Genomic DNA, 70,926 nt, shown 5'->3' with positions numbered 1-70,926 from the left:
TTCAACTTCAATGTAGGCATTAATCTTCAGCAAAAGGGGTTCCATAATCAGTCCAAAAAAATTAAAAAGTGATTTTTGAATGTCTGCAGAAATAGTATTTGAGTTAGAATGTTTTCCAGGCACTGGTTGCCTTGAATCACCTATTTTCTCTGTTGTCTTGAGCCCTTCATCCAGTTTGAATTTTCTTGCTGAAGTAGCATATAAATGAAATAACAAGCCTAAGCTACCCATTGCCATAGCATTCTTCCTAGCTATAATTCTATTGAGTACATCAAATAAATGTCTAGTATAACTCTTAATAGTTGTTTTTGAGTCATTTGATTTTTCATCACATGCAGTAACATCATTTTCTGAACCATGTAGGCTTAAAAACTCAGAAATATGCACTTGATGAAAAAGGCCATGAGAAAGAACTTCTTCCACTGCCTCTTTTAATCTTGACGTCCAAATGGGATTACTTCTATTAACCCGAAGATGCAACTCACTAGATAAATGCAACAACGGCTCAAGAAGTTTATCCACAAAATTATGAAATCCTTTCTTAGCTCGCTGGACACTCAACTTAGAGAATGGCAGAAGCACTGACCAGAGAAAGCGTTGTGCAAGAGCACCGACATTGCTGTCATCAAGGCTATTGTTATAAGTTTTCAGCACAAGATCAAGCAACACCTTGGTTGTGTCAACCCACAATTCCAAGTTTTTATTTGACAACCCACCATGCGACAAGAATACCAACGAAACACAATCAATAGCGGTACCATACAGTTTAAACCTTTCTTCGGATATAATAACTTCTCCTGAACTAATACAGGTGTCTTCTAGCAGTGACAGAAAATCTCTGGCAACAAACTGAACAGTTTGTAGGAGGTTCCGGGGCATACTCCAAGAGCCGTGAAACTTCAAAGACTCCTGCAAGCATAACTTGAATATCTCCCAACAACGAATATCCATATATGCCTCAATCCCCTCGAGCTGTGGTGTCTTCCCATCGCCCCAGTTTTTCTTCCCATTTGGAGGAAACAGCAATGTCACGATCCAATCATTAAGGTAAGATATTAGTCTTGGAAATTTTATAGTATTACAGTCCTGACAAGCGCCAACACCATTTTCCACACTTGACCGCACAAAATTAAATGCCTGATTAACCTTACTGCACTAAGACATACTCATTGTGAAGAATAGAAAAAAAAAATATCTCATTGCCCATTCGAATAGCCAATAGAAAATGGAAAAAACAGATTAAATATTGTTGAAGATGACTCGCTATTAAAACAGTTCAAAATTTGTAACACCCTCCTCACGCACACACGCATTGTCCAAAGCATTGATATGAAACTTTTGTGATACGAAATGAAAATATGATTACAAAATAGAAAGTAACCTGGAAAGATCATTGTCTTTGTCTTGGATGCAAAGTATGAGTTGAAGATTGTTCCAGGGACCGTGACGCTTCGGAGCAATATCAGAACGGTGTCGTTTGGAAGAAGTTTGAGGTTCGGCATCGAATCTTTGTTTTCGCTTCTGATTTTGCCTCTTTAGATTTGCTTTCAAACCGGCCATGGTCGAGCTTTCTTCGAATTGAAAGGCTTCAGACTTGGTATGGTAATAAACCCTAAAATCTATTCTGCGCAGGGTTTAAGCTAGAACTGTCAAGTCAGCGCCATTAACAAGATTTGGCCCTAGCCCATGTGGGTTGGGGCCAAAAAAGCCCACAGGGCCAAAAAAAAATCTTTTATTGAAAAAGCCTCCAAGGTTAAAAGCCCCCAAAGTCCTATGGGTCAGGGCCAGTCCATGGGCCTTTTTTTTACAAAATTTATGTACAAAAATATAAAATCATCATATCAAATTATACCAAACAGATCACTCACACAAGGCATTATGCAGGCACCAAAGAATAAAAAATCTAGTCAAATCAATCCTGCATCCTTTTTTGGTACATGGATATCAGGGAGCAGCCAGTTAGTACCAAGAGAAAAACATCACCATGTTTCATCCATCAATTACTACTAAGATAAAAATAAACAATGTTTCATTTGTCAGATTCAGTACAAGACAACACCAGAGTCATTGCTCATTGACATCCAGAGATGTTTCTTCTCCACAAGCTTTATCAACACAACATAAGTATATTAAATAGATCCAAATCATGTTATTAAATATGAACCAACTAAGTTTAAAGGTCACAAAATCACTATTAAAATCATTATAGCTAACAACATAAAGCATAATATGAAAAGACAACAACATATTAAAATCATGATATTAAAATTATTTATCCATATATGAAAAGATAACAACATAAAGCATAATACCTAATATGAAAATTCAAACAAAAAAAGAATGTTATCTTAATAAGAAAAAAAGAATATCCCACCCATTCAATACTCAGAATGCAGGCTGCAGGAGTTCAATAAAACAAAAGGCAGATAAAACAAAATGGATCATTAGTAACATTTACCCGTTATGTTTTTATCCCGTGGAGTAGCAATCAAAAGTGCAATACCTGTTAACAGAACAAGCAGTATATTGGTTGTCCGCGTTTAAAACTTATAGGTAATCAACAAACACAATATTTAAAAAACGAAACCAACCAAAGGAGAACAACAGCAAATTAACAATATAATAACATGAAGGAAAAAATTACTAAATTTATTGAATCTGAAATTGAGAAATGATAAAAATTACATTGAATAAAAAGAATACTTCTTCTTGAAGCTTAAATTTGTTTTCTTGTGAAAGTTATCTTCTTAAAAAGGAAAATACTATATCCATATGATGCATATCATGGAATAAAGAGACCGGTCAATCTTATAAATTATAAGTTATAATGCAGTGTTCACTCAAATGGTTATAATGTAGTGTCATATAACTCTTTCCTAATGAAAATGACACATCAACTTTTCATTTTAACCTATATTCTCTAGCCAATTTCAAGGTTAACCACTACTCACCCCCTCATAAAGTTATGTAAATATCATTACACAATCTGGTTTTCTGCCATCTGAAAATGATATTCGGATATCATCTAAGATATTACCGTCCTAAGATATCAAAAGTGCTCATCACTTCACACTCATAACATATCAAACACATTTTACTGACAAGGATTAATAAGAACATTTAAGAGATTATATTTGTACATTTTATGATCCGCCACATTGAATTCCTGCCAGTCAAAGAAGGGAGCTGAGAAGAAATTTTTTTTTCACCAAAATCCTAAAGGGGCAACTGAGATAATGGTGGGTCCATTTTGTATGACACTTGGTTTCCTAATATCCATGCACCAAAGTTGCAAAGGAAGAATGTTACGCATACAGACAAATTTTTACATACTTTCCTTCAACAAAAAAACAATTAAACCCTTGACCTTTGTCTACGAATACATTGGATAGCATTTTCTGCAATCAAACAAAATCAATATCCAAGAAAACTTTATGGGAACCAGTTAACAATTTTTATTTAAAAGCCACAATTTCTGACACCATTTGTTTGAAAATTCTCAAAACATAATCAACAATTAGCACTTTGATGGGAGAGACTATATATCTATATATCTATACATACAATTTTGTTACTTGCTTTAGGTAAAAAAAGGGAAAATGAAATTCTCAGAAAAGGAATCTGCAGGGGTCTCCATAAGTGATTTGGTAGCTTATGAATCATTGATGAAATGGGACACAACAATCTTTAGAAAAAACACGAAAGTATTTGAAAGAAGCTAACCTTGATTCTTCTTCGCCGCCTGTACCACCGCTGCCGTCAAGAGCTGTTGTTGACTCTACTTTGTGTTGTCGTCCACCATGCGCCGCCGTCTTCCGTCGACTCTGTACTGTCGTCTGCCACCTACCTATGCTGCGGTTGCTAGCTCTTAAGCAAGTGTTTGAAAGAGAATAATTCAGGGTCGAAAGAAAAAATACGTCGTTGGGGGATACGGGGCTAACCCGGCCCTAATTTAATCAGAGCCTCATTTTATGGGGCTTTTGGGGTAAAAGCTCCCTAATACATGGGTAAAAAAATGGGCTAAATTATAGGAAAGGCCAGGGCTGGCTTGGTGCTAAAAAATATATTGATAAATATAACAGGTATCCATAACTTAAATTTATAATTATAATAATAACTTAAATTTATAATTTCTAATTTATAATAATAGTTAAATGTTTATAAATATGTTAATTATATTATAACTAAAAATTTTAATAAAAATTTTTCAATATAAAAATTGTAATTTAAATTAATGATGCATAATTTATATTTTTATATAATTTTATTTTTAAAAAACAAGAAAAATAAAAGCATATCATTATGAAAGAGATTAAAAGTTTATAAAATCTCTAAAATGCTTTTACGATAAATTTATGCAAATATATATTTATAAAATATTTAGGTTACCAAAAATTTTAATCTATTTACTGTATTTAAGATTAAATATGTTTTCGGTTCTAATATAAAATTAAAATTTGTATCTTCCAAACTTTAATTGATATTAATCATCAAATTTTCAAAATGAACAAATATGGTTTTTTAAACTAACATTAACGTGTCAAATGTTCACCTAAAATATCATTTAAAAAATAGTAATGTAATTGAAATAAGAAAAATTGCTTTTAAAATTTTAAAAACAAAATATATCAAAGTTTCATATAAAAACTAATTTAAATTCTTTATTTAAATTTAGGATTACAAACATATTTAATCATTATTTTTATATGATTATGTTTTTCATTTTGAATCATTATTTTTTAAATTCAAAATTTAAATTTAAAAGTAAGAAAGGAAAATAATCTATATTATTATATAAAAATTTATTTTTTTATAAACATTTATACTTAATTACTTTTATCTTATAAAAAACATGAAATAATATGTCAAAAAGTTATTTTTAAAAAAATATTTTTATAGCATTTATGTAACGATAAATTTGATCTTAATATTGGGTCGTATTTTTTCATTTTGAAAAAAATTGAAGTCAAACATATAAATACGGACTAAATTAAATACAAGACAATAATACTTAATAAAGATATTGACACATGACATTGTTTATCATATGACAGTAATAATATCACGGATCATAGAGACCTAACATGTGAAGAAAAAATATTCAAAATTTAAAAATGAAAACATGAATTAATATATGATATGTCATTAACTTGTTAGTAATTTTTTATAAAAAATCCTTTTAAAAATTAAAACATAATTGAAACAAAAAGTTAAGTTGGACTAACTTAAAACTTTCCAACCAAACTTAAAAACAACCGAGTAACTAAACTTAAATAATACTTATAGCAAAATCTTACTACGGAACCCTTTATAATTATCAAAGAAGAAGTCAACATATTCTAAGCTGAGGTAATTACTATAAACTAAAGTAAAAAAGAGATGGGATACTATGAATTAAAGTGTTCATTGTTATTTTTTATTACTATATCATACCTTAGTCACTTTTATCAAGAGGTGATAAAATGGATTGTTGTCTATAGACTAGTATGCCAAAATGCGGGTGGGTCAGGTTGAGATTTTCAACCCACCTGCCTATTTTAGCTTGGCTCATCCTAGGGCACATTTCACTTAAAAATCTTAAACTATATAGTTTATTTGTATTTAAAAAACTTAAATTATTTTTACTAAAAACCAATTATACTTTTTAATAATTCAGTTTGAAAATATTAAACTTATTATAAAGTTAACTATGAACTGTGTGGTTTAGGTCATTTTCTATCACAATTTTCTCTCGGCCTCTTACGTCCCATTACATTCCTTTCAGAAGCTTGTCGGCGGTTCGTAGTCATAGAAGGTTCGTCGTTGTCGAAGGCTCGCCGCCGTCGAAGGTTCGTCGCCGCCGTCGAAGGTTCGTCGCCGTCGAAGGTTCGCCGCCGTCGAAGGCTCGTTGCCGTTCGCCGAAGGCTAGTCGCCGTTGAAGGCTCACTCGAAAGTTTTTCCGCTCTAGGCCGTCGCCGAACGTCGAAGAAGGCTCTACCACCATCGTCGAAGGTTCTGAGAACACTTCTCTTTTAGTGAGAAAGAGAAGCAAAGGAATATCACCCTAAGGTAAGAATATTTTTCCATTTTTCTTTCAAAAAAAATCTGTGTCTTACTCCATTTTAAGGAACAAAACAAGAGAACACTAGCCTGACACATAAAATCGAATCCATAATTGATTTGAGATATTGATAAGGTGAATACCCATTTCTCGTCAATGCTTAAAATAAAGGGTATAGGGACCTAAAAGATTATCTTTTCTTCCTATCTTATGAACTTTAAGGTGTATAGTGTCATTTCTTATCTTCTATTTTAATTTGAGTAGGTGGATAAAGAGTCCATTTAACTTAAGTTGATCTAGGCCAGAAGCAGACCTACTTTGGATTTTGTGGGATTTAGAAAAATTTGATTTTATTTGCTTTTTTTGGATAAGGGTAGATTCTGTGAATGAATGGTGTATTTGGTTGAGATGCATGACATACCTTTGCAGAGTTAACTAGAGAATGTTACTAAAAGATGTAGTTCCTCATATATTTCGCGAATCTGGATTTGTGAATGATGAGTTGGGTTTCAGACATATTAGTATTCCACATTTTATCTAAACTTTGGAGATATTTTGTGTGATTAATAAATCTCGGTCTGTTTCATTAATTGGTAAAGTGAAACTTGCACTTTCCTTACTTAACAAAAATACACAGGAGAGGAGGAGCCATGGAACTTACAGACTAAGTGGTAGAACTTTGATCAGGTTTTGTTGTAGTTGGATCACAAAGGGGACCATATATATCATAAATGTCAATTACTCCAATCTCATTATCCCCTCTTATTTGGTATTCGTTGTATTCATTTGTCATGTTCCCACTCTCAAAGTCACAATGCCTTTCAGTTCCTTCATGGGTTTCATCTGAGTTCAAAGCATGTGTCCAGAAATAGTCATACATTCCCTTTGCACATATATTATCATCTATACAACCATTCCCAATCTGCGTCAACAATCCCAAAACAAGCATTTGATATGATTTCATAGTTTGTAGCATGTTATCAATCAAGTTCATCAATGAGTTATGGAATGATCTTCTAGATCAAAACGCAAAAATATATACAGCAAAAGTTGACTCACTCACCGCAATCCCTTTGAGGTTAACGACTGTAAGATTTGTAAGCTTATTATTAGTGAGAATAGTGTGAGCTAGTCAAGGGACATAATGTCCAGCATAGCTTTCTCCGGTGATGAACAAGTCTTGAGATTTGTAGTGTGGAAATCTGTGAAGCCACTTTGCAAGAAAAGTGTAAGAGTCCATTACTATACTCTTGTCTCTAGTGTTTGAGTAGTCTGAAGAAGTGTTTGAATTTTAAAATCCTGCTGGTAAAGTGATGCCTCTAGTGTCAGACAACCATGCTCTCATTCAAACTTATTTCCTTACACCACAATTACCATACATAGTGGCCACCCTCCTTTGTTTGTTGTTGTCAGGAATCTCAGCTGCTTATAATCATTTAGTATAAAATCTGATTGTACATTCCTTTATTTTCTTAAAAGCTTGGAACAATTTTCTTGGAATTAACCATCACGTAATGGATCCATATATTTTGTCTTGGGTTGGACACGTTAATTATGGAGCCATTATGTTTTGTTCAATTAAAAGCTAACTAGCAACAGGTGGAATCTTGGGTAGTTATTGATACTATTTGTCTTAAACTAGAAACAATTTCAAATCCTTCAACTAATTTCAAAAGACCTATGGAACAAATAGGGTTAAAGCACGTGCATAACCGCTTACCATCACTTCTGAAGGCTTTAATCACGACAGAATGAGGTGTCAAGAAGAATATCCCTAAAGAATTACGAACTCTGTTCAGTGTCCAGCTTAGATTAAAGCGTCGGAGATCAAACAAATCTCTGATAAGTTATAGTTTAATCATATTGTTTCATTTAGATTCTACAATCACATAGCTAGGATCAGCTACAATTTATTATACCCTGTGACTGATACATTTGTCCACAGTGGCACTTTGTTAGGAGTTGGAAAGTCTATGAATGGAGGAGGAAGAAGAGTAACGAACGGTAAGGGAATGGGGGGTCCGAACAGTATCTATACTATTACCGAACGGAGGCGGTAAGGGAGGATAGAGTGAAGGACCGAACGGTACCTATACTAATACCGAATGGAGGCGGTAAGGGAGGATAGAGTAAAGGACCGAATGATATAGTGTTGGTAATACCGAACGGTAGAGGATGAATAGAAAAGGGCGGGAAAGTTTGTTAGGTTGTTAGGAGGAGAGAGCGTATAAATAAACCTCTGTATTTCTATTGAGGAGGTAGCCATTTTCTTTGTAGAAACAGGTCTTGGACCTTGGAGTGGGATTAGGCTTCTGGATTATCTTTGTATTTCGTTATTTGTAGGAAATACATACAATACATACAAATCATTTGTTATATATATATATATATATATATATGTGTGTGTGTGTGTGTGTGTGTGTGTGTGTGTGTGTGTGTGTGTGTATGTATATATATGGTTTAAACCCTCGGATGATCCTCTTATTTATATGGAAATCTCAAGTGGGTCCTCATATTTGCAACTGTCTCAATTGGGTCATAATATTTGTAAAATTAAGCTAATTGGTCCAAATATTTGTAAAATTTAGCCAATTAAGTCTTGTCCATTAAATCTTAACAGACGGCGTTAATAGCGGATGACGTGTTGCACGCTGATGTCAAAGTATTTGATTACGTAGAATTTTTATTTAATTTAAGACATTATGACATGGCAAAAGGGTTTTACTTATCTTCAAATTATAGGGTCCATCATGACCGCCACCCGCCGGCGGTCACATTTTCACCATCTCTTCAACCACATTTTGCAATCAATCCTTGCATCATCCAAACACAACAACAGACCATCCAATATCATATCCCTAACCTGCAGAGAAGCTTACATGAACAATCCCAAAAATCCCCAATCGAAACTGAGAGCCTTGATATGCCGAAGGACGAAAACCCTCGTCACCGTAGAGACATTACCGCTGAGACGCAAACCATTTCACCTTCTAACACAATCAATTTTTCTTCACAGACCCAGAGAAAAAAACTACCTGAAGAAGTTTGATGAATTAATTAATCTTAAATACCACTTCTTTCTCTCTCCAACCTCAATCCCTTCCCCTGCGCCACTTTTTCTTCAAAGCCTTTATCTCTGCCTCAACCCCCTTTCTTTTCTATTGTTTCCTTTATTCCGCTATTTTGTGGTAAGTCTTTTTTTTTTTTGGTTTTGCTCTTATGGGTTTTCGGATTTCAGTTGCCTTTATGTTCAATCTAATCAATTTGATCCACTTCTTTCATCTTCTACCTTGCTCTGTTTTATTTTTTTTTCCTTTTTCATTATTTTTCTTGTTCGGGGTTCCTGAATTAGATTAAATGTACTTTTTTTTGTGTCATTCAATATGTGGATCGATTATTCACCCTCTTTGTGTTTTTCAGTTTGTGTAACAGATAGAGTAAACATGAAACATGAGATGGTTACTGGTGTAGCTTTGAAGGAGCTTTGAGTATGAAATCGGAGTGCTAAAATGGATTTTTTGTAATACTTAAGCCTGTTTGTTGAAGGCAAGTTATATGTGGAAACGTTTTGTTTTGAGGGGTTTGTTTTATCTGTAAGTTAAATGGTGTTACTGTGGACGACCCAGTTTATGCCGGGTTCATCGTTGGATTTTCGTTATTCCTAACGATTATAGTTTGCTGATGCCACTTTTGAAGAGCACAATATCACATATTTTTAAGTAACTGGTAGTCCTAACGACGTTGCTAGCGAGAGGGGAAAAGTTTTGAATATTTGGTGTTTTGTTCTGGGCACGTTTGTCATGGCCCCGACGGCGGCGTTTTTTAGTTTGAGAGGGAGAAAGGGTGTGTGTCTGGGGAGTGAGGGTTTGAGGGTGGGAGTGGGAAAGAAGCAGCTTGGACGAAGGAGCGGAAGAGGTGAAAGGTGATAAGTGGTTTGAGGGAAGAAGAAGCATCGTCGTCACGTGGATTTGATTAATTTAATGCACAATGCCATGTCATTAAAACAAAAAATACAGCTCAGCTCAATTTAACGCCGTTTGGAACAACTTAGCGGTTAGGATAAAATTAGCTCAATTTTACAAATATTTGGACCCAATTGAGATATTTTGCAAATATATAGACCCAGTTGAGACAGTTGCAAATATGAGGACCCACTTGAGATTCCCATATAAATAAGAGGACCATCTGAGGGTTTAAACCTATATATATATATATATATATATATATATATATATATATGTTGGTGTATGTATTCTACTTGTTAGTTTAAGAAGTTGTACGATGATAGGGAAGCTGTTGGATATATCGAAGCCTGGTTATAAAGATTACCACTTTATAAGGAGGAAATATTCTTTAATGCAAACAGAAGAAATTTAAACAATTAATGACAATTTTTTACTATTGGGCAAAGTTTGACAGATACTGCTTGACCAAAAAGGCCTAAAGTTGTTAGATATAAACTGAATTTATGAATAATAAATTATAAAGCATCCAACACGGTGAGAAATATTAGATATAGAAGATAATGTTTAGATTAAGAAAATAAAATCAATATAACTCTAGCATAATGTTCTCATATTTAACATTTCTACGGTAGTCTTCTATTCATTAATATTTTTCATTTATGCTTTTGGGTCTAAACAAAAACATTTAAAGTTATCTTTTTTGTTAACTCACAATTTAAATCAAACTTATCCAAAGTGAAATTTATGAACTTTGTTTCATTGATGGATTTAAGTAATGTACCAAACCTTGTTTCACTCTGTCTCACTTTCCAATTAGACTAAGCACTCTTATATACACTTGTGTCAGGCCAATCATGTTTAAGTTGCACGTTTAGAGTTTGATTGAATGTCCCTTCACGGTTTATGAACATAAAGGGTTATTGATGTTTCAGAAATTGTCTAAGCTCTTATGAAGGTTGCAACACCTAAATTCAACTTCCCGTTGCATTAAGATATGTTGTTGGTTTACATTTCAGTGAAACTGTTTCTAGTTTTGCTTGGCTGGACCGTGAGCAATGTAAGCAGCAGAATCCTTCTTAAGTCGTACTGAAAATTTTACATTTTCATTTATGAAGTAATATTTAGAAGTATTATAATTAACCGAAAATAGTAGAAGCACTGAGATTTGAATGTGCATTTGGTTTGGGTTTTGTTGCAAGTTGAATTGAATAATGAAGGTAGGAGAGTTTGTTGAGAGTTATCTCATATATAATAGAATGCAGAGCATATTATTACTAGTGCAGCTCTCTGTAGAATTAATGAAGTCAGAGGGGAGTAATGAGATGAAACAATGATAATATGAAAATGGTGTGGGCTACATAGGAGATTGATAGATGTAGTGTAACATATTGGAAGGTATATATAATGTTAATGTGTATGAATGGTAAGTCTCCATGGTGGTGGTTTAAACAAATTCTTCGTCTCTTGAAAAGTATTAGTTTATATATATATATATGTGTGTGTGTGTGTGTGTGTGTGTGTGTGTGTGTGTGTGTGTGTGTGTGTGTGTGTGTGTGTTAGTGTGTTTATGAATGGTAAGTCTGCATGGTGGTGGACTGAACAATTTATAGTAATTGAGCAACATCAGAATTGTATTCAAAGATGAATTTTTGTTTTTTCTTATTTTTGATATATCTGTTGTATTTAGTTGCATAATAAATGTATAAGAGTGACTTCCTTTAGGACCAATCCCTTGTAGTTGGTATAGGTGGTGATGCATTGGAATCTCTGGTACTGCATTCTTTTGGTATTGGATGAAGTTGATGAATTCTTGTCTTTCATATCCCGAGAAGACATGCCCCGGAAATTGGAGCATGTAGGGAGGAGATCATGTGCAGACCCAAGCTCAAATTCATTATGCACATTCTTACTTTAGATTTAGCTCTGACACTCTTTATAGTGTTTTTAATTGCCAGTGATAACTGTTAATTCTGATTGTAGTTAGTAGTGCATGGTTTGTATGGTAGAAGTGTCCAATACTTTAACAGCAGTGCCAAAACATTCCATTAGTTTGAGTTAAAATAGTTTACAGTTTACTGAACTAAACTACAGTTAACTAAAAAACAGTTAATTCAGTTCAGCTACTCGGAACTATTATTTAGTTCAGTTTTTATAAACTGATTTATAGTTAATTATAAATTTTTATAGTGCAGTGCACTATAGGGCAGTTTGCCCACCTCCCAACCTACTCTCATTTTTTTAAATTAAAAGTTAAAAATAAAAATAATTTAAAAGATTAAGTTTTTTATATTATGTTCTTTTAAAGATGTAAATATGTAATAATATTGTGATTTAAATCATTAACATATATAATTATTAAGTTTTAATTATTAATTATAATAAAATAATTTAACATGTAAATATAATAATTATTTTAATTTATCCAATTAAAATATTACCTAATTAATTAAAAAATTAAAAAATATTTATATAATTAAATATGTTTTTAAAATAATATATATATATATATATATATATATATATATATATATATATATATATATATATATATATATATATATATATATATATATATGAGGTTCTCATTTTTGTTGGAAGTCTCTCTCAATCTTTTTTTTGTCTTAAATGGATTCCTAATTTTAAAAAACACAATAACATGGCTTAGTAAAAATGACATAAAATCAATAAGATAAATGAACTAAAAACTAGAAACCTTAGCTACATCATTGTTTTCAACCTCAAATCATTGTTTTCAACCTCAAACTAAAACCCTAACCACATCATACCATGGTGATGCTATTATCGAACCATCTCGTATTGGTTGAGAAATATAAAAAATATGGAAGAGCAATGTCTAGAGAAGGAGATAAATTATTGGAGAAGGTTGACGAATCTTGTAATGAGAACCCCAATTCACCTTGTCTATTGAAAAAAAATCCAAGTTACTAATCTTTTTATTTTGCCTAGTCATTTTTAAAATTGTCGTTTTTATATTTAATCACTGTTATTGTTTCAAATTTTCAAAATATAATTGATAAAAAAAAAACTGATGAATCCATTTAAAATTTAAAAAAAAAGACCTCCGAATTATTAAATCTAATTTATAAGTATAATCACTACTACAAAATTAATAGATAGCACTTTTTTAAATAAGCGCTATTTATGAGTATGTGGAACAATAGATAACGCTTATTTAAAAAAGCGCCATCTATTGTCATAGGTATAGATAACGCTTTTTTAAATAAGCGCTGTCTATAAGTAATTAATTTTATTTTTTTTAATTTATAATTTGAAATAAATTAATAAATAACGCTTTTTTAAAAAAAGACTATCTATTTAGACACCACTATCTATATTTTATTTATATTATTATTTTTAATTAAAATTTTAAAATAAACCAAAAAGAACTCTTATTTAAAAAAGGTGTATCTATTTATTATAAAAAAAATTTAAAAACTTGTCGTCCTATTTCGTTTCTTCTCTTCTCTTCTTTCCTTGTTTTTCATTCGTAAACTCTGAAAACGTGGTTGTTTCCTTCGAGCACCTTTGCATCCCGCGTTTTTGTTCGTCACTGGTTTTAGAAGGTTAGTTCAATTCTCCTCTTTTTCTCCCTTCATTCTTTGTTTACTTTTTCTTTTTGCCCAAAACCGAAAAAAACCTAGGGTTGGCCAAATGGGGGAAATAGCGGCGTGAGCACGAGAGGAAGGAGGAGAGAGCCTTCAATGCCAAATCCATAACAGGCGTGACTCGTTGGGATGAACAACGGTGATTGGGGGCCAAAATGGGAAGGAGCGAGAGACGAAGGCGAGACTGTGAGAAGTAGTAGATAATAGTCGTTTTTGGAGAGGTTTGGGCGTCAGACCTCCGAGGGAGGATCGAAAGAGAGAACCAAACCAAGTATGGGGAGCAAATCTTTGTTGTTTAACTCGGTTGATGCCATCTATTAATAGATAGCGCTTAAAAAGCGCTATCTATGATAAAAAACACTTTTTTGTAGTAGTGAATAACATATTTTTATGAATTGAAGAAAATAAAAATTTAAATGAAGGGTTAAATTGCCCTTCACTAAAACACGAGCGGCCGCCTCCCGGCACAGAACTATTATCTGATGTTTAAATCATGGGAACTGAAACATGCTTCCTTACTCATTTTCAGTTTTTACTACCTACCCCTCCGTCGACCCCTGCGTTACGTTACAACGAAAGGGTTTAGGGGTTTTGTGAAGCAATGGACGAAGAAAACCAACGAAGTGTGCCGGTTCTGCCATGGATGCGCCACCCCGTCGACGTCACTCGCTGTGAACAACTCTCCCTTTGCAGAGTTCCTTTTCTGGACCGCAGGTACTTCCTCTTACAATCCATTGATTTTGATTCCACTCTGCATTACTCACGCTATCTATCAATCTTTCGAATTAATTCCACTCACAATTTTCAATTTCACCAGATTAAAGTCGGCGCTAAAAAACATGGAAATCTCGAAGTTGTTCCCGGTTCAAGTTGCGCTATGGCAAGAAACTATTGGACCAGGTAACTTTGAGCGAGACCTTTGTATAAACTCGCCCACAGGAAGTGGCAAAACCTTGGCTTATGCTCTTCCCATCGTGCAAAAGTTGTTGCCTACTTCCACTGTCAAGTGCCTTCGTGCTTTGGTTGTGGTTCCCACCCGCGACCTTGCCTTGCAGGTTAAACAGGTTTTCGATGCTATTGCATTGCCATTAGGCCTAAGTGTGGGGTTGGCTGTTGGTCAATCTTCGGTTGCTGATGAGATATCTAGTCTCGTTTACCTACCGGGGGAAGAGGAGGGTGTAGATCCTGGGTTTTTGTCTCCGTTCTGGTTTCAAAGTAAGGTGGACATATTGGTGGCAACCCCCGGAAGGCTTGTGGACCATGTCAACTTGTCTAAGGGTTTCACATTGAAGCATCTTCATTATCTTGTGAGTAGTGAAATTAGTTACATGACACTCTTTAATGGAATGATCATTGTATCGGATGTTTGGTATAAGAAAGAATGTGGTAACATTATTGACTTTCACGAGTACTGCTTGGCGTGATTTTTAATTTAGAGGAAAAATGAATATCTTCTTGTGTGGAAATTCAACTCAATGGAAACCAATTTCGGCCCTTAACCTTTGTGCTTTTCTTCTTTTGTGTGTATGTTGACAAGTTAAATGGTGTCAGGTGGTTGATGAAGCTGATCGGTTGCTCCGGGAGGACTACCAGTCCTGGTTGCCCACCGTACTTAAATCGACCCAATCTAGCAACAATGATTATGGTAATGATGATGTTTTCCAATTGGGGTTCCCTTATTCTCCCTGGAGTAGAAGAACATGGTGGGTTTAAAATTCATTTGAATCTCCCTTGAAATGTTCGTATTAATGAAAAATGGAAAACATTGTGTGTTGCCCAGTGGATATAGTTGGTTAAGTGGGCAACTGCTGCTCTTTCATTGTCTATGTTCTGATAGTTCTAGTAACTATGTTAATTTTGAATAAACTTAAAGAATATATTAAATAAGCATGGTTTTATTCTTCTACTAAATGTAGCTATGCTTTTTTGGTTTCTTATCCATATTAATATAGTAGCATTGAAGTGTTTGTTGTTTTACTTAAATGATGGAATTAAAAATAGCATTTAACTGTTGGCTAACTTTTTCAAATGATTAAAATTTGATACATGAATATAAATAAGACAATGATGATAGTTACTAAGTCAACTATTGTTTGTTCATAGATGTTTTGTGTATAAATGTGGTTGGCTGTTGAATTCTAGATAGCTGAATGTAGACAGATGGAAATGATAGTCAACAGTGCATAGAGTCTCTGACCTCTCTCTATCTCTCCTCTTCTTTCTATCCTTTAGATTCTGTTATTCCCTATTTCCCTTTCCTCACCCAGTCTTTCTGTATCTTTCACCTTTCCCGCCTAAATTCCATATCAAAATATTCAGAAAATAACTCAATAATAATATATATGTGTAGTTTTTTAGCTATAAAGTTTTATACTTTGTATTGTTGCATTAATAGTCTTAATAGTCACCAACACTTTCAATTTTTAAAACAAATATTGGGAAGACTAATAGTGTAATTTTCATATTTGATTTTTAAATTCAACACTTTTACTGTGTTAATAGTCAAACTATAGTATTAAAACTTAAATTGATCTTTAGTTGTTGTTTTTATAGTTCCTATTGTCTTTATTTTTTCATTTAATAAACAAATGAATGCTCATCGGACTTTTGCTTGACTAATTTTTTCTGGAGTAGTGGAGTTGAGAGGGGGTCTAACCCTCACTCTAGGCTGGCAAAGGTGGTTTTGTCTGCGACATTAACTCGAGATCCAGGACGGCTTGTTAAGCTTAATTTGCATCACCCTTTGTTCCTCAGTGCTGGCAAAATGCGGTATAGGCTCCCAGAAAATTTGGAATCATTCAAACTGGTATGACATTTTATAGGAGTTTTTGTTTTTTTCAAATTTCTAAAGGGTGTGATTGGGATCATTTTGAGCCTTTGTCACCATAAATTTGGCATGTATTACAGCTAGCTAGTTACTAGATTTAATTTTTCATGAATTTAAAATTTTGTTGGTTATAATGAAAAAATTCCCTTTGTACTTTTATATTTTGATGTATTGTAGATCTGTGAAAGAAAGGTCAAACCCCTGTACTTGGTTGCCCTTTTGAAATCCCTAGGAGAAGAAAAATGCATAGTTTTTACAAGATCTGTGGACTCAACACATCGTCTATGCAATTTGCTGAATTGTTTTAGAGATCTGCAAATTGACATCAAAGAGTATTCTGGTCGTCAACATCAACGTGTAAGAAGGTAAGTTTTGATTTATTCGCTCTAAACATTTAGTTGATGTTTTAAACTGAGTTAAATGCTCTCCTTGTAGACTGGACATTACGCAAAACTTGTTCTGAAAGACCTTTTCATCTTTGGACAAGTAGTGTGTTTATTGTTTTGACTTTAGATTAGTTCATTTTGTTTGAAACAACATATATTAAAAGGCTTACAAAAGAGTACTTTTGAAATTGAAATAATAGTGATATATCCCAAACTTATTGAAAACTATACAGGCCCAGTGTTTTGACAAAAAATGCTTCTTCTCTACAGCAAGACACTGAATGAATTTAGAAAAGGGCATTTTCAAGTGCTTGTATCTTCTGATGCAATGACTCGTGGAATGGATGTAGAAGAGGTAAGAAATGTTATTAATTATGACATGCCCAAATACATAAAGACTTATGTTCATCGAGCTGGCAGGACTGCAAGGGCTGGCCAGACTGGGCGTTGCTTTACATTGATGTCAAATGATGAGGTATGAAGTTCTCTTGTCTCATTCATGGTCGTTTGTTGTGCTAGATCGAGTTTTATGACATTTGAGCCATGAAAGAGGCTAAATTACGACTTCATAATGACTCCTAACTAGATTCAACAATTACTTTCTTTTCCCAGTAGGTTTTTTTACTCACTAAGTAACTAAGTTGATCTCTAATATAGATGAGGCGATTAGTTCAGTAGCTTATGCTCGGTACTATGTTCATGATATATACATATATATTTTAATAGTTTTTCCTTTTACTAATAAATTCAACAATTTCTTTTTTTTTAGTAACATTTTGTACTCACTAATCAACTAAGCTGATCACTAATTTAGATTAGGTGGGTGACTTGTCCTTGGTGCTATGCACATGGATATATATATATATATATATATATATATATATATATATATATATATATATATATTAATGCTGTTTTTCTCAAAGATGCAGAATTACATTCCTGAGAGTTGAATTTTTAACACAGTTCAATGGCATGGTGCGTTTCAAGTAGCCAAAGTCACTTAGTGGATTACGACTGTTGTTATCATTGGGTGCTCTTCATTGATATTTTCCTTCTGCTGTGTTGTTTGTTTCTTGTAAATGAATTAAAAAGATCTCTTATCTGGTTGGCTCTTTGTATTCTTCTTTATCTTTTTGGATTTCTTTTAACAAAAAGATTGAACTTAATTTGTTTTGGCTTGAATTATGAAAAGGATACCAGCACTTGCTGCTTTGGCTTGAATAAATACTTATCATTCTTTATTTAAGTTTATGTTGGCACTCTTTCATCCCTATGACTCACTGATATAATTTGTCACTACTAGAGTCTGAATATTGTTTTCCTAAATCATTCTTGTCAACACTTGTCTCATTCCAGGTTGGACGGTTTAAGAGGTTGATGAAAAAGGCTGAGGCTAGTGCTTGTCTTGAGCATACTGTTCCCTCCCATTTGATTGAAGAACTTCATAGTACCTACCAATCAGGTAAATATTTGAAATTCGACTTTTGGTGTGTAATGCACAAGCACCTTTCTCAACCATTGCCATGGGTGGATAGACTGCATTGACATTGTTATAGCTTAATATGCTATGACGAATATGCATACATGGGATAAAGGGACAAAAAGGCAGACACAATATTTGTGAAAGCTTCTATTTTTAATTGAGTCACCATAGCAATAAAAAAGAAAGGTATACAGCCTAGAATTATTGCAGCTTATCAAAAGGATAAGATGGGAATCCAAGAGACAAAAATGACAGTCTAATGCAGCTCACTAAAAGCATAACAAAAGAAAGTCCTAGACTATTTTGGAAGCTTGGATTTGATCTTGGGCTTATTCATCGTCTATGGGCTGATTTTGTAACTTGGGCTTTTTTTCTGATGTCCCTTACAAGCTAGAGATAAAAAATTATCAGCCAGCTCTAGCTTGGATAAATTTGATGCAAAAGGTTTAGCTTTAGAAAGAGGGTTTTGAATAGAGCTCATCTAACAGTTTTTCAAACAAGTATACAAAGACTTTCGCAAACATCTTAAAGATGACAAAAAGTTGAAAACCCGTGCAATAGAAAGAGTCAACGAAACGTTTTGGTTCCCCCCTAACTTGGACTACATTTTGTTTTTCTTTACCAACTTCAAGGTGTTCCCCTCTTGACTTACAATTAGTACACTGAGATAAACATTAATACACTTTAGATTTAGAGCAGAGTTTTCATTATCTTACAATGAGAAACTCCTAACTTACAATGAGTGCACCAAGCCACTATTGACTTACAATGAGTACACCATGCCGCACTTGACTTTCATCTAACTATCATCTAATCTACGCTTAAGATTCAACACCGAGTACACAATACCCCTTCAGGAAGAGTACACAACCTCTCTAGATTATATAACAAAAATTGTTTTGAATACAAGTTTCACTCTCAACAAAGGATTTACAAAGAGTCTAAAATTCACAACTATGAAGGATTTACAAACAACACTCTCACTCTAGAAGATGAACCTTTACAAAAGCACTTAGAAGCTATAAGTATGAATCACGTAAGGCATTTATAGATTGTTTCACATTTGTTTTTCATAATATTTAACAACTTCAACAACACTCAGTTCTCTCTCAAAGTTCTCAGCAACTTTGATTTGCATTGGGTTTCTTCGATTTATTATCATCACAAAAAGTCTACTCTAAATGTACTTGACTTTACGTTGATAACTTTTATTGTTGAAGGACAACCTTTCTCTTTGTAGCTAGTTCTGTGTTAAGCTTCGAGAGAGAGAGAGAGAGAAAGTAGAGACATGTTGAACGAGAACAGATTTTATTGAAACTCAACTAATGAGAAAGATCTGTACATGAAAGTATTTATACAGCTGTCTAATATGGTCAACTATTAACTATAGTTGACCATTGACCATAGTATAGTTAACCCCTAACTATTAGATACAAATCAACTATTACTGTGTACACTAACAGTCCCCCTCAAACCCAAGGTGAAGAGTTATCAACAGAGAAACTTTTCGCATTGAGTTTGGCTCATAGTAAAGCTAACCAAGTGGAAGAAAGGGGTTTAGTTAAAACATCTGCCCATTGATCAAGAGCAGGAATATGAAAAATCTGTAACTGTTTGGCCGTGACTTTTTCTCTAACAAAAAAAACATCAATCTCCATATGCTTGGTACGGTTATGGAAAACTGGATTGTGAGCAACGGGGAGTGCACTATGATTATCACACAAAAGAGCAGGTGTAGAAAATATTGATAAGTCGTAATATTGATATGGGATAATAGAAAATATCGATAACCCCAAAATGTTGTGAAAGAATCGAAAGCCGTGATGGGTTATGGGAAAGTATCGTGGACAAAAGAAAATACAATATATATATATACACACACACATAGATAGATAAGGGGAAATACCATCAAATCGAGGGAAAATACCACCAGATTCATGTTTTAAAATACCGACAAAATATAAGAAACGTTTTAAAATTTCTAAGTGATCCAATGGGCTGTTTTTCTGATGTGTCCGTGTCGTCTTCATGATAAAAAAAAAATACCATAGGTTATTGTATTTTAACTAATTAATTGAGATGATTTTTGATACCCAGAAAAGGAATGAATATATAATATTACACTTGTCCCTTCATAAGATTTCTAAAATATGATAATTTTATAGCGCATGGACCTGGGATAGCTTAATGCATGATTTCTTTTATCTTTTTGCTATTTAATAGTTACTTGGATGTTTCTTATTCAGTGTCACGATTCCATTATGCATAGTCAGCTCCGCAGCTATTTCCTACACTAAAATATATTTCTTCCTGTACCTCAAAAATTCTCAATTTGTGCTTTTGTTTTTTTCAGACAGTAGTCCGAAAATAAATAAAAAATGACTTTTGGATTATATAGTCTGGAAGTAAAAAGTAACTTATTTTATATGGGTGTGCAAAAAAAAAGACCATGGAGCTGCAGAAAGAAACTGTTTTATGCGTAGCAACATAGGCCTTGGGTGAACCCAAACATTTCTTAATAACCTTTTTCTTTATGCTGTTTTTTACTTACAATACTTTTTTCACTTAAATGTGTTGGATGTAGATTACAAATTCTGGTTTAACTTAATTCGATGCCAAACCAGACATGTACTAAGTCTCTGACATGTTCCATTGTTGGCAGCACTATCAAAATTAAAGGAGATAATATTGGAGAGTCGCAGGAAGCCCAAGGATAAGTCCTGTCAATAGATCAGAAAGAGAGAAAAGAGAAAAAGTATTTCACGGGAATGGCTGCCAATGATTTATATAGATAGTGAAGTTAATTTATTTTATTACTTTACTAGAGTTAACATATTTTAAGATTCTTGTAGAATGATATTTATTACTGTTTTATTTAATATATCATTGTTTATTGTAACCTTACTATTTTCATTTAAAATAATAATAATAATAATATAATAGTAATAATAATAATAATAATAATAATAATAATAATAATAATAATAATAATAATAATAATAATAATGTACTCTACTGTTGAATGACAATTCCAAATACTATAGACATTAAAGTGACGTGATTCTGAAGATAGTTTTTTTAGGACAGTAATGAATCCAGTGACGGTATTGGATTAGCGAGTTTGTTCGAACTCGTAATCACTCGTTAAACAGCATCATCTTTTATATATTAAATAAATAAATTTTATGTAAAACATAATATATATTTAAACACTTATTAATTATGATGTTGGCACGTAGAAATAGTGCTGAATCCCAACCCTTTTAAAATGGTTTTCCTTCAAAATGTGCAGGCAAGCCTTGTAGGACTAAGTAGCCTATAAAGCTTGAGCAGTGTTAATTACGAATTTTTAAATTGGATTGAAACAATAATTAATAAACTTACAGAAAATAGTTAAAGGATCCATTTGAATAATGAAAAGCAGAAATTAATGTTTATCGCCTTTTTACGTTTTTAATTATATATTCCTTATAATACCATTTGAGGGAAGCATTAAATCAATTTTGAAAGAAATAAAAGATAATTGATTAATTTGAGCATTTCAATTAAGATGACCAATAAATCTTTTCGTGGATATTATTTGAATTTTGATGAAATTTTTTTACATTGAGAATGTAAAAGTTGGAAACATGGAATTCCGAAAAATCATATGGATAACTTAGTGAATTATAAGTAAATGTGTTTGGATAGTTTAATTTAAAATTTTTTATTCAATAAAAAGTTTTTTAATTATATATGATTTCTTGTTATAAGGTTTTAAATCCTCATGATTGAGAAGATATTTTTAATACTATTTTTGGATGACCTTAACACTCTAGATGTGTTTGTATCGTTGTATACAGTGTGAGAATTTGAGGTTACTTTGTAGCCTCATCATAATGCCAATCTCATTCATTGTTTAATGTTTCTATAGAGCAAGTCTTGAAGAAGATGAAAGTTGGCTTGGTAGAGTAGTTACAACAAAAGATGACAGAAGAACGAGAGTAGATTAGACATGAGTGGCAAGTGATGATGAAAACATTTGACAAGCATTTAAAGAGCTTAGTACTCTTACAAAAGCTCCCTATTATGGTACAACTCGATCTTTTTCTCGATCTCCAAGCCAATACTAAAGGGAGTTGTTCAACTACAATTAAAATGAGGTTTGACATTGGCTTTGGTTGCCAGTGTGAGTTGTACACATTGGTTAATTATGTATCTCCCTCCTAATTGGTGGCTCATGGGAAATGCTTTGAAGGTTCAACCATGTTGCATGGTAAATGTCTCCTATCTCATTTGGTAAAGGTTATGGTAGAGATTGTATTGACAATTGATGTTGTAGTTCTTATATCGACATTAGGGGTTGTTGGTATTGTATCACAAACATTACAAACTTTCATTGCTTGACTGAAACATCTCATGAGGATGACACCGCAAATTGAATTGGTTACACCACATATTAAATCGATTTGTATCTCCATTAATATTGTTACATATGTAATATATAATCCTAACTAATGTCATATATTTGTTGTGTAGCAACATGAACAAAGTTGTATGCATAAAAAAATTTGGAAGATCCAATAGCCATGTTGACGGAGGTTACTATAACCATGGTGATTCATTGGGATGCCACTATTTTTGACAAAGATAGAGATCTTCCATGGTTTATATATATATGATTTGATGGAGACTTTAGTAGGAAATGAGGAGTTAAACATATCTATTCTACAGTTATGGATGATGTAAGCTAACTTTTAAAGTCATTTGTATTCCTTACTTCATTAGATATTTGATGTGTTTAATATCAAATTTAAGTACTTATATGGTTTGTGTTTAGAAGAGGGAAATGATGACACATATGGGTTTATAGACCTTCAATTCATGACCTTAATGGGTGACAAGAAAATAGAAACAAAAATTTACATCACTAATTCTATAATGCAAGGGTAGAAACAAGTTTACCTTGCTTTATATATAGATAAGTAAGTCCATGCTTATTTAATAACTTATAGTTTTGGTATGATATATGTTTTAACTAATTTTCAACGTAGTCCTCATTAGCAATTACTAGTTTTATTAGTGCCAGATCGTACCGTACCTTATGTTTTTGCTCCCTACATTAGAAGCATCTCCCTCACTTGAGAAGTATAGTAGACATGTAAGTCTATTTTAAAAAACCCCTACTATCTACTACTACATTGACCTTTAATATACAGTTGAATGTTTCCTAACATTGAATTTTTTTTATCTTAGTGTCTTTAATTTACATAGTATATTGAGTGTAGATCAACTACACAACTCAAAAGGTCACATGGATTTGTTAAGGTATTTATGGTTCATCATTAACTTTTAGTCTTATCATTTGATTTATCTAAATAATTTTACTGAGTGTAGTGAAATAAACAAACTAGGAGCTACGAGTGTGACTATTACATCATGTAGTGGATGACAACTATTGTGCAAGTCGGCTATCGAAGTAATTGGGATGATGTAAGATGTTATAACCTACTATTATTAACTGTAGTTTCAAAATCAATTAATATGTCCTAGTTTTAACTTCATTTCACTTTTGTAGAATTTTAATGATGACCAATTGTTCCATCAAAGAGTATTAGAATATGTTCAACAAGCATGGACAAAGTAATTTATTATCATATATAAAAGTTTAAGGTGTTAGAGTTAGACTTAGAATTATTTGTTAGAATAATTTTATTGTTACTTGTCAGAGTATTGATATATTATACATGTTGAACTGTGTTTCCACTGAAATGGGACGAGGAAACCGCCTACGCTCCTTTCGTACCAAACGTTCTCCTAGCTCTGAGCTCCGACAAATTGATCGGCCTTGTAGTCTTGTAATCCTGCGTGCCGAGTGTCCTTATTCCTTCCTTCAGAATATTAAACACCGAATGGGGGTTGACCTGCAGAAGACACTCTGACGTTCAAGTCAGAATTTTTCTCTATAGGTCTTTTATAATTAATAATAAGTCAAAAGTCATTTTACCTCTAAAGTAAACCCCTATTTATAGAGTTTAAAGGAATTTGACCAATTAATTTACCTCTTAATGGTCATTAATGAAAACTTTAGCTGCTTAACAATATTCGTTGTGACATTAATTGTGCCTTAAATGTGTTCAACGATTGTCGGGATCAAGTAGCTCTGAGACGTTTTCTTAAACGTCCACCCGCTTGGTTTTGCTCCTGCAATTTATCACCCTTATCGATCGGTTAAGTTCGAAACCATAGTAACAAACTGTATGTTTTGTATAAAATTTTTTTAATAGGTTTTAGGTAGATGAAATTATAAAATTGCAGGTTCTTATAAAATTATGAAATTATAAAATCACATTTAAAAAAAACCATCACTTTTAGCAACGGTTCTTATAATCAATTTATTATTATATTTTTTTACTTTTTATTGGATTTATAACAAAGGTCAAGAATAAAACCGTCATTTTATAAATCTTTTTCATTAATTTTTTTGTTCTAATTAAAATTTGATGAAGTATCGTCATTATTTTAAAATTTCAATAACAATTAAATTTAATTGTCGTTAAATTTTCAGCATGGAATAATAGTTAAATATGATTATTGTTGTCTGTAAAATACTTTTAACGATGATTCAATAATATTTTTACAGTCACAGTGAAAAATTGTTTTTAACTGTCTAGATAAGCCCAGTGATTAAAACTTGAGGAACAATGTATGGCAAATAATTAACCAAACACTACCTTCGAATTCAATACAGAACTAAACCAATCATTGTTTGATAATTTTTGTATCCTGTCTAACCTATATACATAAAGACAAAAAAAAAACAAAAAAATTATATATGACTCAATGGTTTGATAAGGCAAATTAAACTATTATCTGAATAACCTTTACAATATATTAAAATTGACAAACTATCAAGAAAGTTGTTAATATTTACTTAAACACTTAAAATCAATTGCTATAGATTCTTATAGGACCGCAGAAATTTCCTAAAGCCCAAAACAATCTAAAATAATATCTTCAATAATTCACCATTTTAAGCACATTGTCCTTGCCTCCCATTAACGTTGTCGGAACCTCACCGCCAATTATAACTACGATGCTACACTTGGCATCCATGTTCTTCGTTCAATCAAAATTCTCCAACATCAATGCAATTCAAGATCCAATAATCAGTGCCCTGAAACTTGGAAGACTAACCCAACCAACATAAAATAAACAAATGTATGAACAAAATTTCTCGAATATACACCCATGTCATGCTCATACCCATCAGAAGCAACGTGGCATCCTAAAATAGCCCTTCACTAAACCCCAAAAAGTGTATATTTGTAAGAACTGTACCCAACAAAAACCATATCTCCATGGATATGAAATTTCCACCCACCTTTTGACACATACCATTCAGGTCCCACCGGAAAGTTATCCACAAGGAAAAGTTAGGAAAACAATCTTGCGTCGCAATTAATACCAAAAGCTAGAGACGGCACTAACAGATAAATTTTGATTTAACCTTTATGATTGAGACCATTGACTCAATCTTAGCCTAGTTAAGTAACTCTAGCTACTTCTTATAAATCCAACCCTTCATCCCTTCATTCCCATCATCAACAATCAAACCAATTTCAGCACAATTTCTCTCCTTTCCAAAAAAATGGCGAATTCCCGCATTGCTAGGTTCTTCATGGAGGTAGCACCACCACAGTATGTTACTGTGATGAGGCACAGAACTTCAAAGATGTTGGACACTATTAGTGAAGATGAGAGGGAGATTAGCGCTAATGATTCTGTCATTTCACCACCTAAAAGCTCAGCAGTTTCGTCTGCTGCTTCTGTCACCAATGCAAAGAGCAGGTACTTCCTCAAGGAAGTTCATAGATCCCTCTCTATTCTGAATCAGTGAAGCCAGATCCTGTCGTTGTTTTTTTTTTCTCTTTATGTATGAGTCGTGTAAAAACGCCAGTTATTTTAGTTGATGTATTGCCTTCTTGTTAGGTAATTATTGTATCCTATTCAAGGGGTTTCATGAACAAGAATAGTTTGGACTCTAAAGACACTTTTCTGCAATACATACACATACATATACATATGTATTTATTTATGTATGTGTGTGTATGTGTGTATGTATAACAGCACAGTTTGGGAATTCTTGCACTTGTATTCTGCTTACAGACTCGTGATTTTCTACCAATAAACTCATCTGCCTCAAGTTTTGATATCTTGCTAAAGCTCTGGCTATAATTTCTGAAAATGTTAATAAAAAAAGGCTTTTCTCATAAGTTAAAAATAATTACTCATGCAAACATTAAAAACTGCGGCTTGTAACAAAGGTTTTTCGATACACTGCAATAGGATCCTGTTATGACTGCAAATTGTAAAACAATAATTGAGGGTTGCTTGTGTTTGTTGTAGTGCCTTCGGGGAGAACTAGATGTTAAGTTTCAAGACTTGTCTACTGGAAAAGGCTAACATTTTGATGTTGTAAAATTATAATGCATAAATAAATACAAATATCATTTGTAGATATGTATTTGGAAAATGTAAATTTTTGTTACTATAACCATTGAAAAACCCATGTTATATAGGGTTTAGTGAAGCTAAATGCAAGGGCAACGTATGCTATGTTCCGTCACTTCTTCCTTTTCCAAACTTCGGTGACCATCTTTGAAAAATGTTTCGTTTGCAAGCATTACAAATGGAAAAATGTCATTCTAACGTGTACCCCACTGCCATAGTTGCCCGATAGAAAATGCCAATGATGTTCAGTAGTCTATAGAGGATAAGAACGATATCTTAGATAATAGTTAATATATATTACAGATAATTTCGCCATGGTGTCTGATGAATAGTTCTCCCTTATTTCTATACTGCATAATAGAACTTAATTTTCAATCATTGAAATCAAGATCATAATTATTTTTCATATTAAGATTCCGTGGATTTTACCTATTGTCAAACTCCACCACCACCACTTCTCCTTCCACTCACCAACCTTTTGCAAAAAAAATTTAATTACAAAAATAACTTTATTTACTTTTTAATCCTAAACTCAATGCCTAACTTTTTACTCAATTTCATTTTTTCACTCAGTCGCACCTCCCAACTCTCCTTCTCTCTCTTTTTAGATTCAATTCTCATTCTCTCTCTTTTCAGATTCAGATTCCCACCCCCAACTCCATCACATCCGTTCTTCTCATCTCCCATCTCTTCTTTCTCTCTTCCATATCCGTTTTCTCATCAACCACACCCCCAACTCTCCAAGTCTCATTTTCTTGTTTCGGCGGTGCAGCAGTCAAGCGGTGCGGTGGTGCGACGGTGCGACAGTGTGTGCGGTGGTGCTTCGCGTCTTGGGTCTACGAGAGGTTAGCATCTTCGTTTCATTCTTGCTTTTAAATTCTTTTTTGTAAATGTATTGAATATCTTTGTTGTGGTTAATGTGTTTTGCTCTGTTTTTTTTTCTCTGTGTGCGTGTGTTCGGAGGAAGCTTTGTGTGTGCGTGTGTTCGGAGGAAGAAGATAACAGGTCATGAACGGATGTCGCATATCCGTTTGGCCCTGAAATGGATGTCAATATCCGTTGACGGATATCAACATCCGTTTCAGGGCCAAACAGATATGCGACATTCGTTCAGACCTAGATGTTCTTTTTTATATTGTTTAGTTTTTAGTTTATTATTAGTTTTTAGTTTTTAGTTTTTAATTATTTTTATCAACGAATTTTATTTAATTTTTTATTTTCAATTTATTTGTCACGTAATTATTTTATTTTAATTTTTTAGTTTATTAATTTATTGTATTTTTAATTAATTTATAGAGTATTTAAATTTAGTATTTTTTTATAATTTGTTATTTATTTATATCTAAATTAAAATTATTTTATTTAATGAAATAATTATTATTAAATTAATAAAAAAATATTAATTTAATGAAATAATTATTAATTTAATTAAAAATGTTTTTGTCAGAAATGGTAAGAACACGAGGTGCATCTTTTAGTTCTCGTGGAGAGAGTTCTCGAGGAGAGAGTTCTGCACAGGGTGAAGGTAGGAGACGACCTACAGTTTCGGCTCGGAGAAGACATGTAGCTCCTATTCAAGATGACCCTATAGCCGAGGACCGAGCGTTTGAGGAGGAGGCATTTGAGGCCCCTGACGGCGATAATGAGGAGGAGGAACATGTCGATGTTCCTGACATACAGGAGGAGGATGTCGGTGGATTTCCTGGAGGTCCACGTGATGCTTCATTGTTGACGAACTATGTTCAACATGTTGCTTATGGTATTTCGCAGGGCCGGGTGAGCGCATAACTTAAATTTTAATTATTAAGTTTTTTTCGAATACAAATGATATTAAATATTGTTGTGTAGGATCGAGGGGAGATACTGAAGTTGATCTCCCATGGTAAAATAGTTAATAAGTTAGGACCGTGCGTCGAAAGAATTCAACACATTGTGTTGAATTCCTCTTTGATGCCTCTCACAGATATTTACTATGATTACGTTGATAAAGGCTTGTTGCTCGGTTTCATAGAGGAATGACACTTTGAGACGAGTAGTTTCCATCTCTCTGTAGGGGAGTTGTCGATCACTCTTGACGATGTCTCCACTTTACTTCACCTCCCGGTACTAGGACAATTATGTGATTTGGAGAAGTTGGAGTTTGAGGAGGCTCGACGGCCCTCGTAGACCTACTCGACGTTGATGGTGGCGCAGTTGGTGCTGAGACTCAGCTGGCTCAGAGAGATATATGTTCAGAGGTGTCACTCGCAGAATTGGGATTATGTTGCTAGAGCATATCTCTTGCATCTAGTAGGATGCAAGATTTTTGCAAATAAAAGTGTCACTTCTATACGCGTGTCTTACCTACCATTATTTAGAGAAGTACACGCGTGTGGCAGATATGCTTGGGGTGTTGCTGCACTCGCCCATTTGTACGACCAGCTCGGGGATGCGAGTCTGGTTTCCAAGAAGCAGATGGCTGTATATCTAACTTTGTTTCAGGTACAGACATATACCCTTCACATTTATTTGATGTACTTATTTCCATGTTCAAAGACGAAAGAAATTTAATTAAATAATTGCATTTTTAGAGTTGGATATACGAGCATTTCCCTAGCATGGGAAGGAGGCGGTTGGTATCTTCTTATGATGACACCACACCACGTGCGACTAGGTGGCAGAGCCCTTGGCAGAGTTCGACTCTTGCAAAGATTCGATCGCAGTTGGATGGCCTGACATACTGATGCCAACCCCTTTAGGGACTTCCCATCCAAAGAAGTATCAACTAAAACTAAGACTAAAGAAAGGGAAGTAGAATAAAAATTGCTAAAGCTCTTTCCTTATATAAGTCTTGGATAGATTCTCTTTAACTAAATCCATTTACATTGTTTTGTAGGACACTAATAAAGAGTGGAATGTTCCTAGGAGAGTTGCCAAGCAAAGAGGCAAAGAAGAATGCATTGTGCAGCCAGCCGTGTAACTTCTTTGAAGCACGTTTTCAACATTTTCCATGTGAAACATGCAGCCAGCAACATTCCCCAAGTGAAACATGCAACCAGCCACGTTTTTAATGTTTCCCACATGAAACATGCACCACGCACACTCATCCAAACACTGCCAGTCAAACACTTGGTCTGCACCGATATCTCCAACCTTGCTTCCATTCCGCTGCCATTTCTGGATCAAGGAGCCACTCCAGTCTTGAAGATTGAGGCCGCTTCCATCACATACAGTGGAGTTGTATGACATCCATATGAGGGACATCGGGGGAATTCGTCCATTCTTCGGCATCTGTATGTATTTTGGATGGATTCAGATTGGTGACACCCTTTCCCATCATTTGCCTGAGCGTGTGATGAGGCAGTTTGGGTTATACCAGGAGATTCAACGACCATCCACTGCCGTTGCAGATGTAGATGTAGTCGCTGTTGATTATGCGTGGTTGCACTTCATGAATCACGTTATTATGAATGTGAGACAAGCATCATACCCTTCTGAATGTGTCGATGGATACATACAGTGGTTTAGGAGGGTTTCACATCCCTATGTTATTCCTGCTCCACCTAACACGAGACCGGCTCTTGGGCCTATACAGCGCCCCGATGTTGCACAGGAGGCACGACCCCATCGTAGATCCTCTCCACATTCATCATCTGGCATCTTGTTATGTTATTTTTCATTGCTTATGTTATTAAATTTTCTTAACCATGTTTATTTATTTGTTTGATATAATTATAATGCAGGCTAGATTTAGGCGAATGGCGAGAATGTTATAATCATTGATATCGTGTCGTGTCATGTGACTGAGGGTACTGTTGCACATCAGGTGTCGGTGGACCTGCTTCAGATTGCTAATGAGGGCATCGACGAATATTCTCCGACTAGGAGAGGGCAGAGGCATGTGCATGGTAGACGGTCGACGTCTAATTGATAGGACTTTGTATTTCATTTTTTTAACAAGTTATGACTCACGAGATTATGTGTTATTTGGGATACACTAATGTTTACCTTAAGTGTTCGTTAACTAATTTTCTTTTCCAAATTTTGGCCTTAAGTAAATTACTACATTTTGTATGTTTTACATTGTTACTGTAGCCGTACTTTTAATTTTAACATTTGTATGATAATGCATTTAATATTTTAACATTGTTAATGCAGCTATACATTTTCATTTCTTAAAATTTTTTGTATTTCCTCAATATAAAATTTAGATCACATAACTAATGTTTTCGACAATTTATTATCGACTCGTAATAATGGTATTAATTATGTTCCATCATAATCAGTTGCCTGGATTTCAAAATCATTGGTTCACAAAACTTAAAATTTAATTTACACCTTAACAAAAAGTAATAATGTATTTTTACATATCTTCATAAATATCACGAATCATCCAAGTCAACATAAGATGTCATTATGCCCATCAACTGTGCAAATGCTTGCATCCTACTAGTATAAATAGATGACCACGCTCGTGCCTCAGAATAACAGTGGGTTGAGGAGATGATATTCACCATGGGCAAAGGACAACCTTCTTGTAACTTAACCTACCATAATACAAATTACAATAGTTAATTGAGTCATAAGTAATTTTCAAATGAAATCACAAAATAATACAATTACCTGCACGAAATGACATCCATGAACATGTCCTATACAAATTAACCGATGTTGAGTTATATCAGAAGGTGGTGTGGAACGTAGTGGGAAGATAGTATAATTTTGAGATGATGACATACACACTAAGATGACATTATATCAGTTAGCAATTGCATAACCAATGTCTGGTAATGTCATCCACTTATTCCTGTTAGCCTGTTATGAATAAAAGTTGTTAGATAAAATAAATATAATAAATAAAATACATAAAACAGGAAACACTTACCGCCGACTGTGATTGCACCAACAAAGAGTTCCTCAGTTCTTCTAGTCTATCATACCCTCCTACTTTGGCTTGCGTATTCATCACTCCATTGACTGAGTTTTTTGTACAAATCATTTCTGATAACGGGCCATGAATCTTCTCTGAGTCCCAACGACGTAGCAATGCATTTATATCCACAGTGACCATCAGCCACAACATCAACAACGTCCACAATGAAGGGGTGAGTAATAGAATGAAACTGGTCTATCATTGGAACTCTTTTTTTCTTCACTACATTTAGCTTTGATTGTAATTTACTTTTCACAGTTGAAGATTCTATTGTTGAATGAAAGGCATCGACATACTCAAAATATGATGGATCCCGCATAGTAGACCTTTCTCTTCGTTGAACTTTACTTTTTTGAGCACCCTTTGTCTTGACTTTATGTAATGGAGGAACCATTGATGTCAATGTAGGACAAGTAATGTCAAGTAACTTGTGCTTGATGGTGACTTTATCTCCAATGCCAACCTCATTGAATCATTCTTCTACTTGTTTCAACTCATCTTTAATGGATAACTCGGGCTCGGTTTCATTTAATTCAACATTTGAGAAATGCAACTTCGCCACATGATATGAAATTCACCCAGAGGGATCAATGCAACATCATACTGTGGTAATTCACATGCACAGGGGACACCAAATGTACGTCTCAATACGCATCCACACTTTGATGAGTCCAATCCTATCTACTGCACTCTTTCCAATTTCTTAGCAATGAGATCCAATGCATATCGAGAGACACACCCAATAAGTTTTCTATATCTGTATCCTTTAAAAGGTCACCCGTGAGTAACAGACTTCTTTCAAATGACGCCTTAATCTTGTTGTGTTGTAAGATAACGACGTTATGAATACTAACCCAATAAGAACATAAATCACCCATACTATTATCCAGAACTTTCATCAGACTCCAATGAGCAGACTCAACCCTAAAATAAAAAAGAAACCATCAACAAGTGCAAATAAATATTTATCTACAAAACAAATAAATAAAATAACATTACAACACACCTATTTCTGGTTGTGTTCCCTAAATGCATTACTCTGCTCGTCCAGAACTTTACAAAGTATGTATTCACTAGTGCAAAATTGATCTTTAACGTCATCCCATAGACGTCCGTCCACCAAAACCCCAACGTAAATAATTGACCGGTGGCATAAATGTAAATAATTGAGTGTGGAGACGTCCGTCCTAGAAGGGGTCGAACGTCTATAATATAGTAGACGTCCGACCCCTCTAACGGACGTTCAAAAGCCTGACGGGAGAGTTGAAGATTCAGCCTTATGAACGTCCGTCCTGGAGGGGGCTGGACGTCTATATATATTAAACGTCCGGCCCCCTCAAGGACGGACGTTCAAAAGACTGACGGGTTAAACTACCCTGTCAGCCACTTGAACGTTCGTCCTGGAGGGGGACAGACGTTTAATATATATAGACGTCCGTCCCCCTCCAGGACGAACGTTCAAGAGACTGAGATAGTAGTTGAACCCGTCAGCCCCTTGAACGTCCGTCCTGGAGGGGGACGAACGTTTAATATATATAGACGTCCGTCCCCCTCCAGGACGGACGTTCAAGAGATTGATGGGTTGAACTACTGTCAGTCTTTTGAACGTCCGTCCTGGAGGGGGACAGACGTTTACTATATATAGACGTCCGTCCCCCTCCAGGACGGACGTTCAAGAGGCTGACAGGGTAGTTGAACCCATCAGTCTCTTGAACGTCCGTCGTGGAGGGGGACGGACGTCTATATATAGTAAACGTCCGTCCCCCTCCAGGACGGACGTTCAAGGGGCTGACGGGTTCAACTACTCTGTCAGCCTCTTGAACGTCCGTCCTGGAGGGGGACGGACGTCTATATATAGTAAACGTCCGTCCCCCTCCAGGAGGGACGTTCAAGAGACTGACAGTAGTTCAACCCATCAGTCTCTTGAACGTCCGTCCTGGAGGGGGACGGACGTCTATATATATTAAACGTCCGTCCCCCTCCAGGACGGACGTTCAAGGGGCTGACGGGTTCAACTACTCTCTCAGTCTCTTGAACGTCCGTCCTGGAGGGGGACGAACGTCTATATATATTAAACGTCCGTCCCCCTCCAGGACGGACGTTCAAGGGGCTGACGGGTTCAACTAGTCTCTCAGTCTCTTGAACGTCCGTCCGTGAGGGGGACGGACGTCTATATATATTAAACGTTCGTCCCCCTCCGGCACGGACGTTCAAGAGGCTGATGGGTTCAACTACTCTGTCAGTCTCTTGAACGTCCGTCCTGGAGGGGGACGGACGTTTAATATATATAGACGTCCGTCCCCCTCCAGGACGGACGTTCAAGAGACTGATGGGTTGAACTATACTCTCAGTCTCTTGAACGTCCGTCCTGGAGGGGGACGGACGTTTACTATATATAGACGTCCGTCCCCCTCCAGGACGGACGTTCAAGAGACTAAGGGGTTGAACACTCTGTCAGCCTCTTGAACGTCCTGGAAGCGGCCAGACGTCTACTATATTATAGATGTCCGGCCTCCGCCACAACGGACATTCAAAAGACGTTTAAAATAAGGACTTACTAACCAAAACGCGAACCCGCGAGGAGTTATGCGAACCTGTGAGAGTTCCCTCTGCGCTTTGCATTTCCAGGTTGGTTTTTATTTGTTTTGGACCATTTAGTCTTACTTTTATTCCGATTAAATTGTTCAGTGATGAAATATCTTTTATTTGGATCAATTAAAAATCGTTTTCGGTGCAGTTTGTTGCGTGTTCTTGGGCGGCGTTTTTGGCCTACGTTTTAGGTCGTTTACTCCTCCATCTCCCTCCATTTTCATTTCGAATCTGCTCTTCAGACGTGTTACAGTGCACAAACAAACGTCCAAACCCTGTAATCCTAAATAACCCTAAATAACCCGTAAATAACCTTAAATAACCCATCTAATAAAGCCCTTTCTGTAGTAGTGTATAGACGTCCGAGAGGTTCACATCGTACGTCTATATAGACGTCCGGCCTAACACAGCGGACGTCTATATAGACGTCCGGCCTGACACAGCGGACGTCTATATAGACGTCCGGCCTGACACAACGGACGTCTACATAGACGTCACCCCAAAGACGTCGGTCGAACGTCGGACGTCAAAAAGCCTAAAGAACGGACGTCTATAGCCCTTTCTGAACTAGTGATTGTACGGAATAATCCAAGTCTGATTCACATATTCAAAGAACAAAGGCCATGAACTGCTCGCCTATTGAAAACTATTCACATACTCAGCAAACAAGCTCTCATCAGCACAATCCATCACATTTTGCCATGCATCCATCAACACATCCCAAACCTCAGTAGAATGAACTAACATTTTGCATTTAGCTTTAACATTTTTAAGGATGTGGAACTGACATAACATCTGATATGACTCAGGGAATACATTTGCAATGACATTCATCAAAGCCAAGTCTCGGTCAGTGACAATGACTTTAGGACCACCCTCAGATGTTAAAAGTAAACCTTTCAGCTTTTTCAAAGCCCATGTGAAATTACTTTGCCGTTTAGTAGACAAGAAAGCAAATGTTGCAGAGAAGTTTAACCCTGTAGACGTCATGCCCACAATCTCAAGCAACGTAAGTCTATATCTGTTTTTTTTTATATGTGGAATCCATCAAAAATACAACATTAAATGAGTTTAACAATTTCACCGCATCAGGATGTGTCCAAAACAGGTCAATAACAACCTCTAAATCGTCGGCACACCAACTCCAATGAATGTACTTATCCCAGTCCAACAACATCATAAGTTGTTCAGTTCTGGACCCCCTCAATGATCGTTTATACACTTGTCTTGCGTTGTAGATTTGTTTAATCGTTGTGACATTTCGATCATTATTTTGTTTCAAAGTTAATAAAATATTTGCAGGTGTAACTTTACTCTTTGTCATATCAACCAGTAATGACTGCTCACTCATATTTAACCTGCCAGCATAAGGATGCTCAACTAAAGTTTCAGCCAACTCATGGTTGTGATGTCCACACATCACCTTCAACACCCATCCATCCCCGTCTGAGCATGGTTTACCCTTTAATTGAAACAGACACTCACATTTACGGGTGCCGTATACACTAGGCACTACATCGACTTTGTATTTCTGATATTTCCCTCCTCTTTCACATCCAAGTACGACGAACGTTTTTCTTCCCCGTACACCAGTAGCTATATCAGATCCAACCCGACCCGACCCACCACGGGTTGGCCACTTAGTGAGCCAATCCAACCCAACTCATTTATTAGCAAGCCAAAAAAATTTGAACCTGACCTAACCCATCACAGGTTGATGGCTTAAACGGGTTGACTCATTGGCTCACTTAACGTTTTTTCACCGTCTTTTTTTGAGATTCTTAACCGTTTGACCAAGAAATTACATATAACTGTTAACAAAAATATATAGCAGAGGGGAACTTTTGGATAGACAACAACACAATGCAGCACAAAAAGCTCTATTGCTTTAATTAATTTAATTTCAATAAAAAAGAAATAGGATTTGAATAATTAATTTAATTAATTTGATTTCAATAAAAAAATAGATGGGTTGGTGAGCCAACCCGACTCACCACGAGTTCAACCCGGGTGAGCCGGATTCTTAACGAGCCAGGTCAAAATTGACTCGCATCAAAATTTTCATATTTTTTTCTAATCCAACCTGGCTCAAATCCGGGTTGGCTCACGGGTTTCAAGTCGACGGCACTAATTTTTGCCTAGAGTTCAGATACTAAATTCAGATATCAAACCTACAATCAGGGATGAATATTACGCAGCATTCCAATGATGATAAAGGAAGTTTTCTTTTCTGCTGCATTTCACGTTAGCAAGGTATTTGAAATCTCACATCACCAAAAGATAGATTTACAAGTATATACAAATCTTATCTTAAGTAATTTTTATAAGGTAGATTTAGCTTAAAATTCACGTATCAAAGAAGCTAATACTTGTTATTTGTTAGACTTAGCGTGTTAACCATAAGTTTTTTCCATGATTGAATTTTATCTTTGCACCTAGTGTCAGGTTTGAACTTCTGTATAGTTTTTCCTTTTGCAATAGGAATAAGATGAAAACTTCATCTTACCATAGTGTTCTTCAGGTTTCTTCCTTTTTTATCAACAAAGTTTTTTTACATTGTTTAATTTTACTTTTGGTCTATATTACTATACACCTTCCATTCAATACTTTTAATGTGTAACTACATTTGAAACTCTTTGTCAGTTTCATTATTCTCCATTCTCATATTTTCAAAACATGAATTCTCTTCTTCCTATCACTTCTTTCAAACTTCTCTTCAATTAATAAAAAAAAATTCATTAGATGTAAATTTAGTCGCTTAGGAAATATTTTCACATCCCAACAAAATATCACAACGAAAGTAAAACACCACTTTCTTCAACCAGTGCTATATATAGAGTTGCCGCTGTCCAATTACAAACCTCCGGTAGCCTTCAAACTGGGTTCTCTCTCCCCCTACAAAGTCTTCCCCACGACCACTTTCTTCCAACCAAGAACTTTTCCGTCGCATGCTGCTTCTTCCACCAAGAAAATTCCCCAGCCAAATATTATTATAATTCTTGATCTGCAAAGTTTGCTCGAGGCTGTTTCTTCCTTTCCAAGGTTCGATAAAGGAAGGAAAAACGAAGGTTGCAAGAACAAGAGCCAGGGTCTTGATATATATAGCTGCAAAAGAAACTACAGAGAGAATCTAGAAGAAGATGGAACACTCGGAGAGTAGCACCAGCAGCAACACTCAGAGAGAAAGTTTCCGTGTCGGAAGTTATGTACTGGGCCAGACTCTGGGCAAAGGAAACTTCTCCATCGTGAAGCTTGCACGTTGCCTTAAAACCGGAAACAATGTGGCCATCAAAATTTTCGATAAGCATGCGGTTCTCGCCAAGCAACCCCAGAACGAGTTGCTGAAGGTTCTTTTCCTTTCATTCATCATCACCGTGTTACAGTCTTCTAAGCATGAATTATGCCATGCATTCTTACCTGATATTTCATGCTGCTCAACGCTTTGCAGATGGAGCTAAACTTATTGAAAATGAAAATGATTAGACACCCTAATGTGGTGCATGTGCGTGAGGTTAGATGGAACAAACCGTCTGTTGCATAACTTAATTATTTCCTCATCTTCGAATTTCCCATTGCAAGTAACTTATATAGATGCATGCGTTTATATATCTTGGTGTAGGAGATACATTCAAAAACACAGTTCTTTATTGTAACGGAGCATGTAACTGGTGGGGAACTGTTTGATAAAATTGTAAGACTCTTTTTTCCTTTTGCCTTCTCATTTGGGATCAGAATCCTCTATAAAGATTGTAACTTTTCTGGTGCTTTCCTGAACCAGACAAACACCGGGAGAATGGAAGAACCCGAAGCAAGAAAATATTTTCAGCAGCTTATACATGCTGTGGATTACTGTCACGGTAAAGGTGTTTCCCATAAAAACTTAAAGGTCAGTGAGGTGTTATGACAATAATATGTTGTTCCTTTCCTTTGTTTCCTCATTTTTGTTTTTCTAAGAAAATGGTTAATGTTAATTTACTGCATGTCTTTTTTATTAATTCTCTATATTGCAGCCGGAGAATCTGTTGGTGGATGCTGATGGAGTACTTAAAATAATAGATTTTGGCGTAAATATGCTGTCCCAACAAGTTGGAGTGAGTCAGTTCTTGGTGAATAAATTTTCAAAACATTCATGTTGACTTGCTAATTGATTTTATCGTATTGTTATTTTTAGTCAGATGGATTGCTTCACACAGCACGTGGTCTGCCACATTATATCGCCCCAGAGGTGTATTAGCTTTTGTATCTGAAACTTCAAATTCAATCTCTTTCTCTCACTCTCATATTTTGTAATAATATCACTATATAATCTCTCTTATCATACTTATATATAGGAGAGAATGAACATCGGCTATGAGGATGCAAAGTCTGACATCTGGTCATGTGGTGTTATTCTTTTTTTTCTATTGGCTGGATATTTACCCTTCAAATGTAACGACACTACCATTTTATGCCTAGAGGTGACTCTCACTTAATGTTTGTGATGCTATTCTTGTACTTTTGCTTAGCATAACTCATTCATGTTTGAGGTTCAAATCTGAACAATTATATCATGAGCACGGTGCTTTGTGTAACCAATGGGAATCCAAAGTGAGTCTAAATCCCACTTGAGTAAAATTGAAAAACTTGAATACAATATAAAGATAACCTATAAAAATTTTGAGTTGATGATGTCAATTCTTTGCATGTGGGTGTTGGACTTATATTTTATTGATATTATATATTTGTGTATATTCATGTATATTTCTTTCCTTGTAATTAATTGAACTCTGCCCGCTTTTAAATTTCAGATGTTTAAGGCTGATTTCACATTTCCTTCATTTTTTTCTCCAAGTGTAAAGAGACTAATTGAGAGAATCCTTGATCCCAATCCAGCTAGAGTAAGTACTTTGACGTGTTCCATTCATGGTTAATTTGATTGAGCCATGATATGAAAATATGGTGTTTAGCATATATTTTCGGTTTCCCATTATCTCATGAAATTAAAATGTTATTGTACCACCTCTTCTGATGCCATGGAACAGCGGATTGCAATTAAAGATATCTTGGAGGATGAATGGTTCAAGAACGAGCCTCAATCCCAACAATTAAGTGCAAGTTTTCATGAAGTAAGTTTTCAGTGTCTGTAGTATCTCTAAAACGTTTTAATTAATTAGCTTTAATATTGATTAAATATCACTCAGTATAACTTATGTTTCTAACTTCATGTTAATATTTCGTGAACAGGATTCACAGGGTCCCGGAGAACCGGATTCACAGAACCCTGTAGAACCTGTTCCCAAGAATGCATTTCAGATAATGCGTGCCTATCTTGGCTTCAATCTTTTAGGAAATCTGCTTAACAAGGTATGCAGAAACCTTCAATTTAGTTAGATATCCAATTTTCCTGTTGATATTCCTTGTCAATAGATTAAGAAACATTATATACTTAAGATATTTAGTTTAATCAATCCCTGTTTAATAATAATTCATCAGATTTTCTTTCAAGTCATTCACATGAAAAAGAAAAAGAACTCTTATTCAAGCTTTTGTTGAGTTTTGACTATATTATGGTAAGATTCTGTTTATTAGTGTTACTAATTAAGAACTAAGAATGCACAAAACTTGTCACTAATTTGATAATTCTGAATTTTTACTTGGTCCACTTTCTAAGAAAAATTGATTTGTTTGCTACCTAGGTACTTGGTAAAAGGGAAACAAGTTTCGTATCCAAATGCTCCCCAGATGAGATAATTTCAGGGATTGAACGAACTATAGCTTCTCTGGGTTTTAATGTTAAGGAGAGAAAGTACAAGGTAAGAAAATTTTCTTTAACCCGTACATTTCAATTTCTAAATAATTGACAAAACCAGATTGTAACGTTAATAACTTGCTATCTAATTTCTACTTCTTATAATATTTCTTATTATACATTTCAGTTGAAGATTAAATTGGAAAAGGATGAACATAAAGGTCATCTATCAATAGTTACTAAGGTACATGTTTTTTCAGTTCAAGATTTAAATTTATTACTTTTTCAAGTTCTTTTCTAAGTTCTGTTTTTCAGATCTTTAAGGTGAATCCTTCCCTTTTCAAGGTTGAGGTTCGAAAGAATGGAAAAAATACCCCTGATTTTGAAGAGGTAATTTCTATAAATCTCGATTTTCAAGGATACTTTTTTTTCCCATTCCATTGTATTTTTCTTACAATAAAAAAATTTATTTTTTGTGTTCACAGTTCTACAGGGATCTATGTGCTGGGCTGCGTGATATCATTTGGGAAGAGAAATCTGCCAACTCAAAAAGAGATGGTATTATTACGTAGTTTTGTACACATTTAAGTGCACATAATAAATTGAATTGAACATACACATGCTTATACATTTCTGATCACATTACTCTGATGTTTACCTGCAGGTGCAAGTACATCAACTGCAAAATAATACATTTCTCACATAATTTGATTCAAGTATATAAACTAGCTAGCTTGGTTACCTTCTTTGGGACATTTTTTCTTTTTATAGTTCAGTTTAAGGATTCTTTCTTTTTTGATTTAGCTTTCTCCCGCACTTTCTATTTTTCGGTCGATGTATAAGAGAACCGTAACCAACAAATCATGTTGAAATGTTAAGTAATATTTTTTTTCTTTTTACTTTTTCTTGAATCGTGATTTTGATTACAAGTTTTAATCATAATAAGCAAATCACGGTATATATATATATATATATATATATATATATATATATATATATATATATATATATAATACATACAAAACACCTTCGTGAAAACTATCTTAGGTAATGTATGAAAAAAACTCAGATATTTTCTTAGTGATAAAAACATTCCATCAATTCACTACTAAAACAACACTAAATAATTATAAACATCTCATTAAATTTCTTGCACCTTTTTACTTTATCAGCATGCGAGATTTATTTTTAATATATTATTAATTATTCAAATGTATAAATATAAAATTGTCATAGTTTATAAAAAAATTTCGTTATAGTTTCGAAACTGTTTCAATGAAACCCAAACATATATTAATGTTGTCGACCAATGATGCATCGCTAGAAGACATAAAAATGTCTATAAAGGGATAATTATAAAAATGTCCACCATAGTTGCATGCAAAGACTCTGAAAAACCTTATATTACTTGCAAAAGGTTGCTCCTGCATACTAAAACGAGCCTTAGTTTTTAAAGAAGACTCGGGTGAGAGATAGAACAACTTGTACTTTTTATACAATGCAGTTGACGAAACAAGGTTCGACAAGATAGCAAATGTGACGTCTTCAAAAGAGACGTGAGAGATTATGAGAGTGGCATACAGAGGAGACAAATGTGTTAGACAAGTCCGACTACAAGGTTTTAAAGGCGAGTTCAAAAATGTCTGAAGATGGAGAACAAAGATATGGTAACCAAGTATATAGCTCGGATAGTAAAGGTGACAGATCTATTCGGTAGGAATGAAGAGCAAATGAGCATTGTTTGTGTCATAGAAGAGTCAAAAGACTTGTCAATTCCCTCGGTGAAAGAACTACAAGCACAAGTTGAATTGAATGTAACTCGGAATACTTAGAGTCGAGGTCTTAGAGACAAAGGACAAGGAGACTGAGGACAAGGTGGACGTGGCCAAGGTAATTTTGAGAATGACAATGAAGAGTAAACTGGTCAATAGAATTGGCATGACTGAGGACAAGAGAAAGGTCGAGGAGATAAGTCAGAAGTGAAGTGTTTTAAATGTGGCAAGCACGATCACTATGCAAACGAGTGTAGATAAAGGAAGTGCTACAACTATGGTAAGTTTGGCCACATTTCTAAATTTTGTGAAGTTGAGAAGAAAAGTGAGAGAAATCTTCTTACGAAAGAAGAAGATGAAGAAGAGATGGGGATTCTGTTGATGTCAAAGATCTCAGAGTCGAAGGTGGAGAACTCGAATGTTTGACCATGCTTGAAATCAAAGGCTAAGGAGATTTCTACCAATTCAGTATGATATTTAAATATTGGAGCAAGTAATAGTATGTGTGGAAATGGGAACATTTTTTATAAACTCACCAAGGTGGAGGTTGGATTTGTGTCTTTCGGAGATGACTCCAAGGTGGTCGCGAAGGGGCATGGAATAATCTGGCATATGTAGAAGGATGAACAAGTTGGAGAGATTATGAATGTTTACTATGTTCCCGAACCGAGGAACAATATTTTAAGCATGAGTCAGATAATTGAAAAAGATAGTTCAATTTTTATGAAGGACCAGGTATTGTGGATAAACATAGTCGTCTAGTAGTCCAGGTAAAAGCGAAGAAAAATCGGTTGTATGAACTGGAGCTAAAGATCTTGCAAAAACAGTGCTTGAAGCAAGATATGACTAGCAAAAGCTCGGATAATTCCATTGATGAGGTACATGTAGCACGTTTGTTAACAGGTGTAGAAGATGTAAAATTTGAAGAAGTTGTGCTTGATGAAAGATTGAGGAAAGCCATAAATGAGGAGATACAATGTCTAGGAAATCTAAATTGGATACTTCAAGAGCAAGTTCTTAGCAAGGAGAACCACCATTATAGTGAAGTAGCCACTAACAAATCGAATTTCAGAAACAATAATGTTAAAGTTGCTATAGACCCCGTAGTGACAACAAAGTTATTGGAAAGACAACCAGAACAAAAAACAAATAAGCAAATGTTAAAGACAAATTGGTCAAGTTCAAAAAGAGGATTACCACAATGAAAATAAAGTTGGCAAAGGTAATTGGAAAGTCGATCAAAGCAAAGAAGAAGTTAGTTGTAAAGAAAATGAAGAATCCAAATCTGGTTGAAAAAAGCAAGCTTGATGTGGGATGATGCACATGAAAAACCGAATAAAGAATGAAAAATTTAAGTTTACGAGAAAGTTTTGTTGGGATAAAGTTACATTTTAGAGGTTTATTAATAATTTTGTTTAAATGTTATTTTATTAGTTTGAGTCTACTAATATTTAGTTTGATTTTGATAAAGATAAAATAGGGACCAATGGTTTTGATTTTTCATTAATTAGGTATAATATTATTTTAATTTATTTTGTAGATATAAGATAGAGATAAATTAAATATATTTTATTTTGAGTCTGTTGACATTTTATTTTTAGTTTTTATTATTTGTATTTGGTTCAAAAATGTATTTACGTCTATTTAAAGGTTGTCAAAAATAACATAGTGAATTAAAGAGTCCAATTATTTGTGTGGTGATTTTTTTTAAGGAAAATGCTTCTTTAATAACAAATTTTGGCCAACTTTTTTACAACACCACATGACGTTGTTTCATTGGTTGGTGTTTTAAAGTTTTGTAAAAAGGTGAAATTTGTCTAGAAGCGCATTTTTGGAAGGAATTTGGACTGAAAGTCCTTTCGGCGGTTGGTATCACCTTCTTTTCAGATTCAGTCTTTTTCGTTCCTTGGACTTTTACAAACTCTCTCTCCGCCATTGACGCTTCTGTCTCTCTCCACCGTTTTGGTCTTCTTCGTTCCTTGCATTTGTTAACTCTCTGTCCACCATTGAACCGCTGTGTCTCTCCCCCCTTTGAGTTGGAGTTCGACTCTTCTTACTTCCTTTCTTGGGTCATTTGGTGACTGTCGACGATTTCGTCTCTCTTTGTACCCATTTTCCCCTTTTTTTATGGTGTGACCATGGGTTCGTTGGCAGTATATCCCCCGTTCTGGCTTTTTGTTGATTTTGGCGTGCATCGTCATGGGCAGCATTTTCGTGGTTGTGTAAGTCTTTGGAATTTGTCTGCCGTTGTCGTTGGCGGTATTTCTCCCAAGGTTTGGGCTTTTTTGCACACACCATCAAGGTTAGTATCACCATTACACTCAATAGTTGATTCCTTTCGTTGTTTAGGGTTTACGCATGAAAGTTTATATATTGAAATGTTTGTATAATAAAGAGGATTGAGTAAAGAGGATTCAATACTGTATTGTTAATATTTTGTGTTGTTGAAATTTTCATTTATCTTTTTCGGTTTTGCCCTTATGTATGTGTTATTGTAGGTGATTTTTTGATTGAAGTGTTTACTTGAGTTGAAACAGAAATGGAAGCATGTAATAACAAGGTAAGTAGAGTTTGATAATTTTTGTTTTTTGTTTGTGTTTTGGAACACTTATTGTTATGTTTGAAATTTGAATTGTTTTATAAATATTTTGTAGTGACGCTTGCGAGCATGGATGAATACATCCTACATTGTCGATATGAATGTGTTACTACTAGTGACTTGTGAAACGCGCATATATAAGACTCCATTCAGGTGGTGCTTGGACATTGTTACCCCGTTAGAGGTCAATTTAAAATTGTTGAAGGAGATGGTTTGTCGATGGGTTAAGCACCATCAATCTTTTAGAGTTAGTCAACATCTGGTGTCATTCACCGTGGTCGATGTATTGATGACTTTAAGTTTAGGAGTAGGGGGTTTTGATGTGCCCTACGATGAATCAGTAGTTGGTAAAGTAGGTGAATTGTTTAATCATCAAGTCAACCTTTTTTAGCCTACTTCCACGGTTTTTCTATCTCAATCAGACACTCCTTCCTCACTTTTGGTTGTTCCTCATGTTGATCTCCACCATTCTTCTCCTTGCACCAATGACACCTATAGTTTCTCAACTTCTGATGCTTCAAAGTTCAACCAATGTCCCTACTAACACATTCGAAACCTATCCTAACATTCCTTTAGAGCCCCTTTCAACCTTTGTTGATTTCCCATATACTTTAACCATCATCCCTACCACGGTTCCTTCTACAAATGTTCATCCTATGAAGACCCGAGAAAAATCTGGAATTTTACCCAACCAAAACTCTAGACTGCTACGCTTGTTGATGATTATATCCCCACCTTAGTTAAAGCTGCTCTGTCTGATTCCAATTGGCATGGTGCAATGCAGTCTGATTATGATGAACTTCTCCGCTACAAAACTTGGAGCCTTGTCTCTCCTCCACATCATCATGCAGGTGGATCTTCAAAAACAAGTTCAACCTTGATGCTAGCCTCCAGTATCGCAAAGCAAGAATTATGGCACACATTTATCATCAACTTGAAGGCATCGACTTCACTAGCACATTTAGTTCTATAGTCAAACCAACTACAATTAGAGTTGTTTTTATCTAGTCTTGTTTCTCTAAAATGGCCAGTCCATCAATTGGACTTAAACAACACCTTTTTACACGGTGATCTCAACGATCGTGTACATGGATCAATCTCTAGGATTTATCACAACTCTAAATCTGGTTTGCAAACTTCATAAAGTCCTCTATGGCCTTAAGCAGGCACCCCGACCTTGTATTACAAGCTCATTTCTACCTTAATACTGATGGGTTTTCTTTCATCTACTAGTGATTCCTCTATTTTTGTTAAAATTCATAATGACTCTATCTTACTAATTCTCATCTATGTGGATGATATTCTTGTCATAGGTAATCATGCTGATGCCATCACTTCTCTTTAAATATTCATCAACATTTTGCTCTCAAAGACCTTGGACGACTTCATTATTTTTTGGGTGCAGAAGCTCACTAGACCACCAATGGTAATTTATATCTCACAGAAAAAATACATTCGTCAAATTCTCGCCAAAGCCAACATGTTAGACGCTAATCCACAACCTTCACCCATGGTTTCTTCTTTAAAGCTCACTATTGATGCTTCCATTGCTTATTCTAATCCAACTTTGTATAGAAATATCATGGGCGCTTTCAATGGTTTCACTGTCGAACCATCTTCTGGTAATGGTCTACCAATGCCTTCAATGTCTCCTCTTTCCCGTGTCTAAGGTTCAAGAGTTCAAAGATGGTCAAGTCTTGGGAACGGTTGTTGGCGAACTAATGACCGAACATAGCCTTCAAGCCCTCAAAGTTTTCAATAGAGTTTGGAGGTAGGGAGTTGAATCACTCCAAAGCCTTCACCTCTAGTGACAAAGAAAATGCCCGACACCATATCGCTTAGTTTCCTATTCGGAATGCCATTCAGGTAGTAAACGCCTTAATGTGGTCATCAGGGTCGGTCGACCCGTTGTAAATACTGAGTTGTGGGGGGGGGGGAGGGGAAGAAGTGCTATGAAATATGAACGTCCATGATGGCTTGAACGAAAGATAAGTGGTCGGAGGTATCTTTGACCTTCACCACCAGTTATTTGCTCAGTACAACGCTCTTAGCCTGGTCGGCCTCAGCCTTGCTCTTTTCGACCTCCGACTCGATCGGTTTCCATGTAGTATCTGGCATGCTGCTATGCTAAGTTGTGCCCTCCTGAGCGGCCTTACCGCGCTCTTCTTCCACCTTCTCTCCGGCTCTCAACCCTCTCTCTTGGGCTATGTGAGCCGAGCACTCGGCTCTGATGGTCGCCATCTCCGCTTCGTGTCGCTGCTGCATTTCCACCATTTTCTACTGTAGAATCCTTATAATCTGGGTGGGGTCCTCACTGCTCATGTTTATTGTGGTCACCATTGGGTTTAAGTTACTCAGCCCAGGGTGGGCGCCAAAATGTTCCGGTATAGGGTCGAGTTACCTGAGTCCTACACAATTTCCTCCGTAGGTCCGTTCGGTCTACGCTCTCTTCGCCAGTCAAGTCTTCGTTCAATCTCCTGTATACCGACCGATGGTGTACCTGCTAAAGGTGCTCCGATGCCAAAGTTAGTGATAGTCCGATTGGTAAGTTAAGTACTGTAATAAATGCGTAATTAATGAATCTGCCTACCTCTTACCTTTGGCCTGTATTTATTGTTTTAGTTGTGGGTTTTGGATTATCAAAGCCTTAATTACGGCCCAACCAGAGCTCAATCATCCATAATTAGTGTTTTACCTTAATCATGTTTGGAAACCTACCTGTCACGGTCGTCCGACCTTATTGTTGCCTAACAACCGATCGTCGACCCCATCCGAGAGTCCCCAGTACAAACCATATTAATAACTTTTTTTAAACAACTTTTTGACAATAGACTATGTGTCATTATTTTATTAGTCTGTATATTTGAAATGTATATTTGAAATAGACCAATTACAAGCTACCACATAAGCGGTTATAAAAAAATTCTCAAAAAATTGTTGTTAAAAAAACATTTTTCTTTTCATTTTTATCTAACGTGTCCAAATCTTTCAAAGTGACTATGGTGTCCACTTCTTCTCTAATATGTTTAGAAATACATACAATTGCACCTTGAATGAAAGAGAATGCTCTACTTTTGAACCTTTCCTTGTCACACAGCATTACTAATACCAACCTAATCTCACATTTAAGATGGTCTAATTATGTGTGATGCTACTTAGAGATTAGCATATCACCATTTATCGCAAATGATTACTTATGTTCCAATTTTCTTTTTTAAATTATCACTGAGTTATATGCTAAATTTAGTAGATTTATGGAATACATTATAACAATTTATAAATTCACCTAAAGTAAGCTCTTTCATTGACACTAACCCCATCCATTTCAACAAAGAAATAATTTATGTTAGAGGACTTACCTCAAGAAGCCATCATTGTGGAAGTCAAAATGGTTTCAACCTTACAAATATTATAACCCAAAAGCAACATCATCCAACATAATTGGTTTTCCAATTAACTATTTTATATCATTTCCAAAGTCCTAAAATATGAATACGGTAAATAAGTCATTGAGATTAGATACTAAGGTCTGGTTAGACCAAAAGTTGTGTACAATTAAGCAAAACTCAAAATTGACTCTGATATGACACAAATAATTAACTGTTGTGGGAAAAAGAAAGTCAAACTCTTGGTCAAAACGTACAATGAGAAAAATATGGAATAAGATTAAATTATCTAGCTAAACTATAATTTTGCATAGAAAAACACCTAATGAAATTATTTGGGCTTAGGAAATAATACTGCATTGACTAACACAACAAAAGAAGATCACATTTAATTCAAATGTATCAGTTTCATTTCAAATATGTCCTTATTCTTTCAATTTGCTCTACTTTACAATTGGGAACCTTGAACTTTGAAATATGGAAATGTTCAAATCTCCCACTTAAACTATAAATTTTATTATGTTAATTCTTTAAACAAGTTTTTTTCAAATATATTATATGTTAAATAACTATTTCATACCAATTATGTTTTGTAATTATAAATATATATTCTTTTATTATTTTTTTACATTTTTAAATATCAATTATAAATATATATTATAATTAATAATTAATTTTTTTAGTACAATATAAACAGTTACTTCATGAATTCTGACCAATCATAAAAGACTTAGTACTCTTTTTAATATTGTCATAATTAATTATTATTTGTGATATATATATATATATATATATATATATATATATATATATTATTTATATGACTTATAAAAAATATTGTATTTATTACCATGAAAATACTTAATTAAATAATAATCAAAATTTGAGCAAGAAGAAAAAAATAAAATTAATAACAATAATAATGTTTATTCCATATTTAATTGTAAAACCAAAATTTATTATTACTTTTATTTTAATTTAATTCAATTTATTATTTATTTACTTTATTACTTAATAATCCAAAAAATAATATCACAATAATTTTTTTTATTCTTTTTTAAAAAGATTAATTATCTATTTTTTTAAAGGTTTATTCTTTTTTCTATTTTACAAAAATTTAAATAAAAAGATTCAAGATGATTTTTAGCCCATAAAACACTGTGGCAAGGTCAGAATTTGAAATTCACTTTATAACACTTTTAATAATATTAAACATTTAAATTAAATGTTAATAGTTATTTATTAATTATAAGTTTTAAAGTTTAAATACTTTTATTGATTTTACATTAATATAGTTTTAAATGTTTATAAATTTTTATTATTAATTGTATTTTATATGGTTTTTAATATTGCTCATAAATTTACAATATTTTCATATATTAATATTAATTTATAATAATTTTAAATTTTTATATGTTTTCTACAAATTATGAAAAATACGTTACTTATAATGATTAAACATTACTACGTTATAAATAATTTATTAATTAAATGTATTTAATTTTATTAAGTTTACTAAATATATAAAATATAAAAATAAAAAAACCTTGCACAAGAATCCAATCCTGGTGGGGAAGTAGAAAGAATAATTCTATGCTTTCACACTGTTTTGGTAGACTTTGGTTTTTGTAGTTTTTTCAAAGATTATACAGAGAAAAAAGTTGTTAAGATTTAACATTATTTTATTGGTTTCATATATAAATAAATATTGCAGTGGCAGCCATAATAAACACACATACTTGGTGTGAGCATTCATCTAGGTGGTTTACACGCGCTGACAGTTACCACAGCTGCTAATTCCACTCTTTCATTGTAGTCTATTTCATTTGCTTCAAAGTTGAGAAACTCTTGAGGAGGAGAAAAGAGTGAGTGAAGGAATGAGGGAAGAGGTCATCAGCTCCGGAGGCACCATTGATCCATCACCTGCTGCCAAGTATTCCTCCTTCTTCTCTCTTACTTCCTTGCAAACTTTTGTTTTCTTCCTAAATTAGGGTTTTGTTTCTTATGGACTTTTGCAAACTTATTTTCAATTTGTTCGGTTTCTCCCACTTCATGAGGTTTGAACTTCAATTGTACAGTAAAATGCTGTAATATTGTTGTCTTTGTTCCTCCAGCACCAAAATTAGATCTAAGTAATACAAAATTCAGTTTGGTGCTGTTTTTGTTGAGAATTGTGTACTTTTTAAAATGTTGTGCTTATGTGAATATGCCTTATGTATTTCTTGTTTGTGATTTTTATGCTTTACCTGTCATTAAGGAGAGATAAAAGGATGAATTTCTAATTACCCCTGAAATTTCTTTCGAGAATTGTAGTGTAAATATAGATAAAGTGCATAAATACTGCTGACCTCACTGTCTTAGTTTTGTTTATGCTCTCAACAGTATTCCGGCAAATTAAGATGCAGGTGGGTTTAAGTGATTTTATTAGCTTGTTGTGACTGACCATGCATGTGGGTTTAGGTGATTTTACTTGTGTCTGTCCATGCAGAACTCTCTTCTATTGTTTGACTTTCACAATGTTTGAATCAAGGGTATTTACAGGGGTTACTTCTTTAAATTTTTTGTTTGGATTTAAAAGGAAATTGAGGGAAGGAAATAAGAGGGAAAGAAATAGGAAGGATATAAATGAAGGAGAAATAGGGTTGAAAAGATATGTTTGGATGGATAGAAATGAGAATGAAAAAAGGTTCCACATGTTTGAATGGATAGAAGAAAGAGTGGAAATAAATAAACTGAGTGTAAAATATTCTTACACTAATGAAAAATATTAAATTAAATAAAAATAATAAATTTTACTCAATTATTTCTCCTTAATTGCCAAAAAAATTTGAAAAGACAGATCTGCCCCCACCCTTTCTTGCTTTTTCTTCAGATGGGTTAGTTTTAAATGGTCCTAATTTGTTATCTTTATCATGTGTCTCTCCTTTCCATTTTGTTTCTCCCTATTTCCCCTAAATGAAATAACAGGTCAGTGACATGGCAGATTTTTAATTGGAGATGACTTCATCAAGGTTTCAGCACCTTGATACCATTAGGAATCTGCCAATCAGGTCTTAACTACCTTAGGCTTCCTTCACTTGGAAGTTGGAATAGTAAAGGAGCATTCAGCTTAGCCACAGTTTGGAAAACTATATTTGGCCATCACCATCTTCTTATTTGTTTTCTGTGGGCTTCCGCATGACGTTTTTCATTTTAAGCTTGCTAGCACAACCTCCACCATTCTAGAGTAGGGAGTGCTGAACAATAAAAAAGAGAGAAATATTGAATTGAAACTGTGTATTTTTGAGATAGCTATTGAGAAAATAGAATCAATACAATAGAGCAGATTTGATATCCTTAATAATAAATATATGATACGGGAATAAATAAAGAGGTTGCTAATAATACATATATAGCCTAGATAGTCTTGATTATACAATAAATAGAGGAGATTTGATATATTTCATATCTTAATCCTACTGAAGTGGAAACCCTTGGGTTCCAATGTGTGTTTCTAAAGCTAAGCTTTAGAACTAACCCCCTTGATATGCAATGCAATTAGTTCCTTAATTTTTTTATGGATTTGATTTGAATGCACATATGATGCAGGGCTGGTGTTTGTAAAATTGTTATATTTTTATATGACATTATTCAATTCTATTGCCTACCAATTTGTTTATTTGACCTTCTAAGTTGACAAAAAATTCATAATTTTATCAGTTCTGCTGGGGCATCATCCCCAGCCGTTCCAATGAATGTTGGCAGTATAGATGGGTCAAGTCATGGACAAGTCTCTAAAGCAGCTTCTCTCTCGTGTGTTGGTTCACAACCACCATGGACTTCCTTGAGCACAAGTGCTGGTGGGTCTTCCAGATCTTGTAGACCTTGGGAAAGGGGAGATTTATTAAGACGCTTGGCTACATTTATTCCTATAAATTGGCTTGGGAAGCCTCAGGTTTGAACTGAGCATGGTTTTCTATACGTTATTGCAGATTCACTTATGCTTTAATATGCTCATGTACATTTTAAGCTGTCTCTTCCGTGTGGGTAATTTGTTACAGATTACTTATGTTTCAATATCTAAATAATGATATTCTGTGGGCGTAGAGAACAAAGAGTTGTAGTCAACAAAGCATATACTCGTTTTAAACTAATATTGATTGCGCCCGTGATAGTTTCTGTTTATGCTTTCATAGATTATGATAGGAACTTAAACTGTTATACCATGTAAAGAAAATTGGTATTATGTAAACAGAACTACATATAATTCTTTCTGGTTCCTTTTTTATTTATTATGTACAATTAAACCAGTGTGACATCTCTCAAATCTGAAGTCAGTTATTGCTAGTAGCACAAGAACACGTCTGTTACATTAGATAATTGCTTCTGAAAAAATGCTAACTTTGGTTTCAGTTTTGAAATTTGTAACAGCTGTTGGCCTGTCTTTCTATAATAGTGTTAAGTTTGTCAAGTAATTTGTTGATTATTAGTAAACTAGAGTTTCTGCAAATTTTCTTTTGCGATGCCCAAGGTGACAATATTGAATTCTACCTGTAACTATGCGTGGATGGTAACTTTTCCATTTATGGTGCCCATTCACAGCTCAACTAAACTTAAATTGCAATTTTGTAATTAATTTACTTTATATTATTTTTAAATATTTTACACTAACAAAGAAAAATTACCAAATTGAGTGCAATTATAAATAGTGTAGATTGTTAAGCAACTTTGGAATGTGAATAGTATCACCATGATGCATTTATATCACACTTTAAGTCTAACTCAATCTCACAACATTAACGTGAATTATGTATCCACTTAAATACTATAGTCATATATCTAGTTGATGTCGGATTTCCAACGCACCATCTCTTGTCGAGGAATGGACATATCGAGCATGAGATTAAGTATTTGTGGGTGGTGGCATTGAATAGACGAATTTGGATGTGATAAAAAATCAGGAAATGTTACAGGTAATTGCATGAAGTAGTTGTCTAAGGATTCTTTTGAACTGTGAGGCATAACCGTTATCTATTGAGCATGTATGTATAATGTTATACTTTCTATTCCAAATCTTTTAAATAGATATGATACAGTATCTGGTATCTCATGTTCTCTTTAATTTCGTACAGATCATCAGTTCGTTGGCTTGTGCACAAAAAGGCTGGATAAATAATGGTGTTGACAAAATTGCTTGTGAATCGTGTGGTGCTTGCCTTTGTTTTACAGCACTGTCATCTTGGACATCAGCTGAAGGTTGGTGATTGGAAATTTGCAATCTATGAACTTTTGGCTACTTCATTTTGTTTCCAAACTCTGTTTTCTCTAGAATATATCATGTTAATAACTATATGTAGAAATTATAAAAACTGCCTATGCTTTTGTGTGGACTATGGATGTTAAATGGCCTACTCTTTGGAGGTACATTATGTACAGGCCAGATGTAGAATTAGGATCAAAATCAGATCGGTAACTTTACTTTCTGAGAACTGCTGTCTATTGTTAACATATAAATCCCAAAATATAAATATTGTTCTTCCTCACTTCGTGCTTACGTAGGATTGTTTTATTATTTCTATTTTTTCACGGGTGTTGTGCTCATGTTTGTTAGAGGTATGGGTGCCATTCTTTGAAATAGAGAGACCAGGCTTGGTTTCTATATCTTAAGTGATTCCCCCTTTGTTCCTTGTACCTGTGTCTACTTTTTCTTTTTAGAGGATTTTTTTATTCTCCTTGCAGACCTAGTTCTATTCTTAACTTCTATCTGTCCTCTAATAAAATTAGTGTGTTAAAGGAGTTTATAAAATTTGTTTATTAAGATGGATAAATGTGATGAATGTTTCATCAATAGTTAATATATAGTTTTCGTAGTTGGCTGAGAAATAGTGACTATATACCGGTTAGCATGTAAGTATGACAATAACGGCTGTAAGTTTACTAGCTTGCATTACTTTGTGTCAAGGTTCCTATAGGCTATAGCATTTATAGCAAGACTTTATAATAATTAGAAATAAAGTCACAAATTGTAAGCTGTGCGAACAAGATAAGTTATTAATCTTTATACCTATGCAACCCTTCTTCAGTTTAAATCGTTTGAGATCTTTTATATTTTTTCTTGAAACAGCCAGACAAATACAGAACCATTTTGTTTAAATTTAAAATGTGTTCTTGAAATAAGCTATTTAAAATAATTCACTTATGCCAGAATTAGATAGGATTTGGTTATTAATTTAAAATAAGTTGAAAGGTGTTTATTTTTAAAATAAGCACTTTAGACAAACACAAAAGAATAATGAAGAAATCTGCTTATTTTATATATAAAAAAAGAACTTTTTAGAAAATAATCATAAACAAACTCACCTATAATCTTTTTTTGATCTAGTTTTAAATGGTAACTGGGGTAGAAGGATTTATCTGTGCTGTTGGTGATTATATTCATCAGTATTTTTAACTTCTTTTTTGTATTGTTCATGGCCAAAGCTCAAAATGCCAGCGAATCCTTTGCTAGGCAGCTGGATTCGGGTCATAAGGTAAATTGCCCTTGGAAGGGAAACAATTGTCCGGAAAGCTTAGTACAGTTCCCTCCAACACCTCCGTCTGCTTTAATTGCGGGTTACAAGGATAGATGTGACGGACTCATACAATTTCAGCATCTTCCTGTGGTAGCCATTTCTGCAATTGAGTTTATGTCTGCATCTCGAGGTCCACAAATTGAACGCTTTCTATCGCAGTCTCAAAATTTTATGTCAAGAGAAGTATATATTAAACCAGAAATTATATCTGAGTTTGACAACTCTCAAGATGAGGCATACTGTCTGTATACTCGTGTAAGCTTTTTGTATAACTTTTTGTCTTTTTCATACTATTGTTGCTACTCTGCTTATTTTCTACTATTGTGTCATGCTTTTGGCAGGCTCAGAAACTTATAAGCCTTTGTGGGTGGGAACCAAGGTGGCTTTTAAATGTTCAAGATTGCGAAGAACACTCTGCTCAATCTGAAAGAAATGGATATTCTTTCGGCCCTAGCAAGACTCAAATTCATCTTACTCAAGATCCTGGGTCAAAGGCAGTTTCTGCTACTACTAAATTGGATGCTAGAAAGGGAAAGGCATCTGTCAATGAGGCTAGACATGACTCAAAGACACCATTTCTTGATTGTAGCTTATGTGGTGCTGCAGTCAGAATTTCAGATTTTTTATCAGTTCCTTGTCCTACTCGTTTTCTACCTAACAGTATAGATATTCTTGATGCTAGTAAAAAATTAGGATTGACTCGAGGAGCGAGTGCAGCAAGTGGAATCAGTGGTTGGATTGCAGCTGATGATACAGAGAAAGATCACACTGATGACCGTGACGAAGTTGCAACAACAAATGAGGGGAAATTGGTTGCAAATGATGATTTGGATTTGAATCTTACCATGGCAGGGGGTTTTCCTTTTACTCCTTTGGGCAGGACGGCAACATCTGAATATACTCATGATGAAGATATGGGAAGGGACTTAATGATCGGACAGCCTTCTGGGAGTGAGATTGGTGATCGTGCAGCTTCATATGAATCAAGAGGACCAAGCTCTCGAAAGAGAAATTTTGAAAAAGGTGGAAGCTCAGATGAACGCCCAATTCTTAGGTTGCAGCAGCAGGCTGATAGTGTAGAAGGAACTGTCATTGATCGTGATGGAGATGAAGTTACAGATGGTGGACAATATTCAGCTGGTCCATCAAAACGAGCACGTGATTCTGATATTTTTGACCCTTACTGTTCACCTCGTCAAAGAGACTCATCTGGTGCCGGTCCGAGTCATTCAAGGGCTTTTGAGACTCATGTTAGTGGAAATCGAGTTTCTTCAAACCCTCAAGGTAGTGATCGTCCAATAGGAATCCAATCTACTAGGGACTCAACCCGTGCATCATCTGTCATTGCAATGGACACAATATGTCATAGTGTGAATGATGATTCTATGGAAAGTGTTGAAAACTACCCTGGAGACCTTGATGATGTTCATTTCCCCTCGTCTAGCACATATGGCAATGTGGATATGAATGAAACCTCTGAACTGAATAACAGCAATCTGGCTCAGCAAAGCACTTGCTTACAAACTGCTACTGAAGTTGTCCCTGGTGAAGTGGGCGTCAGTAGCACAAACTATGGGGAAGAACATTTCAATGCAGAAACTGTGACTGCCCAGGCTCGAGATGGAATAAGTTTGGGCATCAGTGGAGGGAGTGTTGGAATGTGTGCTAGTCATGAAGCTGAAATCCACGGGGCTGATATATCTGTGCACAGAGCTGATAGTGTTGTTGGTGAAATGGAACAGAGAGCAGAAGATGCTGAACATCAGGGACAAACAGGTGAATATGTTCCAGATCCAGGTCTGATGGATGAGATTATCCCTGATGAGATAAACAGGGAAGGTCCTATTGGTGATAGCCAGGAGATGATGTCTCACTCTGCAGGAAGAACAGATAGTGGGTCAAAAATTGGCTGTTCTACAAAGGCAGAATCTGTTGAAAGTGGTGAAAAGATTAGTCAAAACTGCAATCTTCTGCCTGCTAATAGCTATCACCCATCTCGTTCTTGTAATGCTAATATTTATTCAGGTTATGAAAATACCAAGGAAGAGATCATGAAGGATGGTAAATCTTCATTTGCCAACAATAGTTCTCTCCCTGAATCCGATTTTGCCATTGCAAATGGGATAGGTAAGCTCTAATTTTGTGATCTTGAACTTTTTTTCTTTTTACCCTATCTTGTTCGTGAAAGTGGACGATTTTAAATAGCACGATAGCAAAGTGGAGTAGTTTTCAGTAGTGGCTGCGGCTGTTCACATTCTGTCATGGGGCTACCATGATATTATATACATAAAATATACATTTTTACCCCTGAAACGTCACTGGGTTTATTTAGGGGCGTGGTAAAATATTCCACAAAAAGTTACTTTAATTTCTTTGCACATTATCTTTTATCCAGTGTTCCATATTAGACTTTCAAATTCATATTCTACTATTATTTTTTTATCTAACTCTAAGTTAATTTTCTATGTATTTCACCATCATGTTTCATTTTGTTTTACTTTATCACTATGTTAATATTCTCCTATATTGATGGTGTTTGTGTGTGCAAATTGTGATGGATTATCTATCATGAATTCTTTAATACCTTTTTAGATATCTGTAGTATAAATTATTTAGTTTGTATAATATTTAAATAGTAGTTGTCCTACTTCTTGCTATTGCACTACATTTTTAGGGTTAGCTTCTATGGGCCACTATCCAAGATTGATAATTTTGGACAGTGGACTCTATATACCCTGCTGTCCTCACTGCTTTTCATCAAGCATCAAAATGAAAATGGAAAATCTAATCATTTCATGGTCCTTCTGCACTTCATTCATTAGTTGTACATATATTTGGAGCATAGCCACTGACATTGTGCAATTCTTTAGGCCCTCCAAAAGGAGAGAGTAATTATGAAGCTGCAGAGTTTGATCCTATTGCCTATCACAATCAATGTTGCCCTTGGGTAAATGGCAATGTTGCTGCAGCTGGCTGTGCTAGTTCTGTTATGAGAACAAGTAGTGATACAATCGCCCTTTCCGGTTGGCAGCTGACTTTAGATGCCTTAGATGCTTTGCAATCACTAGAGCACAATGCAATACCAACTGCACCGTCTGAGTCTGCTGCGTCCTTGTACAAGGTTTTTCTTTCTCACTCCTCATTTGTTTTATCCATTTTTGCCTGGTTGTAATTTTGTTTAGATGAGCAATAAGTCTTGATGCATGACAGGAGCAGACTGCTATTAATTTATTTCATTTTAATGGATCGTGAACCTTTGTAGTGTGTATGGAGTAGAATTGTGACTTGTTTGTCTTTCTTGGACAAAATTTATAACTATACGATATCAATGTGAAAATTTTAGTTGATAAGTTGATTGGTTTAGTGAACGAAATTTTGCAAGCCTCAGAATTCCTTTCTGTTGTTCCTTTGATGGTGGAAAATGCTGACAAAAGACAAAAGTGAAGCACGTTAAAAATTAAGTAGGATGGATATTATAGAAAAAAAAATGATAGATGACATATGGTGGAATCTGTCACAAGCACAACAATGGAACATATATATAGAATGTACATTGCATTACATAGAGATGGCCTGGGCCTTTTTGATGTGATCCTCAAAATAGAAATAAATGCGTATTTTTGCTGTTTTTAGTATATTCTATTTTTTGTTTGGACATAAGGCAAGGGGAAAAAAGTGTTTGTTCAATCCACAATCCCCTTCCCACCATACTTTCTATATGAGGAGAGCTCATATACTTATTTTTTATGACTTTGATTGAATAAAATGAGTTGTTATCTTAAGTATGTCATATCTCAAGTGGTGAGCTACTCCATCCATAGCTTATGTAAAAGTGATGCTTCTTAGATTATTTCTTGTGTGATGCATTGGTGATTAATCAAAGATTGGGAGAGAGAAAACAATGGTTGGAGAGAGAAGAAACATTCTCAAAAGAGAATGTTAAACAAATCCCAACCACGAAGCCAAAATTAGATCTGAGTAGAGGACATCGGGATGAGTCTGGAATTGGCAAGCTTGGCCGGAATGGTGGCTGGACGCACTGCATGCATGGCTGCCGGGAACAGAGAGAGAAGCGCCCCTACTTCTAGGGTGTGTGAGGGTGCATTGCTACTCTAATGGTTGAGAGTCCAGCGGCACATTAGTTTCTTGGGCAGGGCAACTCTGATGGTGGGGTTGCTGGTTGGAAGGCTGACAGGCTGACAGGCTGCAATGGATGGTGGCAGCAGCAGTTTGAAATGGCTGGAAAAGGAGGCATGACAATGAGAAGATGTTACAAGTCAGAGCGAAACACGACTTTTCCAAAATAAGTGGCACATATGGATATGGATGTTTTAAAGATGATTTCTACTAGGCTCTGAATAGTATGTAGAAATAAATGATAAATAGTCATATGATGGAGTTTTTGTGTGTCACAAGCACAACAAAAGAACATATTATACATAGAATGTACATTGCATTCCATAGATATGGCCTAGGCCCTTATAGTAACATGTATCTAACAATATGATATCTAATTTGTAGAATAACCTTTGATATCGTGCTGCGTGTATAGATAATTAAATCAAACAATCAGCCATTATATAAAAAAAATAGTAAATTAAAATAACAAATATCGATATAATTGGGGTATTGGTCTGGATATAGGTGGCAGCATACTCTTGTGGCAAGCCATACAAGCCCAAGGTCAAAAAGAGCATATTGCAATTCTCAAGTTCTTTTCCATATCTGCAGATGGTGGAAGGCGCTCATTAAAGTAATGTAAGGAAGCATGAAGCCACTTAAGATAACCATACTAGGCCCTCAATGTTGTGGCGTGAGAAGTTAACTACCTAATGCATGTACTTCTCAAGTTGCCTTGACCTCCAAGTTGTTCTCTAAGGGTTATTTGAGACCCAAGCAAGCTTAAAGAGCACCTTAGTTCGCTTGTGGGACGTTGCCTGATTTAATTGATTAGTTTATTTACACAATTGATTAAATTGAGCTGTCACTAATATTGAACAAAATACAAGGCCTAAAGGAAATATAAGTTTGGACAAAATACAAAGCCTAAAAGAAAGACTTATTTACATTTTTACAAAGCTAAGAGAAGAGAAAGACAAGCTAATAAACTATTCTCCACAAGAGTAGAGTTTTTTGAAGTCCTTCTTCCATTCTCCTAGTCATGACCCATGTTGTAGCTCCCTGGATGACTTTCCATCATACCCTCCTATTTGTTCTTTAGTAAATCTATGTGCAGGGCAGAGATTCCTGTTTGCTCCTTTGGATAAGTTTTGCTGCTTCCTCCAATATTTTCCTTTCAAAGACATTGTGGGCAATATGTTTGAAAAATGTCTTTGGGGCTGGCTTAGGATACTACAGACCTGTCCCATTCTTTGATGAATCTTTGATTTTCAACATCTAGAAATTTAACCGTGTTCTTCAGAAAAATTGTTATTTTTGTCTTCTGAATTAACATCTAGAAAAATTGGTGATATTTTCAAACTTGTTTGATATAGAAGATACTATGAAATTGAACATATTTGCTTATGATGAATTTCTTCATCTGTTGTTTCTTTGTGTAATTAAACTAAAAATATTAATGTTTATACTCTATACCTTACGTTAAATTAATTGTGTTAATGTTCTTTGGCTTGAATCTTTCAGCAGAATGACCAGCAAGGACCTGGTAAACAACTCTTTCGCAATCACTCTCTGAGCAGAAGCCATGGTCAACTTTGAGATTTTAATTTGAGTATTGGGTGTTTCTATTTCTTTGTAAGTGGGTATGTCATATGCTTATAGCTTGAAAATTTGATAAACAAAGTATTGTAAAAGGAGAAAGTAAGGATTTTGGAAGCGCATTCGACAATCTATTCGAAGTATTCTTGCATATTTCAGTCTCGCTAGAGCTCAGTGAGTGTGTCTGTAGTGGACGTGTTACTTTTCTCCCTCCTATGCCATCAAGGAAACAAGTTCGTCAGAACCGGGATCTTGCCTCAATCTATATATATTACTAGTCAATAACCTCGAACAGTGGAAAGTTTCTATGAAACAACTATTTGCTTCAAAGACCTGAAGTTTGAGCAATTAAATTGTATATACTGGAGAGTTCTTTAATGAGGAATTTGATTTAGGCCTTTGGCCCTATTGTAATATGTTAATTAATTAGTGTTTTCTCTTAAATTTTCCCTTTTGTTTAAATTTCAAGTGATGTACATTTTTACTATTGAGACAACAAAATTCTTAATTTGTCATACTATATATTACAAATCTTAAACATAGGTTTAATTCATACTTTCCTCTTCTTTCTTCCCTTTCCAGAAGCGGTGCCAGTAGGCTGCACCTCCCATCATTTTTCTTGGTCATTCTTGATTAACATATGGTAAAATCTGCATCAATTGGCACAAAAGCAGAAAAAAGAAAACAGCTATGAAGAGGGGACTGATGATCATAGACAGTGGTGTCCTTCATGAGAGAACTGTGTATGTGCAACAAAGCTGCTACAGTGTCTATGGCTTTTATGGTTTGCTTGTGGAAGAAGCACCCGATGAAGTTAAGGGATTCTTTTTGAAAGGGAAGAATCATGCGTTTCGCATTCTCCATTGATTTAATTTTTAATATTCCACAATACCGAATTTGAACATATTTATCAAAATACTTATTCCGAAAAAATATTTTTATATTTTGAATTGGATGTTTTGGAGTTATTGTTTTATCTGAAAATATTTCTATTTTTTATATGCTTTTTGAATTGAATGGAAGACATTTTTCGCATCTAAAAATATTTTCAGGAACTTTCAATACGAAAAATATTAAGAAAAAATGTGCAAGATTGTTTTATTATAATTTTAATGACAATAATTTGGGTAGTACAAGTTTTATAAACGGTGCGAGAAGAAAAAAGTGTTGTGCAAGATGAAATACCCTAGAAGCTGAAAAAGTTCCACTTGCCGGCGTCTACAATACTAGACCAGTGAAGAACCCCACCACAAACACCAATACTTTAGGCTTATTGTTTCTTGCACTCCCATAATTACTAACCGCACCTTCACAATAAGAGAAAAAGATTTAAACATTGTCATCACTGCTGCTATAGAGGAAGAAGTGAAAAAATGGTACAGGTAAAGAAGAAAAGACAATACGAAAAGAAATGTATTTCGAAAAGCTCTTTAGAAATGTATTTTATGTGTTTTGAGAAAAGTTCTTTCCAGAATATATTTCATGTAAATGCGTCTTGGAAAAGTTGCTTTCCAAAAATTTTGTTTTGGAATTTTTGTTCCGGTAATTCCAGAAAACTTGTTCCCGGAAGCTTGCAAAATATGTAATTATGAAGTCACTTTATCAAAGGCAAAATGATCATTTTAAAAATTTGAGAGGTGCGTAAAGAAATTGTGGGGTGCAAGAAGTAAAAGCTTTAATTTCGAAATATTCAAATTTATTCTAAGCATTAAGATTTCTAGTTTGAGTTTCAAATTGTGTAACACCAAAAAATAGTGTCACAATTACCCTTGCCCAACTTCTTGTTAGCGTCTAACAAAAATAGTTTTGTAAAATCATTTTACTAGCTTATAATATATTAAAAGCATCTAGCTAAGATAGGTGCATCATCTAACAATTATATATCAAGAATATCACAACATAAAAATATTTAACATCCACATTTAAGTTCATTGGTATTACAATAGAGTTTTGCAAAACAAAGGTGGACTTTATGCATCAAATAATGAGGAGGAATAAACATAAACTTGGATACAAATTTTTCAACAATGTTAAAAGAGTCTTCTACTACTGCCTGTACTATGAAACATCCTTAGCACCTTTTATTTCTTTTGCTTGTGTGCACCAATATGGTCATTTGGGTACCACAAACATAAGGGTAAGCTAATATTGGAAATAATAGATATCAAAACAACAATACATACAACACATAACATCACCATGATACATTTATCATGCAAAATCTTTTGCATCTTTAAACATCACAAACATCCATTCATCATGCATTACAACATCTATTCATAGCATGCTCACAAAACACGCATATGAGCTTGCTTTCGAAAGACTAAAAGCATAGGACCAAACAACTAAGATCCTACATCTGCCAGAATCACATCCACATAACAAGATTTAAGGAGTAACAACCTTACCCATGGTTTTGTTAGACTAGAATTAAGAGAGCTACCAACCCAATTCCCCTTCTAACAAGGTAAATTCCATATGATAAGCCAAGACAATCCTTTTTTTATACCCATGACTACACCATAGGAACCTCCATTGATTTTTACCATGTAGTTACCTTTCACGATAAGGTACTAAGAAACTATTAGAGTCAACATAATCCTTTTACAACCATCATCGTATGCTCTTTACTCCATTACACTTATATTCATCCTCATCCAAGACACTACCTCATGTAGCCTCAATAATGCAAGAACCATGCATATACACACAAAAAGATTTTGACCATTCGTTAAGGCTCTACAAGGCTTCTCACAACTATAAATGCTACATATATTTATATATATTCCCTCAAACCATCACCTTGGTTCTTTAGAGTCATCCACTCAAGCATATCAATAGTTTTTGTTGCATCAGGCACTACCTAGCCTCCTTTTGCCATCTATTCAAGCACATCAGTAGTTTTGGTTGTGTCAAGCACTACCTAGTCTCTTAGAATATACACATGTACGCGGTAGATTTAGCCTCCTGTCATGGCTCTTCTCTGCCATCCATTTTCCACTCCTCTGATCTCATCTTCCGAAGTGAAGTGTAAAGCCAGGAAGGATTTCCTCCTCCTTCCTTCATTAGCCTAAGTGCAAAACTACTCATACATGGGGTCATGTAATTTCCCTGACCACATAATGAACATAATAAACGACCTCAACACATTGTCTAATGGTGGTCCATGAATTGTTGGACATAAAATTTTCTTTGCCTCGTAAATACGAATAGGTAGAGTATTATTTTCTGGAAGCATCTCCTTCAACAACTTCAACAACTTTGTGAAACTTTTGTCGGTCCATCCATTCCTTGCTTTTAAACTAAACAATTTCAAAGTTGCAGACAAAAGTGTAAAGTTGGAGCATCTTGGGTACAACTGTTTCTCTAAATCATTTATAAGAGAATCATACAAATTAGCTCTTCCAAAATTATCTTCACCGATATTGCGTATCATGTCTTCTAAATGATCATCAACCATTCTTCCACATAATTCGTTCCTCACGTGGTAGGCTGGTCTAGTACTTCTCCATGCCAAGTCCAAACAGTATAAGTTCTCATTATCCCGAACAAGAATAGATGATCAAGCATATTACCTAAGTCTTGGAGTATTTGATTAAGACAACGAACACGAGGAAAAAATTAGGTTCCGTTCATAGACTTTGCATTTTGTTCAACATATTGCAAAAACTCCGAAACACCCTTTTCATATTCTTTATTGATGCGATGTTCATTCATCCAGCTTCGATCCATACTATGTTCATAACATATTTCATCAGTCTCAATTTTTGAACTCTCACAAGGGTAGGTCCTACCCATTCAGAAAAATTATTTTTCATAATTTGCTAAGACATATGCAAAGAAGTCTAACATGATAAATTTGATAAGATTTCGACAATATTTCACATTGGTCTCAAAAATACATGAAATGAGAATGGTTAGGGATGACTACAATCAAATATGCATCCGGAGAACAACACAAATAATCTGAACTGAAATTTTATCAATCGTATCCATGAAATCCAACGTACATGTTATAGCAAATTATGAAAAATAATTTTTCCAAACTGTCCAATCGGACAATTCGAAATTTAATACAAACAATTAAAAGATTAATCGTTTGTGTTAAATTTCAAACGTGAACTAAGTTTCACTCAATGATTTCATACTTATAAAATATTCAAAATAAACTCAACAATATATATTACGAAAATTCAATCTAAAAAGTTAACTTAACATGCCAATCATAATAACACAACAAGCTTTATCAAATAATGCAAAATCACATATCAAATAAACATATCTTCCAAAACTAAAATTCATATATGTTTTAACTAACAACTCAATCACATGCATACCTAAAAGCCAATAACATGCATACCCAAAAGCCAATAACATGCATACACAAAAAGTTTTCAACAAAAAAACTAACCTTCTTAATAGGTGAAAAATGCAGTGGAGGGAAATGGAGGAGTAGGAAAGCGCTCTGGAGATTACACCACCGTTCAAAACACATAAAATATGCCCCTAAAATCGCTGCCCAAGAACTACACCAAAACGCAACGAAAAGGTAATAATTTGCTCCATCTTTTGATCAAGGCCATCTTTTGTTATTCCTTATTTTTTGAACCTACTCATGAATTTTTCCAAATAAAAAGAGAACAGTTTGCTCCATCCTTTGAACCTTTAGCCTTAAGCATGTTTTGAAAACCCTGTTTTAAATTCTTTACCTTGAGTTGAGTTGAGAATATTTGTGAGGTATTGATAAAGGTTCAAGTTTGGGGTTGCTAGAAAAATAAGCAGTGAGCACAAAGAAAAAGAAAAAAGAGAAATCAAAAGAAAGGAAAAAAATAAAAAGAAAGAAAAGAAAGCTCACTGCAAGGGAAAAAGGTTGGGAAAGATCTTCTTGAAAAGAAAACCTGTGTGTAATTGTTAATTTCATAAATATCTCTCTTAACTCAAGGATTTTGCATTCCTGAAAAACCATGTTTCTTCTTAGCCCAGCCAAGTTACAAGCCAAGAAAAGCCCTTGTGATGAAAACCTGCTTGTGAGTATGTTTGATTATGGTTAAATGAAAGGCAAAATTAATTTGTGTGACATTATGATAGCAGAGTGAAAGAAACACCAACACCTCACTATACACTTGTGAGTTGAGTGATACACTTTTGAGTGCTTGAGTGAAACACTTTATTTGGTGAGGAGTAGTTCTCTGAATTTCTGATTGCATCTCTACTTGGTTGATTGATCATTATTAAGGATAACATATGTTGAAGTATATGAACATCACATTGATTTTTGATTGAATTAAGGCATCTGCACATCTTGACTGAGATCTTTATGCTGAATTTATAAAAGTGATTCCTTGTCTTGGAAGGAAAAGTTTTTGAAAAATGTTGAGTCATTGTAGTGATTGTTCTGGAAAGCTGAGCTACATTTTGTTTTGCTTGAGGACAAGCAAAGTTCTAAGTTTGGGGTTGTGTTAACGGTTGAAAATATCGTTATTTGTGATGTAATTTTGATACTAAATACACCCTTTTCCACTTAGAAACTTGCTTGGACTCATGCTTTTTCATTAAGTTGTGTGAATAAGAGAGTTGAGGTAGAATTTGATGATTTTATGACCAGTTTCCCTTGTTTTGATAGGTAATGAAAGAATGCGGAAAGTAGAGATGAAGTGCTAAGGAGTTAGAGCTCAGAAAGGCCTGGAAAAGCACCAAAAGGAGGAACTGCACGAAGCTTGGGCCCCCTATCCGAGGCTTGAGCCTCGGAAAATCAACGTCCACCGCCCAGGCGCCCTCCTAGGCCGCTCGAGCAGCGGCCTGATAATAGTTGAAAAACTATTATTCTTATACTTAAAATTGACTTCAATTACAAACTTTATGACTTAGAATATAGCTTGAACTCATGATTTTGTTGAATTATTGAAAATAACAGAGTTGGACAGGTTTTATGCTTGATTTCCTTGTTTTAGCAGGTTTTGAGATGAATTTGATGAAAGAAGTGAAGTAGGAAATAGATGGAGACAGAAAAGGACACAAAAAGTGCAAAAGAAGAGAATCAGCAAGTACCGCTCAGCGCCAATTACTGCTGAGCGACACTTTTCATTACCCGTTGGCACCGCTGAGGGGAAAACTAGCGTTGAGGGGAAGAAGTGAAACGCGCTAGTACCGCTGAGCGGCACTTTTCTGGGCTTAGGCCTACTTTTCTGTATTTTTTAGAATATTATATAAGCTTTAGGACGTCCTAGGGTTTGTATCTTTGGCTGGAACAAAGCAAAAACATACTCTTTCACCCCTTGGAGGTGGATTTTGGATGCTAAGGCTCCTTTCTCAACTTTCTAGGGTTCTATCCTTCACTTTTCCATTGTATTTCATCTAGTTTCACCATGAATATGGTGAACTAAACTTATTTTGTTGTTGGGGAATCAATGTAAATCCTTAGAAACTCTCTTGTATGGAATTTGTTCTTCAAAATCATCTTTATGATACATGCTTTCTTTCATTAATAGTTAGGGTTTTTCCTCTTTGCTCAAAGCATGCATTGTTTAACTCATTCGATGTCATGATTATTGGTTTTGTCGATATGGACACATACGGGGAAATCTAGATATGGGGAATCTCTCCCATCAGTATATTACCAATCTAGACATAGGAGTATGATAGTTGGTTGCCTTTAAGCTTCTGTTCACTATAATGCATGATTAATTGCTAGGGAGACAAGACATTGTAAACTAGTGATTATGATTACGCTTTCTTCGCTGAGACATCGGGTTTTAAGTAATTTAGAAAGTGGCATTAACATTAATGAAAAGAATGATGAATTCCTAAATAAAAGAGAGTGGATATGATGAAATTGATAAACCCCAACAACATATTCATTCATATAATTCAAATCACATGTTTTGTTTCTTCTTGCCCATTGATCAATACATGCATACATATTTAGTTTTCGGTCTTTTACATTTGATACTTGCAACAATTTGTTCACAAGTCTTAATTCATCAATAAATCACATAACTGTCTAGGCCGTGAGTCCTTTGGGAGAACAATACTTGGTCTTACCAGGTTTATTACTTGATACGATTCGGTTATACTTGCCAAGGGTTAACAAGTTCTTGACTCCGTTTTCGGGGATCTAAGAATTGTTCATCACGGCCCCCGAAGCCTGGGCGTCCACTTGAAGGCTCAAGCCCTAAATGAGGATCGTCCACCGCCCGGGAGCCCTAAATGGGGCGCCGGAGCGTCGTGTGTCGTAGATCCGGCCAAGTTTTTGGTCTTCTTCGACTCTTTTGGACCGGGCCCTGTTTCTACTCTTTTCCAACTTTATTTAAAGGACCCAGGCGCTCTGGGTTTTACATCTCTGGCTAGAGCAACACAACAACACACTCTTCTACTCTCTAAAGACGGATCTGGAGGTGGGAGCTTCCTCTTCTACTCTTAGGGTTTCACTATCTCATGCTTTTCCATTATTCATATAGTTTCTCCATGTCTATGGGGAACTAAACTCTATTTGTTGTTGGGGAATGATGTAACCTTGTGAACTCTCATGTATTTCAATTGATTCTTAATTTATATGTTTTTTCATTAATTATTAGGGAATTCATCTGTTTCAATACTTGCTCTATTTAACTCATTTAGTAGCATGATTTATGAATTGCATGAGTGTCGGGAGGTTCCTTACAATTCAGGTTCTTGTTGAATTCTCCCAAGGGTAATATTTATCAGGATGAGGGTATGAGTACTTGGTTGTCTTAAGCTCTTGATCTTCAGATTTAATTTTCTAGGAATGCTAGGAATTGCACGAACTAGGAATTAAGGCAGGCTTTTTGGCTGAGGGATCGAGTTCTAAGTAATTTAGTGAGTGACGTTAATATTAATGTAAAAAGAAGAATTCTTATATACATGAGAGTAAACTTGGTGAAATCAAACCCTAACAACATACTCATCTCATTTTATAAACAACCTCCGTTCATCTTCGTGTTACTCTACTATTGATCAATTTGCATTCATATTTAATTTTATGTCTTTGCATTTGAAACCAACAACAAGTGTTTAGTGCCGAGAGTCCTCTAGGATACGATACTTGGTCTTACCATTTTATATTACTTGTGCGATTTGGTACACTTGCCAATCCAACAACAGGCCGGCGTCTAAATAGGGTTTAGACATTAGGGTCTAGGGGTCGGACGTCTAACTCAACGAATAAAGTGACTTTTGGGTTTCTGTGCAGACCATTTGACGTCCAATGAGGGGGTCGACATGTAAATAGGCTTTAGACGTGGGCCCCCATCCCCTTAAAGTATGCATAACGTAAAGAATGCATATATGAAACACAAATGCTTGTCCTGACAAGTTTTAATGCCTATCGTATGCATAATGTCAGCAAGACAAACAATCAATTTTAACTTTCGAGAAAAAAAGAGAGGATAAACTCTAAGATTATTGATATGTTTATGATTAATAAATAAACTAATTATTATTTGTGCACTTAATCAAAACTATAAACAAGGTTTGTTCAATCTTGTACATATAAGAATGTATGCATGGTATTGAAGTTATCTTGTGTTTGATAGTATTTACCGTTACATTACATTTGTTTGTGAGGTTCTCCATTTCTTAAAGCTTTACGTGTTTGTGCTGTTGCATTCAATTAGTGTGATTACTCTTTTATGTTAGAATTGGTGAGAAAATAGTGAGGCATGTGTGATCAATGGGTCTAAATCCATGCATCTCAAACAATATTGTACATTCCAAACTATGGATGCCAATGGAGTGAGTGCATGTTTGACTATCCACAAAGTAAAAATTAACCCATATCATGATTCTCATATTAAATGAGTATGAATTTTTGCTCATCCTCATCCTTATCGGGTAACATGTATACTCATACCTATCGCTTATTCTTTTATATACTAATGAAGATTATAACACACCATATAAACAAAGTCACAAAAAAATAAAAATTAAACGAATACTAATTGAAGTATAAAAATGCATATTACATCTTTTGAACTTATATTTGTGTTTGGATGTTGATAAAAAAGATGTGTGACGAAGAGTTATTATATTTTGGCAAATGAAACATTACGGTGACAAAATACATTTAAGAGAAAGGATTCTGAAAATAAATTAAAGTTATCATAGTTTCCAAAATCCAAGCAAAGGAGGCACAATAAAAATAACAATAACAATATCAAAAAATAAAAACAATTCAAAGGTGAGTTCGATGAGTGCAAATTTGAGCTCTCATTTAACCTTTAATCTTCTTAATTGCTTTTTGTGTTTTAAATATTATTTTAATTAAGATTTGTTATAACTAGAGTTGTTGAGCACGAGTTATAAAAACATGTTAAAAAATAAATTAGTTGCATAAGTATGCTTTGGATATTGTGAGTTGTGTTATTGCAACTATAACTAAGATAAACTCATGAAGGTGTGAAAATAAATTGATTAAAACTTGATGACACCTTCAATATTAAGCCAAAATAGCAAACGATCTTAGCCACAATAATTTATTGGTAATTAAGCCTTTTAAAATTCATCGGTAATGGTTCCTTTGTGTATAATCTTTTAATAAATCGGTCAATAGTTGAATTTTTGAACATCTGTCTGTAAATTTAACGGTAATTCAATTTTTAGAAATTTATTGGTAAATTCATTACTAATTGCCATTTTTTAATTTTTTAGTAAATTTGTCAATAAAATGGGCATTAATTTTCCGTTAAATCCAATGAAATATTTGTTATAAATTAATTAGAGATAGGTAAGAAGAAAAAGAGAAGAAGAAGGAAATTGAGGAGGAAGAGGACGAGGAAGAGGATAAGGAAAGGAAGCAACAATGACCACTGTGGAGGTGACAATGAAAACAAGTATGATGGTAGTTATGGGAGTGATGGCGATATTGAAAGAGGTGAAGGTGACAAAAAGGACGAAGGAGAAGCAGAAAGAGGATAAGGAAAAGGAGAAGGATAATGAGGAGTGGGAAGAGAAGGAAAATGAGGAGGAGGCAACGACGGGAGCAAAAACGAACGTAGCGGTGGTGACAATGGCGAAAGAAGGCGAGGAAGAAGAAGAAAGAAAAGGAAAAAATGAGGAGAAGGAGGATAAAGAAGACCAAATAGAGATATATACCAACAAATTTTACCGACAACCTAAAATTTCTTGGTAATTACCAATAAATAATTACTAACAGATAATTATTTTGAGTTGTCGGTAATTATCAACAAATAAAATTTATTCACAAGCATTTTATTGATGGATTTTCTTACCACTAAGAAGCCTGTTGAGAAAAAAATCAGAATGTCCAACAACCTATATTTTGAAACTTATCAAACAATACTCAACGAAATTTTGATGTAAAAAGAAGCGTCCAAACAATTGGGTTTGCCCAATAGACAAGTGCTTAACCAAAAAAATATTTATCTTAATCATTAAGACAAAATAAAAATGAGAGTATTTTGATGAAGAAAATAGCGTTTGATGCAAATGCATACTCTAAATGAGATTGAAACTATAAACAAAACATGTGTATGATCTAGCATCGAAGCACTAACCTCGCTTGAACATAAACACAAAGTTACATAAACACTCTCATAATACTAGTGTCTAATCAAGAAGTTTTTTATAATGTCTGAAGCCAAGAGTTGAAGTAATGCTTTTTAGACCAAACTGCTTAAATAAATTAGAAAATCACAAACAATGTCTAAGAAAAGGTGTCTCTCATTGAAATCTCTCAATAGACTATATAAGCAAAAAGCTAGTTTTTTTATGGAAATAGAAGTCTAACTCTTATATAACGCCAAGGATAAAAGAGATATTTCATTCAATACAGTGTTATATAAAGTAAAGCTTCTAAAGAAAACATCGTCT

The 70,926-nt window shown here is 34.6% G+C and overlaps 7 protein-coding genes across 14 annotated transcripts in view; 6 read left to right on the top strand and 1 right to left on the bottom strand.

The window, feature by feature from the left end:
• The window catches only part of LOC124846868 (uncharacterized), a 12,018-nt gene extending 8,081 nt beyond the window's left edge, over positions 1-3,937 (bottom strand). Inside the window, exons 1-4 of one of the 3 annotated variants that reach the window (XM_088104030.1) lie at positions 3,724-3,937; positions 2,459-2,503; positions 1,382-1,640; positions 1-1,150 (exon numbers count right to left, since the gene is read on the bottom strand). The exon at positions 1-1,150 is cut by the window's left edge and continues 438 nt beyond it. In XM_088104030.1, coding sequence (XP_087960156.1) covers positions 1-1,150; positions 1,382-1,560 — 1,329 coding nt within the window. In that variant the 5' untranslated portion in view covers positions 1,561-1,640; positions 2,459-2,503; positions 3,724-3,937. Of the gene's footprint in view, positions 1,151-1,381; positions 1,641-2,458; positions 2,504-3,723 lie in introns of those variants that run through there. The other 2 variants (XM_088104029.1, XM_088104031.1) reach the window with 2 other exon arrangements.
• Positions 3,938-13,444: 9,507 nt separating this feature from the next.
• On the top strand, positions 13,445-21,229 carry RH1 (RNA helicase 1). 2 transcript variants are annotated; one of them, XR_015783420.1, is made up of 10 exons: positions 13,445-13,589; positions 14,161-14,345; positions 14,449-14,938; positions 15,183-15,334; positions 16,266-16,437; positions 16,636-16,823; positions 17,115-17,199; positions 17,265-17,319; positions 18,204-18,309; positions 20,993-21,026. XR_015783420.1 is itself a non-coding variant. In XM_047312345.2 (9 exons), the coding sequence occupies exons 2-9, from the start codon at positions 14,233-14,235 to the stop codon at positions 21,058-21,060; spliced, it is 1,494 nt and encodes a 497-aa protein (XP_047168301.2). In that variant the 5' UTR covers positions 13,445-13,589; positions 14,161-14,232; the 3' UTR covers positions 21,061-21,229. The 2 variants fall into 2 exon arrangements, 1 of the variants encoding a protein (XP_047168301.2); XM_047312345.2 differs by having other exon boundaries at positions 17,115-17,319; positions 20,993-21,229.
• A 4,672-nt stretch (positions 21,230-25,901) lies between these two features.
• Positions 25,902-26,524, top strand: LOC148206013 (galactosyltransferase family protein). The gene has a single exon (XM_088104028.1). It carries the CDS (start codon positions 25,961-25,963, stop codon positions 26,207-26,209), a length of 249 nt encoding a protein of 82 aa, XP_087960154.1. The 5' UTR covers positions 25,902-25,960; the 3' UTR covers positions 26,210-26,524.
• A 643-nt stretch (positions 26,525-27,167) lies between these two features.
• LOC124837067 (uncharacterized) lies at positions 27,168-30,844 on the top strand. Of its 2 annotated transcripts, XM_088104027.1 has the most exons (5): positions 27,168-27,668; positions 28,271-28,599; positions 28,877-29,304; positions 29,394-30,431; positions 30,546-30,844. In XM_088104027.1, the coding sequence occupies exons 1-3, from the start codon at positions 27,359-27,361 to the stop codon at positions 28,931-28,933; spliced, it is 696 nt and encodes a 231-aa protein (XP_087960153.1). In that variant the 5' UTR covers positions 27,168-27,358; the 3' UTR covers positions 28,934-29,304; positions 29,394-30,431; positions 30,546-30,844. The 2 variants fall into 2 exon arrangements, with proteins under 2 accessions (XP_087960153.1, XP_087960151.1); XM_088104025.1 differs by having other exon boundaries at positions 29,394-30,844.
• LOC124837065 (uncharacterized) lies at positions 29,005-30,733 on the top strand. The gene is made up of 3 exons (XM_088106189.1): positions 29,005-29,304; positions 30,119-30,418; positions 30,629-30,733. The coding sequence occupies exons 1-3, from the start codon at positions 29,005-29,007 to the stop codon at positions 30,731-30,733; spliced, it is 705 nt and encodes a 234-aa protein (XP_087962315.1).
• Positions 30,845-37,464: 6,620 nt separating the features above from the next.
• Positions 37,465-43,029, top strand: CIPK23 (CBL-interacting protein kinase 23). Its single transcript, XM_047312349.1, has 16 exons — positions 37,465-37,671; positions 37,773-37,835; positions 37,944-38,015; positions 38,103-38,210; positions 38,335-38,415; positions 38,496-38,551; positions 38,661-38,781; positions 39,112-39,201; positions 39,346-39,429; positions 39,548-39,667; positions 40,000-40,116; positions 40,240-40,296; positions 40,368-40,442; positions 40,538-40,610; positions 40,717-40,722; positions 42,554-43,029. Exons 1-16 carry the CDS (start codon positions 37,465-37,467, stop codon positions 43,027-43,029), a joined length of 1,806 nt encoding a protein of 601 aa, XP_047168305.1.
• A 6,499-nt stretch (positions 43,030-49,528) lies between these two features.
• LOC124837058 (uncharacterized) lies at positions 49,529-60,522 on the top strand. 4 transcript variants are annotated; one of them, XM_088104024.1, is made up of 7 exons: positions 49,529-49,742; positions 51,509-51,743; positions 52,921-53,044; positions 54,269-54,615; positions 54,702-56,487; positions 57,231-57,481; positions 59,005-59,955. In XM_088104024.1, exons 1-7 carry the CDS (start codon positions 49,687-49,689, stop codon positions 59,110-59,112), a joined length of 2,907 nt encoding a protein of 968 aa, XP_087960150.1. In that variant the 5' UTR covers positions 49,529-49,686; the 3' UTR covers positions 59,113-59,955. The 4 variants fall into 4 exon arrangements, with proteins under 4 accessions (XP_087960150.1, XP_047168297.1, XP_047168296.1 ...); XM_047312341.2 differs by lacking the exon at positions 59,005-59,955 and adding an exon at positions 60,007-60,522 and having other exon boundaries at positions 49,530-49,742; XM_047312340.2 differs by lacking the exon at positions 59,005-59,955 and adding an exon at positions 60,004-60,522 and having other exon boundaries at positions 49,531-49,742.
• Positions 60,523-70,926: the final 10,404 nt, after the last annotated feature.

This window comes from Vigna umbellata, chromosome 1, assembly GCF_029865625.1.
Source record: "Vigna umbellata cultivar VRB3 chromosome 1, Vumbellata_1.0, whole genome shotgun sequence".
Classification (NCBI taxonomy): domain Eukaryota; kingdom Viridiplantae; phylum Streptophyta; class Magnoliopsida; order Fabales; family Fabaceae; genus Vigna; species Vigna umbellata.
Note: the sequence above shows the minus strand (reverse complement) of the source record. Positions and strands in the feature narration are given on the sequence as shown.

What these genes read in the sequence shown, in the direction of transcription:
- LOC124837065 (XM_088106189.1), top strand. Translation starts at nt 29,005, where the DNA reads ATGGTGGCGCAGTTGGTGCTGAGACTCAGCTGGCTCAGAGAGATATAT. An exon ending in TATATCTAACTTTGTTTCAG is followed by an intron (nt 29,305 to 30,118) that starts GTACAGACATAT and finishes GGATGGATTCAG; the next exon opens with ATTGGTGACACCCTTTCCCA. An exon ending in GCCCCGATGTTGCACAGGAG is followed by an intron (nt 30,419 to 30,628) that starts GCACGACCCCAT and finishes GTTGCACATCAG; the next exon opens with GTGTCGGTGGACCTGCTTCA.
- LOC148206013 (XM_088104028.1), top strand. Translation starts at nt 25,961, where the DNA reads ATGGCGAATTCCCGCATTGCTAGGTTCTTCATGGAGGTAGCACCACCA.
- CIPK23 (XM_047312349.1), top strand. Translation starts at nt 37,465, where the DNA reads ATGGAACACTCGGAGAGTAGCACCAGCAGCAACACTCAGAGAGAAAGT. An exon ending in TAAGTGCAAGTTTTCATGAA is followed by an intron (nt 39,430 to 39,547) that starts GTAAGTTTTCAG and finishes TTTCGTGAACAG; the next exon opens with GATTCACAGGGTCCCGGAGA. An exon ending in TAGGAAATCTGCTTAACAAG is followed by an intron (nt 39,668 to 39,999) that starts GTATGCAGAAAC and finishes TTTGCTACCTAG; the next exon opens with GTACTTGGTAAAAGGGAAAC.
- LOC124837067 (XM_088104027.1), top strand. Translation starts at nt 27,359, where the DNA reads ATGCCTAACTTTTTACTCAATTTCATTTTTTCACTCAGTCGCACCTCC. An exon ending in GCGTCTTGGGTCTACGAGAG is followed by an intron (nt 27,669 to 28,270) that starts GTTAGCATCTTC and finishes TGTTTTTGTCAG; the next exon opens with AAATGGTAAGAACACGAGGT. An exon ending in ATGGTATTTCGCAGGGCCGG is followed by an intron (nt 28,600 to 28,876) that starts GTGAGCGCATAA and finishes ATCTCTCTGTAG; the next exon opens with GGGAGTTGTCGATCACTCTT.
- LOC124837058 (XM_088104024.1), top strand. Translation starts at nt 49,687, where the DNA reads ATGAGGGAAGAGGTCATCAGCTCCGGAGGCACCATTGATCCATCACCT. An exon ending in TGCCATTGCAAATGGGATAG is followed by an intron (nt 56,488 to 57,230) that starts GTAAGCTCTAAT and finishes GCAATTCTTTAG; the next exon opens with GCCCTCCAAAAGGAGAGAGT. An exon ending in CTGCTGCGTCCTTGTACAAG is followed by an intron (nt 57,482 to 59,004) that starts GTTTTTCTTTCT and finishes GTCTGGATATAG; the next exon opens with GTGGCAGCATACTCTTGTGG.
- RH1 (XM_047312345.2), top strand. Translation starts at nt 14,233, where the DNA reads ATGGACGAAGAAAACCAACGAAGTGTGCCGGTTCTGCCATGGATGCGC. An exon ending in GTTCCTTTTCTGGACCGCAG is followed by an intron (nt 14,346 to 14,448) that starts GTACTTCCTCTT and finishes CAATTTCACCAG; the next exon opens with ATTAAAGTCGGCGCTAAAAA. An exon ending in ATTTGGAATCATTCAAACTG is followed by an intron (nt 16,438 to 16,635) that starts GTATGACATTTT and finishes GATGTATTGTAG; the next exon opens with ATCTGTGAAAGAAAGGTCAA.